Source organism: Gymnoscopelus microlampas (assembly GCF_963454915.1).
Source record: "Gymnoscopelus microlampas genome assembly, chromosome: 10".
Lineage (NCBI taxonomy): Eukaryota > Metazoa > Chordata > Actinopteri > Myctophiformes > Myctophidae > Gymnoscopelus > Gymnoscopelus microlampas.
In genome coordinates, this window is record NC_139947.1 from 20,278,736 (window position 1) to 20,350,532 (window position 71,797).

General features: G+C 41.7%; 4 protein-coding genes across 9 annotated transcripts; 2 read left to right on the forward strand and 2 right to left on the reverse strand.

The window, feature by feature from the left end:
- Nucleotides 1-7,077: 7,077 nt before the first annotated feature.
- LOC311053630 (RNA pseudouridylate synthase domain-containing protein 1-like) lies at nucleotides 7,078-8,278 on the reverse strand. The gene has a single exon (XM_084069265.1). It carries the CDS (start codon nucleotides 8,133-8,135, stop codon nucleotides 7,185-7,187), a length of 951 nt encoding a protein of 316 aa, XP_083925391.1. The 5' UTR covers nucleotides 8,136-8,278; the 3' UTR covers nucleotides 7,078-7,184.
- Nucleotides 8,279-9,645: 1,367 nt separating this feature from the next.
- LOC311054129 (dehydrodolichyl diphosphate synthase complex subunit nus1-like) lies at nucleotides 9,646-10,500 on the reverse strand (the record flags this gene model as incomplete). Its single annotated transcript, XM_084070009.1, has 1 exon — nucleotides 9,646-10,500. One exon carries the CDS (start codon nucleotides 10,498-10,500, stop codon nucleotides 9,646-9,648), a length of 855 nt encoding a protein of 284 aa, XP_083926135.1.
- A 2,764-nt stretch (nucleotides 10,501-13,264) lies between these two features.
- ampd1 (adenosine monophosphate deaminase 1 (isoform M)) lies at nucleotides 13,265-30,470 on the forward strand. 4 transcript variants are annotated; one of them, XM_084069251.1, is made up of 15 exons: nucleotides 13,265-13,471; nucleotides 19,589-19,754; nucleotides 20,405-20,555; nucleotides 21,292-21,463; nucleotides 21,631-21,853; nucleotides 22,086-22,215; nucleotides 22,591-22,785; nucleotides 23,035-23,166; nucleotides 23,808-23,971; nucleotides 24,728-24,854; nucleotides 25,437-25,600; nucleotides 26,989-27,109; nucleotides 28,274-28,447; nucleotides 29,247-29,357; nucleotides 29,498-30,470. In XM_084069251.1, the coding sequence occupies exons 2-15, from the start codon at nucleotides 19,603-19,605 to the stop codon at nucleotides 29,651-29,653; spliced, it is 2,172 nt and encodes a 723-aa protein (XP_083925377.1). In that variant the 5' UTR covers nucleotides 13,265-13,471; nucleotides 19,589-19,602; the 3' UTR covers nucleotides 29,654-30,470. The 4 variants fall into 4 exon arrangements, with proteins under 4 accessions (XP_083925377.1, XP_083925375.1, XP_083925376.1 ...); XM_084069249.1 differs by lacking the exon at nucleotides 13,265-13,471 and adding an exon at nucleotides 15,138-15,283; XM_084069250.1 differs by lacking the exon at nucleotides 13,265-13,471 and adding an exon at nucleotides 15,204-15,301.
- Nucleotides 30,471-32,178: 1,708 nt separating this feature from the next.
- dennd2c (DENN/MADD domain containing 2C) lies at nucleotides 32,179-59,409 on the forward strand. 3 transcript variants are annotated; one of them, XM_084069246.1, is made up of 20 exons: nucleotides 32,179-32,721; nucleotides 34,379-34,482; nucleotides 36,814-37,936; nucleotides 40,517-40,644; nucleotides 43,845-43,963; nucleotides 44,613-44,771; nucleotides 45,927-46,002; nucleotides 46,792-46,842; nucleotides 47,322-47,509; nucleotides 47,832-47,941; nucleotides 48,580-48,649; nucleotides 49,852-49,929; nucleotides 50,400-50,540; nucleotides 51,675-51,823; nucleotides 52,631-52,808; nucleotides 53,590-53,631; nucleotides 56,985-57,093; nucleotides 57,351-57,593; nucleotides 57,685-57,771; nucleotides 58,426-59,409. In XM_084069246.1, exons 3-20 carry the CDS (start codon nucleotides 37,065-37,067, stop codon nucleotides 58,455-58,457), a joined length of 2,832 nt encoding a protein of 943 aa, XP_083925372.1. In that variant the 5' UTR covers nucleotides 32,179-32,721; nucleotides 34,379-34,482; nucleotides 36,814-37,064; the 3' UTR covers nucleotides 58,458-59,409. The 3 variants fall into 3 exon arrangements, with proteins under 3 accessions (XP_083925372.1, XP_083925371.1, XP_083925373.1); XM_084069245.1 differs by lacking the exon at nucleotides 34,379-34,482; XM_084069247.1 differs by lacking the exon at nucleotides 34,379-34,482 and having other exon boundaries at nucleotides 47,325-47,509.
- The last annotated feature ends 12,388 nt before the right edge of the window (nucleotides 59,410-71,797 follow it).

Genomic DNA, 71,797 nt, shown 5'->3' on the forward strand with positions numbered 1-71,797 from the left:
CACACACACGGCCAAACGTATGATCCCCTCAGTCTTAAAGTCTTAAATAGCTCTATATTCTGATTGAGTTTTTCTTCAGTAACAGTTTCTGATGAGTACGGGTCTGCTCGGATCCACTCAGGTATTACACATAATGATGAACAGTCCCGGGACGTAATAGAATCTAACCGACCCGGACACGAGTGACCATGTTAAAACACAGGCCCGAACCCGGTTCAGGTCTTGGATGTTGTCTGGTATTTTCGGTTCGGGTGAACCCGTGAAGACCACTAGTCCCAGGTACACACCTTTAGGCCCTCAGAATCCAAAACCTGGATTCACATTAAGTTTCCTGATATCAAAGTTCACTTGAACAATACATGCTTGGTCAGTTTGACTAAACCAGAGAATGTTAATTTGTAACATTTCTTTTATCTTCCAGCAAAAGCAAACAAACAATCCAGGACGGTCAACGAAAGCACGGACTTCAAAATAACCTTTCAGCACGTTGTCAGGACGTACGATCTTACCTTCAAACCAAAGGACCAGCCAAAAGACAAAACAGCACTGGTGGAGAAAGGCGTGCCCTTATCAAACCGCGTTGCTAATGTAACGCCCGATGGGGTGACCCTCATGGATGTCCAGGTTCATGACTCTGGGACGTACCAGGCCTTTGACCCGGAGGGCAACCTGTTTCTGACCCTGGAGCTGACAGTTATATGTAAGTATGACTCCACTGAGACTCGGTCAGGTAGGTTGTCCATGTAAAGAAAGAGTAAATCAGTGGCGCTAGCCACTAGTAGCCAGCCACCATAACAGAAACCTCCTCACCTCTTTTATGGACTTGGGTGGGAGACAGGCAGTGGTGGCTGCTGTTTTTTGCCACGGTACATTTATGGCTTTGCCATACTGCCTATGTTATTATCTCTAATAATAACGAGGCAGAGAGTGATGTTCTGTTCCACTTTACTCATGAAGCCAGCACATAATAACATGACATGTACACTTCCGTGTTCTGTATCAAAAGTGTCCTCATTGGCTCTCACATGACACCGGCATTAACCCTTTACACCAGTGGTTCTCAAACCTTTTTATGGCAAGGACCCCCAAAATGATATGTATTTGGCCGCAGACCCCCATCTCAAAATATTTTGTTCCAGGGACCCCCAGAAGCAAAGATTTGAGTTACAAATGTTCGCTTTAAAAATATATATATTCAAAGATTTGCACACATTTTCAAGATTTTGTATATCTGCTATTTTTGAATAATAATATAAAATATGGATAAAGTGGTTAGAATGATAGTGACGCTTTATTAACCAATTTTGCTGGGGACCCCCTGGTATCGACCCCAAGGACCCCTCGGTGTCCCTGGACCCCCACTTTGAGAACCACTGCTTTACACAACACTGCCTGTCTCTCCATGTTCTGCTGCTCCCTGCTCTCTGTCACTGTGGATGGTAACACCATCCAGGCAGCAGAACGCAGCTGCATCACGTCCGACTTTGAAAAGTGGCTGGGGCTTCAAAGGAACCCATGAGGATGTGTCACAAATTGGTATGTTGAAGAGAAGGTCCTTTTTTTCCTTGGACCCCATTTTCCTGTTAATAGCTTGTAGACTTTGTGTTTGTTTACGTTCTGTTCATACTAGTATGAACAAACATAACTGTGAGTTTAATAAGTCGAATGGACATTTGAATCCAATTGTTTCCCCGTCATTAAAGCTGCATTATGTAATTTTCTTTAGTGAATAAAATGCTATTTGTCCAATCTGTATGGTAGAGTATGTTAAGATTCACGCTGAGGAAGGCCGCTAGCCGGAACGTCTGTCGTATCTGCTGCCGGGGCTTTTGACTAAATAAACAAGAAATCCTAAAAGGACCAAGTGAGTGCTGGTGATCTTTTCTATTAGTATGTCGTATGTATGTACAATATAACTTGTACAATTGGTGTGGTTGTATTTGGACTCCCTGATCTTTTATTGAGACGTTTAGATCCTGCGTCCAGGTTGGACACGACCTTTGACACAATCCTTTTTCTGGTTTGACACAAATTGTGACCTACAGGTCAAAATTCTATTTCTCCCAGAGCAAGCAGCTATTAGCTCAGTGGTAACAATGTCAGCACTTGCACACAAGAATCGGGTTAAAATCCGGGGTAGAACAGGAATGTTACATAGTGCAGCTTTAAGTATCAATACAAATGTTTTAGACAATCTGTGTTCAGCATGTTGTTTTGCAGTTAGCTCATAACACATTTTTTTCACTCCCCACTCAGATTCCAGCTTATTCAACTTATTTCTCAAGACTGTGGTATGGTGGATTGTGAAGCATTTGGTGCCCGCTTTCGCTGTCGTACAGGTGCTGTTGTGTCTGAAAACGTGCTGGACCAAAAGTCCAGAAGATGCAGAACCACCTCCGGTTTCCAACCAGATAGAGGAGGTATACTTTAGGACTGTGCCTGCTTTCCAACACCTGAGAAAAGTCTCAGACGTTGTGTCTCACGTGTAATGCAACAAGGCCTGCATGTAAAACACAAAAATATGAATTATTTTCTAGCTTATAGATTATAGCTTTTGCTGATCTCTCGTCAATGAAGATTGAGAGAACCAAACATTGAGCACCAATAAAAAAAATGTAGCTGAGATAAAAAATGTTTTACTGTTGTTCTGCCCTTTGTCCAGCGACTGAACTTTTGGTTAGGATGTGCATGCACTATCTCTTCTTAACACTAGGACCCCGGCCAAAGTTTAAAATGGGATTTCTGTTCATTTTGGTTTTACTCCTAAGGTTAAACCGATCACGGCTTGACTTGTAGCTTTGTAAAAACAAAAATGGTCTAACTGTGTTCTTGTTTGCTAGGAATCGATGCAACATCCTCCTCCCAACCTGCCAACTTTCACTTTTACTTCCGATGACAGTTGCCCTCCCAGCTATGAGGAAAATCCAGATTTCAGTAAGGTAAGAGCTTCTTCTCTTTGATTGTCCTGTCATTCCCTCTCCTTAACCGTCCCATTTCACTTAACACTCAATCTAACAGGGACATTTGGTCATATGAACGGTAACCAGCACTTTAAATGAAAGTCTTTAGTTTTTACATTAGTTGACATTTTTATTGTCAATCGTGCTCTCAATATGGCCCCAAATAATCGTGAATAAAGTTTTTGCCATAATCGTGAAGCTCTATATTTATGTATTGGTTCTCTCTGTACAGGATCCAGGTCTGGATGACACAGGTCCCCGCTACACCATGCCATCCGCCCCCACCACTGAGCCGGAGGACCTCCCAAACGTCCAGTTCCCCCTCAGCTCAGGTGCTTCCACTTCTGAGGACGTGTACACCTCAGACAAACTCAACTTACTGTAATCAGTGTGAATCTCCTCCATCCTCAAAAGTCTCATCAAGAGTTTGCACTGATTTTTATGTAATTAACCGATTTTGATGTTGGAACAGACCTGGAATTGGCATGTGCTTTATGGGGACATTCAGTCATGCAATTTATATAATGTTGCAATGTCAGATGTTTATATTAAACAAACAATTTTAATGAGATAAACCAATTATAAACCAAATATGAATTAATCCCTGTGAGCAGAAATCTCCAATTTTAACCTCCTGAATTCCTTTTTTTTCTCTTTCTAATATTAAGGGGCATTGTTCAGCCAGAGGCTCAGCAATATACCATAGCCTGAACTGGAGTTATTGCTTTTATAAAATGGTTACCAAATATGCCAACATGAAAACCATAGACATATCCCAATTAAAGCCGTTTTTGATAACAATTTAATTACAAGAGTAATTTAATTACTCTGCCTTTGGGCCGCCTGATCTATTTTAATATTTTTATGTCAGATTGGACAGACCTAAGGCCCTGATTTGTTTTCCCAGTCTGGACCTGTACAAACATAACTGACACAAGTCATTAAAGATCAGTATCCTTTATCATAACCTCAGTTTCCCCCATTGGCCTCACGCTGCAACGCCAGCTTGTCTCCTGTTGGAGATTTGCACTCCACTGAACGCCCCATTGTAGTTCCTTGTACACTGTGCATGAGAATAGCATGTTAAAAACCAACCATCGCCCCCCCCCCCCCCCCCACCACCACCACCACGACCAAACACATCAGTACTCCCGCATTCCTCCGGAGACCTGCTGTACTCGTAGACAAAATATTGCACTAACACAAACGCTAACTCTAACACTAACACTTAAATGCCTTCAGGAATTCACAAGTGATCCACTGCTAACGTGTTGCTCCGTGTTTGTCGTCGCTGTAATTCACGACTGCTTAGAAATTAACTTGTGGTCCTTCATGATTCAGAACCTTGACCACAGAGTATAATTGATGCACTGATTGTTTGTGTCGTTGTCTTAGCTGTGTGAACAGGCATGCAATGCTCATTTGGTATGTTCTTGCACTCTATTTCAATGACGTGACGCGCACGTCGCTTAACACCTACACTGCAAGTCACACAATGGACAATTGATATGCATCTAGGCTTATTCCTATGTTAATTCGCTAGGTGTGAGTCGGGAACCGTTGAAAACTTTGTTGAGGTGCGAATTTAAAGTAGTTTTAAATCTATGCGTGTGCCTGCACGTGCTCCTGGTCAAATAGGTTCCGGCACGGCGTGCAAGGCCGTCCAGTGAGCATTGCACCCCTGTGTGTGAATACGTGGAGGTGTAACTGTGTGAATATGTGGAGGTGTAAGCCAGCAGTAATCACCACTCGTGTGAGCAGAGACTGCAGCAGTAGAGAAATGGGGGCCCATGACTCCAAACATCAAGGCTGCATGTTCACGCTAGTTGCCGTCTGGCTTCTGAAGAGAAGAGCTTGGTAAAAAGACAAAAAGGTAATCAGAGACATTACGTTACATTACAGTCATTTAGCAGACGCTTTTATCCAAAGACTGTGTCAACACCACAGTGTGCCTCTTCTCCTGTGTTTATTTAATGACAATTTGGGCCACAGTGCAGCGAGAATATTAAACCTGCTTCTAAAATGTACTGACTTATGCATGCAAGTACAGTATGATGAAAATCAGCCGCAACATTTATAGTGATTGTGGTGTGAAAACTACTGGCTTAAGCCATCCTGCTCAGACTGCCTCAGTTCATACTGCATGAAGCACTGGCAGTATACAGTATGCAGTGTGAAGTATGATATATATATTCTGTATTTATGTGCCTCTGTTGTTTGTCTGTGAACATATGCACACCAATAGTGCCAGTTTTTAGATTGAATGTGACCTTTGTATGTATAGACTATGTGATCAATAAAGGGATTTATAACTGCCACCCATCGTTTTGTGTTGCTTCTACTTGACGTGTGTATTACAGAGAACCATGGGTGTTGTGCTAATGGCTAAGTCTGTTGGATCTGTCCAGAACTGAAATTCCAAAAGTCTGGGTGAGTGAGAGTGAGTGTGTCAAGTCTGTCTGTGCCCCTTTTATGCCCATACACAGAGATCTCTATCGGTCTGTCGGTATGTGTCCGTTTTAGGCCCATATATGGACATCCCTTATGTCATCAATATGACGTCATAGTACAGACGTCATAGATTGGCCTCCAAGTACTATGATTATTTATGGGTACTGCACTAATTACTCCGACAATGCATGCCTAAAACGGGCATTGCATACCGGAGAGGCATGCGTTACCAATGGGCATCGTTCCAAATTGACATTGGCCTAATCTTGTCTATAAATGCACAGAATCTCTGTATCCATGTGTTTATTTGTGTCCCGCATATCTTGAGAACTGTCCGACCGATACTTCCAACTTGGGTGTGTTGCCGATGACCTGAATGAGTGAAGTTGGTCGGATCAGCCAGTCCAGATATCTACCTATTAATTTACAAAATCTGTGTGTATGTATGTACAGTATGTATATGCGTCAGTGTCTCCCTGACATAACTCGGGCACCGTCCGACTTGAGCGGCCTCAAACTCGCCGTGTGTGCCTTAAAATGATACGGGTATGTAGTGCAGAGTGGCAATTAGGTCGGACCTGCAGTCTCCGAGAACCGGAAGCCACAAATATCTGTCCCAGGGACAAAGGCGAACGCACATAGTCTATGTACTCCGTAGACTCTGTCTGTACTTCCATGTATGATATGTCAATGTAACATTTCTCTTAGGAGCAGGTTTAATTTTCTCGCTGCACTGTTATCTACTGCCGTTAAAATAAACACAGGAGAAGACATAGTGGTGTTAGCCAGTCTCTGACAACCTTATTTTGTCTCCATGACCAAGCTCGTCTCTCCAGATACCAGACTGCAACTAGCGTGAACATGCAGCCCTGATGTTTGGAATCATGGACCCCATTTCTCTACTGCTGCAGTCTCTGCTCACACTAGTTGTGGACACTGCTGGCTTACACCGTCACATCTTCACACAGGTAAGACAACGACACAATCAATGTATTAATGAACGTCTTTGGTCAAGGCTCTGAATCATGAAGACGACGACCACAAGTTAATTTCTAAGCCGTCATCATGATTTGTGTGCATGGGGATCTCATCTTGAACAAGCTTAGTGCTTAATGAGCTATCCAGTTTAGTAGACCTTGTATTGTGAATTTGTACTTCCATGTACTGTTATGTACTGTCATGTACTGTTCTCATGTCTTACTAAATAAAGTACATCAATCAATCAATCAGTCGTGAATTACAGTGACAACAAACATGGAGCAACATTAACATGTTAATAGTATTAGTCATTCATTACACTACCGGGTAATTTGTGAATCCCTATTTAAGGTCTTCAAGTGTAGTGTGATATTCAGGACAATAAATGTGTAATATTTCTCAAGTATGATTCAAGTATGATTTTTTTTGTTTTTTTTTATCCTGTCCAACACCACAATACATGATACACAGTTGTTCCTTTTCCTCCAGGTATTGGTGCAAGAACTGGGAGCATAGACCCTATTCAAACTATGGAGACACTGCTTTTCACTTGTATTATTCAGTCATCATGATGCGATTGTTTCCCTGTTGTTCATGGAAAGAGAGTATTTTAATAATAATCATAACAATATGCTTGTCACATGTAGTATTTGGCCTACAGTAGCACACAACATGCCAAGCAGTCAGCAAATGAAAACTTCTTTCACATTGTTACATTTACAGTATATTCATATGAATAAATACAAAAATAAGACACAGAATAGATCAACCACAAGATGGTGCTACTGAATAATGTCAGTCCCCAGCCCATTCACTCAGCCACTGTTGACACTTCATCCTCTGTTCCTCACTCTCTTCTTCCTCCTCACACCTCTGTCCCCTTCTCCCCTTTCTCCTCCCCTCCTCCCTCGCTTCTCTCTCTGCCTCCTCCTCTCTCCGTTTCCTCTCTAGCTCCTCCATCCTGCTCCCCAGAATGGCCTCCACGGTGCCCTCCAGAGGCCGCAGCGAGCGCTGCGGGAGCCACTTGGGGTCAACGGCAGGCAGAAAGGGGTCTCCAGCATTAGCGAGCAGGGGCTGGGGTTCCAACGGAATGTGGAGGAAGTGTGCGTGCAGCATCATGCGGTATGGGCCGTCGTCTGTTCCCAAGCTGTAGGTGAAGTCTCCCACGATGGGGTGGCCCATCGCACTGCTGTGGACCCTCAGCTGGTGGGTCCGGCCAGTGAGAGGCTGGAGCAGCACCTTGGTGACAGGGTCTCCATCATACGTCCCATACTCCAGCACTGTGACCTCAGTTTGACATGGCTTAGGGTTCTCACAACCCTCTGTTCCCTCGATGCACATCATGTGTGTCTTTCCCTCTGTGGAGTTCTTTCCAATAGAGAAGTCCAGAGTCCTGGTCGCCTCGTCCACCCAGCCACGCACCAAGGCGAGGTAGGCCTTGGTGACTGTGCGGTCCTTGAAACATCGGTACGCTCGGCCGGCTGCTGCCTTGTTGAGGGCCACACACAGAGCACCACTGGTGGAAAAATCCAACTGGTGACAGAACCTGAAGCCATAGTAGGTGTCAGGATCGGCCAGCTCTGGGAAGCGATGTCTGAGTTGTGCCTGTACCGTGTGATTCTCGTACCACATCTTGCTGTCAATGCGGATGTTCCAGTGCTTGTCCACCACGATGTAGTCATTGTCCTTATGCAGTACACGCAGTCCATCCAGACTGCAGGCTGGCTCTGTGGTGGTGGCTGCCATGGTCAATGACTGACAAACTCAACTCTCTTGGTCCTTCATAGAGGAATGAACACAGGACACGTGGAAATCATAGATGTAAACAAAACACGTCAGGGGTTTCGTTTACGTCATCTGGTGTGTGAGTCCCATGCTTAGCTGAAGGAGAGTGGAGCACAGCCACAGCAGAGGACGCATGCGCGTTCTCAAGTGTAGTGTTATAGTTGAAGTAGCGTAAATGTTGTGCAATATTTTACCCAGGTGAGGTCAGTTTTAATAAGAAATTAGATTTTTTTTAGATTAAATTCTTTTTTTGTCTGTGTGTTTACAGCATGTCTCCTGAGGAATGAGGGAGTACTTATGTGTTTGGTCCACCATGCCACTACAACACATCCTGGTTGCCATGGTTACACTGAGCAAAATAAGATATCACCATGCACAGTGGGGAAATTGTGAGGTTCAGTCATGCTATGCACGGTGCAGAAGGACATTGAGAAGGTACTGCAATCTCAATCCATTTTCACAGTCCCTGCAGTTCTTTATCTGCACTACAGCACCATTGCTGCTATCACCATGGTCTGATCCCCTTTACAGGAACACACAGCATTGCACATTAGAGATCCTTATGGTTCAACACTTACTAATGTTATCATTGTTTTGAAATGTCATACTGGTGTAATATGCCTATGTAATTCATTTGAGAGCCTCCTCTCACATGTTGGATTATATCATTTTACAGTATATTAGGTTTCAGGAGCTCATTTATGCGGCCTCCATCACATTCAGAACGGGGCTTATGAATAATTATGAACCCTGAACTTAGAATATATTTTATGTCAACAACGTATAATGCATATAAATGGATTAGTTAAATCATCTGATTTGTTGATAGGTGTGGTACATTAACCATATACCATGGCTATAACGTCTAATATCTTTTTACAGTTCCACACAGTTGTGTGGAACTGTAAAAAAAAAAAAGTAAAAAAAATGTTGTTCTCTTTAAGCAATTAAATTAATTAAATAATGTAATACATTCATTTACTTGGCTGAGGTACAATCAGAAGAACCACAATTATTTATACTTATTTACAGAAAGATGACATTTTATTAAATTGCTTAATTTATTTATATACTGTAAATTGTATTCATTAATTTTATGCGTCAACATGCGGTGCATGTTGATGCATTCACACACAGATTTAGTGATATTTCGGCTGCCCTAGACATAATCTTGGGGACGTCGCCTGCAATTGTCTGGTCTTTCTTTTTGTCCAGGATTTTGGTGACCTTCCAAGCTTGGTGCCCCTAAAGCCTATGCATTAAGTTGGGCCTGCTTCCGCATCCTCCGTGATATCTCTGAGCCCACCGAAACGAATTCCACATCAACTGCAGGTTAGTTTTGGCAATATATTATTGATTGAATGTTATATGAATATTCTCCATTATAACGGAAGTCTATGAGAGCATTGTGACTCTCTCAATGGCTCTGGTTCACAGGACAGGGTCCTCCTAACTAACTTGCATCTGCCAATCACTGGCCTAGCCGCTGCTCACAGGATGCATACTGCTGCAGAGCACCCAATAAGTCCTTGTAAGACACGTCTATATGGGAAGGCAGGGAAATGAACTCAGTGAGTCTGATGTGCCAGGGGAGGAATCCCAGCGTGCTGTCCACCGGGCCAAACTTCACCACCAGCTCTGGGTCTGGAATATTCCTTGACTCCCTGAGTAGTGCATCTAGCATGGTGACGTTGATGTCTTTGGAGCTCCTCTCTTTCCGTTCCACGGCGCGACACAGCTTCTGGGCTGCTGCAACGATGCTCTGCTTTCCGTCCGCTGGGGACAGAACTGTCACTACCGGCTGACGGGACAGCACTTTGAGCTGGTGCTTGTTATTCCCATTGCTGAGGAACTGCATGTTATAGTTAGAAGCCTCTCGTCCCAGCAGGTCCTGTTGCTGCTTCTCTATCTCCTCTAGGAGGCGGGAGCTGTTCTTCAAGAAAACTCCCTGACTATCATACACACTGACATAAGATATGCCAAAAGCCATGCACCAAACAACGAGGTTTGCGATGTCCGTGTAGCTCAGCTCCTCTTCGGCTATCAACAAGCCAAGGTGAAGGGGCAGCTTCTCCAGAGGTTTACCGCCAGCGCTGAACTGAACATGGCAGCGACCTCCCGAGCGTTTTACGATCGTCTGGGCAACCTTCTTGTCGTGGTCCGGAAACCCGGAAAGTGCGATCGGCATGAGAAGCATGGCAACTGCCCACTCCCACAGCCATCCATTCCAGTTCTGAAGCTGGAGTCGGAACCAAGTGATTAGCATCCTATGGAGGTGAAGGAATACATGCATCACCCGCCACAACAGCTTGTAGATGAGCGCCATGATTTAACCCTCCTCAATAGAGTGTCAAAGGATAGTGGTTAGAAGTCACAACACAGCTACATTTTCTTCAGTGGTACATCGTGTCACATACGCCCTCATCTATTTTGCCATTGGTGTAAGCTTGCTGCCATCACCTCGGTCCTCCGGCTGTGATCCGACCACTGCCACCAAATGTGAGAAAGCCAGAATTGAGTGGCTTGAAAGGTGGATTGATGATGTCATGTTGATGACGTCAGTGTGGACCTCCATATTTGTGTCGGTGGATAAGAGCAAAATCATAGGTTGACAGTTCTTACTTAGTATGCCAAATTAAATTAGTATATGTGAGACTGTTTAGTATGTCAGAAAGAGTAGTAGCTAGCTACTCAATGGTACGTGAAATGGATACTACATTTGGGAAATATTGCAGTATGCAACAGTTGTCTTCACTAAATATGGTGTCCTGTGGAACTCCATTTTTGGGCCACATTCAAATGTGATTATTTTGGGGGTTCACTGCCTGAAAGGTTTGGGAACCCTTGTGCTAAGTAACATAAGTCATATACTGCATACCGTATACACCAGACCAGCAAGTGCGTCACACCGCTAAAGCTGTGCCCCTTTTTTGGGGCATTCTCCCAGTTGTAAGCATTTGGTATGTGACCAAAATGAGCTTATATAATTTGACACCTTTATTCAATATTTGTTTTGATTATATTCCCACAAGCTGGAAATATTTGGAGCATTTCTCTACTAAGTTGATATCTCTCGATAAGTAGATTTTAAGAACTAGAGCTTTGTTTAATAAAACCCCTGGAAGACTAAATGTAAAATAATAATAATAAAATACAATAAAGACAACCTCCTTGCAAATGTTAAAAGTCAAGACTGTATTTATAGGCCACCATATATTATTTCTTAATAATAACGTGTGAAAATGTTTTGATTTGATGTCTAACAGTGCCACCATGTGGAATAACCGAGCAACTGCACCTCTAACCAGATGTCAGATCGAATGCCCTGCTAAAATCAGGTATGTATGATATAGGCTAACTGTACACTACACTCCCTTCAATGCTTTGAGTTGAATAGTTTGAGATTGACACGAATTGCTATTGTGTTGTGATTGGTATTAGCCTGCTAACCGCCACCACGGTAAAAAAAAAAGCCTAAATATCTGTATACCCAAATACTGCCCAGACATACATGACAGTGACTGGACAGGGATGCACCTGTTGCAATATGCTAGTGTCATTCAATCCGGCTAAGAGGTATACGAGAGGTGTTGACGTGGTCCTGCTCCAGTGTGGAATGTTCTATCCTGTGTGGACAAAGAATGCCACATTTTATGGTTTTTGCTTTCACGTGGTGCTGTACCACGTCACTTGCCTCGACCTTTTTGCTTCTTGTAAGAAGAAGCCTTTCGAGGTTGAGAAAGTCTGAGACCGTAGCTTAATTTAGCTGCGAGCCACTGCCGTGGACTGGCCAAGGCACAAAGATAATACACGACTCAGTTACTGCTGCTGCCAAGCTATGTACTCCTTCCTCGTTGCAGACATGGCTTGAACCCGATCTCTTTAACTAGTTGCACCACGAAGGAACCTTGACCTTTAGGATCAAGTTCCCTAAAAATAAATGGCTTAGTCTCTCGAAAGCAGAATTTTAGTTTGTACTAGAAGAGCAGAAGCATGTTGGACACATGCATACATGAATTCCGGTGTATTGGCGTGTCTCCTGGATTGGCACACTGTTTGGAAACCACTGCTCTAGCCAGTTAGGCTAACTAGTAACAGGGTAGTACCACGCGTGCAAGACTGAATTTGCTGCATTTACACCCAATCCTACATGTTGCTAATGCTTTATTCAGACTACAAACTACAGTATAACTAGCACACATCAGAACAAGCATTAGCAACAGTGACTCTATTTCGAGCTCTGAGTCTGTATGATACCAAAGTGCCATATAAAGATCTAGTAATAAAAAAAAATGATTGACTGTCACGACTCCATTCATACCTTTAATCGAAATGTGATCTGTATCTGGATAAGGAAAAAGGCATATTAACGCAAGCAGGCAGCAGCACACATGACAATCGGCATGTAATCAGATCAGGCAGAACGTGTCCGGGGGACGTGGTCTGGCATATGTTGTGATCGGATCATTGTCAAACGCCAAGCCAAGTGTAAACACAATCCGTACGTGTTCGCTTTAGGGACCACCTGCCCACAGAATAGTATGTCATCAGATTATTCTAGATGAACAATTTGCAATTAATTTAGCAGACGCTGTGATCCAGAATGACATACAAGTACAAAATCTAAAAAAATGGGCATGGCATACCCTGGGCCGGGACCTAGTCAACAAACAATAGGGATGTGTGTGTGTGCGCGCGCGCGCGAGCGTGTGCGTGTGTGCGCTCAGGGGTCTGGCCTTTGGACAGGCTACTTCCCTCCTTTCAACCTGCATGAAATGTGTACATTTAGCAGAAAACAGTCCATTATTGACCCATATTATGGCCACAAGGGGGCCACCCGACTGCATCATGCGTGCCATCTGCAGCGATCTGCTGGTAGAACTTGCCCCAATTCACATCCGCAACGCTGGAGGGGAAAGTGAGCAGCGTCAGTTGCCTCTGGGTTCACATCAGAAAGGTCCTGCTTGGTATGGAAGATGCTCCACTCATGCCTGCAAGCCAATTATACTCTACGGAGGGTGGTTAAAACAGCACAGCACATCACCAGGACTGAGCTGCCAACCATGAAGGACCTTTACACCCAGACAGTAGCAGAGTGAAGATCGTGTCATGCTGGCTTTCTCAATCACCAAATCAACAAAGTTCAGGGTCAAGTGATTGAACGAGGTGGCATCTACCTGCCTCAGCCTCTGTTGACTGATGGACAGCTCTACCACCTGGGGAAAGAACCAGCCGTGTTTTTATTGTGGGTGATGAAGTGGGAATAACAACATTGTTTGGAGCTGCTTTAATTGTCTGTAAGTGATTCGTTCAAAAACAAATTTTGTAATAAGTTTGTTTTGTTAACAAAATAAAATTCTGTATTCATTACAAATTCTCTACTGACTTCTGCTTTTCAGAAATAAAACAACGTTGCTGCTGACATTTATACAATATACACGTGGTCAATATACTGTAGATTACACTAAAAGGTGATGGAGATAGCTTGGAAGTCTGCCTAAACAACATGCTATCTAAATAACATTTTTACAATTTCTGTTCAATCAAATCTAAACTAAAAGGGCGCTCCTTAGAGTGCAGGTCTTTGCCAGGCTGGGTGGCCTACCCAGGGCTGTGTCAGTCATGGGTTTCATCCAGCTGGACGCAAGGAGGGGAAATAATGTTTCTATGACATACGGTTCAACCTTTTGCATTTGTGGCGCCCCCTATGTGCAGAAGTGAAAGTGATTTTGGAAGTGTGCTCTCAGACCCCTCAACATGCAATTCCAATGTTGGGTTGATTGGCTGTTGTGTTCATGACATACTCTATGGCGTTTTTGTAAGACAAATGGTTTAACACAAGGAACAGGTTGATAGAAGCACACACATATCCCATCACCATGATCTCTACTTTGCCATAAAATAGCTTAGATGCATTAGCCTACATTGATTGATTGAATACATTATTATACAAAGATGTAGACAGCACGGAAGTACAGTTAGGCCTAAAAGGATAACACTAAAAAGTCCTGGGGACTTGTTTCCATTGTGGTCCTATCTATTCAATTCATCAACAGAGAATACCATATTAACATGTACATATATGTACATAAAAAATCACACCCTGTGTGAAGGTAGCGGCGCCTTTGATACATTTTGTCATCGATATGTGTTTATAATGTGTTTATAGCCATGTGTCACGTGAAGCTTGACCAATCAATTTGTTGACGCACCTGACCAATCAGAACGTTGACGTATGCACACGGACAAAGTCAGGTATAGAGCAGGATCCGCTCTATACCTAAAGGTTGGAAGAGCGTCAACCTAAAGGTATAGAGCGGCCAGCGCCGCTAAAAAATAAAAAATACATATTTACAGAGCATAAAAAAGGAAAAACAGGGCAGCAGTGTATGTCACGTCTTAACAAGGGGATTTAATATCTATACAGATGTAATAGAGAAGGATAACTGAGTTCATTGGATGAGAAATTTGATCAAAGTCTGTCTGGTCTGGTTTTAATACCTCTTTCATTCTCCTCCACTCTGTTATCTTTGTTCCGTTTGTTGTTGGCTAGAAACTTGGAGCTTAGTGTATGCTTTGTTGTTGGTGACAACACCGAAACAGCACGCCGGCTCTTGGAACTGATTTGTTAAAGGTGCATAATAGTCTGATGACTATTACAGCTATAAGTCTGTATTTGAACAGATATGTTCTCTGAATGAAAAAAAATATTGTAAGTAGAATGAAAAGATTTGTATTGATCTTTTCCATGTGAACATCCATGTGCTTGCAGAAGAGGCACAGCAATCGGACCTCATGCCACACCTCTCACACCCCTCTCTCGCTCTACATGTTAAGCTTGACAGGGAGTCCTCCGCGATACATGTACAACTTAAAAATAGAGCTGTGGACACTATTGCCTGTTGCGCCCAGGCATATCCAGTGTGGGCACTGCAGGCTCTGGTTACAGGGGGGGGGGGGAGCTGGGGGTGTCAAAAGAAAAGCTTAATATTGCAGGGGTAGTGATCCACACTGCCATTGCAGAGGTCCAGTAGCTGACCACCACTTGCCAGTCCTATAGGGAGGGTTGTCTTGGAAGAGCGTCAACATGCCTAAAGTCATAGTGCCAGGTAAGTGTGGGCACAGTTGTTCTCCCTCACACTACTTGGAACGAGCAGCTTTTTCATTAAGGACATTTTGCTGATGGATGTTCTTCCACACATTTTTTAATAGCGTTTGGTGTTTTTAAATGTAACCTATGTTTGTGCCTTTATAGTTGAAAAATGTAAAGACCTTAGCTAATGTATTCCCCTAAGGTACCATGTATTAAGATGTATTTCTCTTCTTTTCTGTGGATTCCTTATTTGCCAAACTCGTGGTCACTTTTAAAAACAAAAATGTACAGTATAGCCTACCATCACACTCGAGTGAGCACCCCACACCTATTGTAAAAACAAACTTTTGAGGACTACTATCTCTGATAGAGCCCTCTCACTTTGGTTTTGGACATTTTCATTTACAGTAGCCTACTGATGGAGCTACAGTACACACCACATCCTCCGGACTGGAGCACACCCTCAGCAACTGTTGAGGCTATAAATTTCCCCATCTGTTTCCCCCTGTGACATTCTATCAGATGGCATGGAGAACTGCTCTCAAGGCTTTAGTGTCCAAACTCAGGGGTCTATATGTTCTAACTTGAGGTCCAGAGGGAGTAATCTATAGTTTCCACAAAGTAGTAACTAACTTAAAAAATATTGAATTCTCAAACATGAAGCCAGGAGCCTCACATTTAAAATATGTTCTGTAACTTCTTTTAAACGTTGTCTTTAGATAGAAGTAATTATAAACATTAGTTGCAGATTATGATACATTACTGACAACTGGACAAAATCACTGAACCGATTTCCTCTCCCATAAACCACAGCTTCAGCTTGGATCTGGTCACTTGGTAGTAATAAGCCTCCGTACTTAAGCTATACTTTCACAACAAAAAACTAACTGACATCAGTTTTTTTTTTATTATTATTATTTTATTTGGCATGTCCAAAATAAGGATGCCAGGTTCAAAGTGGCTAAGTAACCATGACTATATTTACAACCTTTGAAACTTAGACATTACATGTCATGGATCCATGATGTTGCTGAAGTGGGCACACTGTGACAGGGCTCCCTGTGTGGAGTGGTTGCGTAATGTCAGTGAAATGATATTTGAAGACAGTGGCCAGTCAGCAGATTCTCCCATGTCGAGTGACCGCAGTGACCCGTCCTGCATAAGAGATACATTATTCACTAAGACTTAAGTAATGCCATCTAGACTAATTAAATGGTGATGAAACCCTTAGCCGATTTTGCAGTTTGTTTTCCTGTGAAAACTACAGAATGGTAAAACGTGGTTGACTTTATAGTACACTGTGATGCCATTTAATGGCGTTGCGTTGGTCCAAATCATAGCTACATTGTTGAAGTTTCCTAGAAAGATACTGTATGACATGACGTGAGCATACATTTCTGAGACCATTGTAAGTGGTTACTAAATATAGGCTCACTTCCAGCTGACGCGACCAACTGGCATACTTACACATTGTTGTCCACTGTCCACAAAGCTGCTCGCTAGGGAGTTTACTGACCTGATGTGACACCTGTTGTGGGCAGTGTGTATATACATGAGTACCTGCAGTGGCTGTGGAATCGTGATGTGGCCACAGGTTTCCTCCCTACCTGCACAGACTGTGAATGAAAGGTTTTATTATCAGTGATTGGGGGGTAAACAATAACAGTGGATAGGTAGAATTTATTAGATTGAGGCTAATATTTGTTTCAAACTTGACAAAAATAGTGAGAATGTAGGATCCTCGTACCTTTATTGTGTAGTATTGCTCCTAGTGTTTCCTGTCTGCCCTAGTGTTTGCTACTGTCTTGTCTCACCTCCCTGTGATTACTCTTCTCTCCACCCGTGTCCTGTTAGTCTCCCAGCCAATCCCTGTGTTTATTGTCTTTGTGACAATGTGTGTCTTGTTAGTCCTGTGTCCGTGCGAGTTCTAAGTTAGGTTATTAGTTTTTGTCATCTGTGAGTATGTCTGTTCCAGTTCTGTAGCTGCATGTCATTAGATTAGTGTTTCCCAGTACAGTTCAGTTTCCCAGTTTGTCCTTGGGTTTCCTGTTCATTTGTTAATAAATATCCTTGAATTTAGACTGCTTTGCTTTTGTCTCGTCGCTTCTGCACTTGGGTCCAACAAGCTATGTACTTGGCAGCTATGTATCTGCCAGTTTAGCTGAATGTTCACCTATGACATACCCAGAAAAGGGAAACTATGGTTCATGTGGTTAAACCATCTACCAACAAATACTAGAATGTCTATTTCATGCCTGTATGTACTTCACCTTTGTAACATCCATAGCCCCTACGGAACCTCTCCCTCCGCTGTATAGCTCCGAGATGAGGTTCCTCGTTTCCCTCTGCCGTTTGAGCAGGACATTGTCGCACATTTTCCACTTTACATGTTTCTTATTCCTTTCTGCACATCGTATCCAAAAAGTAAAGCTTTTCTGCCATTCTCTCAGATGTTTTAAGTTCTAGCGCACCATAAAATCTATCCAACGAGTTGAAGAAAGTATTTAATTTGCCTCGGTCCTCAGCCGGTTCCATAATATTTTGCATTACAAGATGCAATTCAACATTTGACCAGTAGGGGAACCAGTAATGTTATCTCTACGGGCGCAACTCTTGCACAATGTCTTAAAAACATGTAACCAAATGAGGACCGAGGCAAATTAAATACTTTCTTCAACTCGTTGGATAGCTTTTATGGTGCGCTAGAACTTAAAACATCTGTGAGAATGGCGGAAAAGCATGACTTTTTGGATACGATGTGCAGAAAGGGGTAAGAAACATGTAAAGTGGAAAATGTGCGACAATGTCCTGCTCAAACGGCAGAGGGAAACGAGGAACCTCATCTCGGAGCTATACAGCGGGGGGAGAGGTTCCGTCGGAGCCATAACCTCCAGTGCATTTTGTTTTTACCATGCAGGGACCTCATCATTGAATACTGGGTCATCATTGTTAATTCCCATAAACCTAACACTTTGTTAATTAAATGTTTGTGTTGCGTCATACCATGGTAATACTGTCCATTTGTTAGTTACCATTTCACAACAGTTGTGTGTTGCTACATGCCATCTTTACGTGTAACACCATTTACATGTTTATAACACCTTTTAACCTTTTCATTGCTAACATACAGTATAACTCTCTTTTCTCTGGGTTGTCCTTCACTTGCTGGGAAAATACATAATCAGGTGGTGAGAGTAAGTATATGATTGTCTCAGCATAGAAAGACTTCATTCATTTATCCATATATTTGTTGTAGAATAGTACATGCCGTATGTGGATATGGTAAATGAATGAACTCACTGAATCAGACGATAAAATGGCTACCGCTGTTCCTAGAAACCGTAGATGCTGTCCTGTACGCGTGTTCACGTATACAGTGCATGTGACCTGACCTCTGCAGTTATGCCTAGAGACCCCAGAGCCACGATCAGTGGTGATGTTGTCGAGCTTGAATGCGTACAAGAGCTATTAGTCAACATTTCACAACAGTTATGTGTTGCTACATGCCATCTTTATGTGTAACACCATTTACATGTTTATAACACCTTTTAACCGTTTCATTGCTAACATATAACTCTCTTTTTTCTGGGTTGTCCTTCACTTGCTGGGAAAATACATAATCAGGTGGTGAGAGTAAGTATATAATTGTCTCAGCATAGAAAGACTTCATTCATTTATCCATATATTTGTTGTAGAATAGTACATGCCATATGTGGATATGGTAAATGAATGAACTCAATGAATGAGATGATAAAAGGCCTACCGTTGTTCCTAGAAACCGTAGATGCTGTCCTGTAGGCGTGTTCATGTACAGTGCATGTGACCTGACCTCTGCTGTTATGCCTAGAGACCCCGGAGCCATGATTAGTGGTGATGTTGTCGAGCTTGAATGCGTAGAAGAGCTATGTTTTGCCAATATAAACTTTGACCTTTGACCTGCCATGCTAGTAGCCATGTGAGTCAAACCATCTGTATTACATCATGCTGTTGTAGATGCATGGGCCTGTGGATTTGGAATTGAACCAAGTAGGCTAGTATGTCTTGATAATATATACAATGCATGTTCTGGAGTATGTACTGTTGTCATGCAGTAATGTAGTATCTGTAGTATTACTTTAAGACATCTCCTATGCATTAGAATTGAATTACTTTAATTGTCCCATGGTCGTTAACTGTTTTGGGATCAATCTTGCATGCTTTGGTTCTTGTCGTCTGTATTTGTTCATCGGTTCACCTTTCTGCAGCCTATAGGCTTGCTAAAACAAAGTGCCCAATGGTCGACTTAGTCCTTACAAAATCACTTCCCCCGTCTGCCTGACAGAGACCGATGACAAGATGCGCGCCTTCGCGGAGAAGGTCTTTGCATCGGACAGCGGAGTAGATGGCGTCCACGATGAGATCTCCCTGTTTGATGTGACTGATGACATGCCTATTTTCCACAAGGAGATGGCTCACCATCTGCACGACGATGAAGACCTGGCCAAACGGTGAGATACGAGTACAGGGTCTCAGCGATACTAAATTTTAAAATTGAGTATCACTAGTTAATTTTAAAAATGTAAAGTTAATTTTAAAAATGTAAAATTAAAACCTCTGTACTGGAGATGGCTCTGTAAGTGGTCCGCTCTTTTTTTTCTCTGTAGCCTACACCCAATCAAATGGACCACAATGGAAATAAGCCCCTTTTTGTGTTACCCTTTAGCATAACCCTTGACCTGTACGGTTAATAATCATGTTAATGAAGTACTAAATCAATCAATCAATCAATCTCTTCACTGAAAATAGCTGATCTACAAGCTCACAACGTGTCATGTTGCGGCGTGTTGTGAGCTTGTCGGTCTGCTATTTTCACTGAATGTTCCCCCAGAAAATGGATGCTAGCGTTCAAGTGTGGCATGCAGTGTCTATATAGTCAATGTGCTTTGTGCCATCTTCGATCTGAATACTGCCATCCCTTTTTGAAGACTTTCTTTTCTACTCAATGCATTATCCATCCCATAAGAACATTACATATGATGAATAGGATGAATGAAGAACAGTACAAATGTAATATTTATTCTTGGGGAAAAAGAGAAGAAAGACTAAACTGATTAAGTCAGAGCGAGCACTAAAGCCCGCTGTGTAACACTGTCCGCAGTAAGAAGCGTTGTCGCGCCACCATGGCTGTGCCTGTGGCTGGTTCCCATGCTTCTGTTGCCCCTGTACATGCGGTGGAGGTGGACACACCGGTCTACCTGGAAGTACCCGATTTCCAGCGAGTGGCCATCATCGGAGACTACGCCTCTGGGGTAGGCTCTCTTTTAGTTATAACGCAAAAAGAAAAAGTGTGAAAACTTTGATGTGGTCACTTGTTCAACAACATGGAGTGCTGTTATCAACATGTCGACAGCATACACACGTGTGTGATGTCCACACCCGGCCCCTACCTAAACAAGGCTGGACTCTGACTTTGTTTACGTGGCATGGAGCAGATTCAAGCCTGCCCTATGGGTCAAGTTGGTGTCATGTGATGTTTTCCCACATTTTTTAGTCTCAATGTCTGAGGTTATGACCTCTTGCGACAGGCCTTTCCTCACAGGAATAGATGTAGGACCTTGTGATGTGGACCCCAGGAGTCCATCGAAAGCAGTTCACTGAGCTTAGGTTTCCAGAGTGAAGCTTGACCATTTAAGGAGGGAGAAATTATTTTAAAGGGACGACTTTTGTCCCAGTTATGCCTGTAAACTAATAGTACAATTAGTACAACAACAACTGTGTCAATTTAACTCGGAGAGTGTACAAATGAAACCCACTGGACCTGGATTAACGCTAGGGATTTTACTGTGCAGTATTATAAGTGCAAATACCTTAGGTAACCATTGATGGAAGAATTACGTAGATACAGTCCTTCATTGAAAGTTTTACTTGAGTACAAATACAGACTTAATGCATTACTTACAGTGCAAAAGCAAAAGTACTCATTATGTAGAATAGTGAATTACTTATTTACTCACGTCCCTACTTACGTCCCAACTTACTCTTTAGGTAAGCATGGATGATTTTGAGCTCTCCTGCAAGGGTCTGTACCGTGCTCTGACCATCAGAGAGAAGTACATGAGGCTGGCCTACCAGCGGTTCCCCTACACCGCCTCCCAGTACCTCCGTGACATGGAGGGAGAGGCTTTCAAGGAGGAGGACATCATCAACCTCCAGCCAGGTGCGCATGTTAGGCCACCTACTGGTGGGCCAGACAATGACACCTATAGTCATGCTTATAAGTTCCCTTCCTGATGATGTGGGCTTGCATTCTAAATTGTTTATGTATACATATTGTACATGAAGTAAATGTGCTAAGCTAACATCAGGAGACTATTTCCCCCTCAGTCTTCTACGCACCTCCCAAGGACGGGGAAGACCCCTTCGATGCCACGAAACTCCCTGAGAACAAGGGCTGGGTTGCCCGTATGAAGGGCGGCGTCGTCTACGTGTACGACGACGCTGCGGCCGCTGACAACCACCAGCCTCAAGGGGATCTGCCCTTCGTTGACTACGACACCTTCATCGATGACATGAACTTCCTCATTTCCCTCATTGCACTGGGCCCAATGTGAGTCCCTTGAGACGTGTCAAGTCTCAGAACAAGCATCAATTGAATATTTTATGGGCGCAGGTAGTTTTCACATGGTATCAAAATGTACTTTCTCATCACACCACGCAAGGATAATCAAGCGTTGTTATTTGAGTGCTGCTGCATAGTTAAAGTAACAGTTCAGATTTTACTGTGAATGAATTACATAGATGCAAGTTCATGTGTGGATTTATTTCTCCCTGGCTGGCAGGAAGACTTACGCTCATCGCCGTCTGAAGTTCCTCATGTCCAAGTTCAACGTGCATGAGATGCTTAACGAGATGGATGAGATGAAGGAACTGAAGCAGAACCCACACAGGGACTTCTACAACTGCAGGAAGGTAGGCCTGATCACGGCAACACAATGAACTTGCAGGGTTTATGGGAATGGGTTAACGAATGAAGGAATTAATCCACAGTTTCTTAACAGGAGGCCGGACATTTTCTGATACTGATAGAAATCCATGTCTTAAGGCATGGAAAGCACAATTTGTGTGCATACCTGTAGCTCTCTTTTGGCTAAGTTCAGTACTTACACGAGGCAAACCAGCTAATTCATAGAGAAACTCTATGAATCAGTCTACCATAACAACATACAGTACCTGCTAACAACACTGTCTCTGACACCTCTGCTGCTGCAAGACACATTTCTGAACTACCTGACAATAAGGTATAATTACATCAAATAAAAACTCTTCTTACCCACTCTCGTGCAGGTTGACACGCACATCCACGCAGCTGCCTGTATGAACCAAAAGCATCTCCTGCGCTTCATCAAAAAGTCTTACCGTGTGGACGCAGACCGCATCGTGCACAAACTTCACGGCAAGGAGGTCACCATGAAGGAGCTGTTCGAGCACCTCAAACTACACCCCTACGACCTCACTGTTGACTCCCTGGACGTACATGCCGTGAGTTCTGGTTGGATGGGCTGCTGGGTCAGAGACCAAAGTATCGAGCCAAATTAAAGCATTAAAAAGCAGTTTGAATGAAAATCACACATCTAATACTAACAATGTATGAATACTCTGAAGGGTGACAGAATTTCCATTCTCTGGTTGCCTTTAATTGTCAGGTGAAAGCACAATAATGTAGGAAAAGTTTTGACGTAAACTTGAAACTCCCGGCCAATGTTCTTTTCTCATCCTCTTTCTCTGAAGGGAAGACAAACCTTCCAGCGTTTCGACAAGTTCAACGCCAAGTACAACCCTGTGGGAGCCAGCGAGCTGCGTGATCTGTACATGAAGACAGAGAACCATATCAATGGAGAGTACTTTGCCAGAATCATTAAGGTCAGGCTCTATGCTGCATGTCCTACTCGTACTCTAGATACGCATATAGTCTTGTGTAGCCAGACGATCAGAGAACTCCATCTACTGAGACATCTTAATTCAATGTATGGCCTAGAACAGTGGAGAAAAAGGCAGCTGACAAACCTACGCCTACTGCTTTGCTGAAACCATCCCAATATGAAAGACCACCCTAAATTCTTTGCATTGGTTGGTTTATAGTAGATGTCACCAGACGTTTCAGTAGGGGGAGATCTCAGATCGCCTGGCTATGAGAGACTAATACGGATTACATATACATAAATAATAGATTACAATCTGTCAAACAATACGATAATGTATACTGGATTGTGCATTGTGCAAAACACTAACCATCATTCATTCAGTGTGTGTTGAACCATTGTTAATTTTTACAGCAAATGCAGATTTAGTCTTAGTCTTTTGAATAACACACCATTTAGTTTTAGTCCCATTTTAGTCTTCTGAAATTGTTTAGTCTTAGTCTAGTCTTAGTCGACTAAATATCAAAACCTTTGTCTTTTAGTCTTAGTCGACAAAATGATCAGCAAAAACAGATGGATTCATCACATATTTATATAATGTAACTGTGGAGTGGGATAACAGTGTTCATTTATATCAAACAGGAAGTTGCCGGTGACCTTGAGGATGCCAAGTACCAGTACGCTGAACCACGTCTGTCAATCTATGGCTGCAAAGCCGACGAGTGGACCAAGCTGTCCAGCTGGTTTTGCAAGCACAGAGTCTTTTCCCCGCAGTTCAAGTGGATGATTCAGGTGCCCAGGATCTAGTAAGTGTCCATTCCCTGTTTTCTGCTTCCAGGATTTTACTGTGCAGTCACAGTGCAGTTTATGCCGTCTTTGACCTTAATTTAGAGATATTGTAGGGACTAACGCCTATTTTATACTCTAGTATGACAGTGTCACTTGCCAAAAAGAACTGATGCGATAGATGTGTAATATGCAATCTGTTCGTTTTGGCAAGCCAATACACGATATAGTATACATTATGCTTAAAGGGGGTGGTAGTGATATTTCTTTGTTAAAATGTTTTGATTGGCTCTATATTCTGATGGCAATCATTGTTGTAGACTAGAGTGTTTGTTCAGTAACAGGGGTCACCCCGTCTCTCCAGCTCTTTAGTAAACAGAAAATACTTTTTCAGGATGGGATGCCAATTTGATCCAATCAGGATCCAATCAGAAGTAATGGAACAAAAACAAAATATGGGCAGACAAAATTGGAACTGAAACAAAATAGATAAATTGAAGCTACTAAATGATCTTTGTGCAGTTCTCTCTCCTAATTGGCTAAAATTGGTGTTCCGGCCTGAAAATGTATTCTGTGAGCTGGAGCTAACTTTTAATCCACAAACAACAAAACAATATCACTTAAACACCTTTAAGTGTGAAGACGGTCACCTCAGAGCAGGACACATTTATGATGCTATAGATAGCGTCCTGCCACGAGACATTCTATGCTTTGTGTACTTATTGGGCCTACTTTTTGGAATTAACTTGTGATGTAATGTCCTTCCTGTACGTCAGTGATGTCTTCAGAGCCAGGGACTTCGTGCCCCACTTCGGGAAGATGCTGGAGAACATCTTCCTGCCCATTTTCCAGGCCACCATTGACCCGCACTCCAACCCTGAGCTCAGCCTCTTCCTCAATCATGTGAGTCAAACAGATGCACAGGAAACCCTACCATCACCAACTACTGATTGCAACTCTTAGACTCCATTTCTTATTCGTAGTTAAGTTATTTTCTAGGTAGGTACAGTAGGTTATTATTAATTCATATTAGCATCATATACTAGCTATGTTTTTCTCAGTTTTCTAAACAAAATATTGTAGTTGGGTATTGTACTTGGATTCAGAAATCAGATAAAGGGGGGTACAGAGGCCACAAATGTTTGAGAACCACTGCTTTAGCCAATTAAACCCTATGTACTAACTTTGACCGGAGACCCCCAGGTCTCTGTCCTAAGCCCCCTCCTGTTTTCATTCTATTTTTACTACAGTATGTTAGATATCTAAAAGCTCACAACGTGTTGCTTTGTGACATGTTGTGAGCTTGTAGATGGGCTCTCTTCAGTGGAGATATTTAGTATAGAGTGAAAACAGAGCTTGCAGATTGGCTGTTCTTGCCGATTGTTATAGCCCCAGAATAGGGGGCGAACATTGGGGTTCATGTGGTTATGAGCACGACGTCACATATTAATGGACAATCTCTCTCTCTCTTCCTATGCTCTTTAGGTGACAGGTTTTGACAGCGTGGATGATGAGTCCAAGCACAGTGGCCATATGTTCTGCACCAAAAGCCCCAAGCCAGAGGAGTGGGACATTGTCAAGAACCCATCCTACACTTACTACATCTACTACATGTATGCTAACATTGCTCTGCTCAACCAGCTCCGTAGGTGAGTATCCTTCTGCTCAATTATGGCACACATTGCCCATCTGTTTTGATCTATTTGGTATTTACAATTTGTTTAAATATGAATATACATATACTGTACTTATATAGAGCCCAGATTGAAAACGACCTCCGCCCACTATTTCCGAACCTTAAATCCACTGTTAGAAACCTAGGTGTCACCTTTGACCCGACCTCAACTTTCAACATCACGTCAAGAAGGTCGTTCAATCCTCATTCTATCACCTCAGAAATAATATCAAAAATTATTTTCCTGACCATCTCCGACCTGACAAAAGTAGTTCATGCCTTCATCTTCTCGCGTCTACACAACTGTAATTCTCTGTACAGCTGACTCTCAAAAAAGTCCATGCACAGTCTTCAATTAGTTCAGAATGCCGTCTTTTAACTGGTATTTTTATTTATTTATCATATCACACCCATTTTAGCATCCCTGCATTGGCTCCCAGTTGAGTTCATAATTAATTTAAAAGTCTTACCCACTACATGTAAGGCCAGGCTAGGTCTTGCTCCAGCCTGTGTCTCGGACCTACTCCCCCCCTACGTATCAGCAACGTAGTCTGAGATCCTCGAACCAAGCACTCCTGGACATTCCGAAAGGTCAGTTAAATACAAAAGGTCGCATTGGCCTTTGCCTTAAGGGTCCCTACCCTTTGGAATGCCCTGCCCCTGGAGATCAGGCTCACTGAGTCTGTCCCCCGTTTTAGATGCCTCCTTAAAACCCACTTTTATATTTTAGCTTTTAATGCCCATTCCTCTTGATTCTAATCCATCTCCGCTGGTCTTTCACCAGTATGAAAGTTGTATGTACTTATTTATCGGCATTGTTTTCTGAATTGTTCAGTTTTTCTTTTTTTCTTTTCTTTTTTGTGTTTTCTTTTGTTGTTTCCTTTGTAAAGCACTTTGTAACCCAGTTTTGAAAGGTGCTATAAATAAAGTTGTAATATATAGAGATATATAGACGGTATATATGTATATATTCACACAACTGTGATGTTTTTTGGGTATGTCAGTATAGGAAAAGAATTAAAGAAAAATGTAATGCCCAAAATACCTAATATTTGAGGATTATGTAATTCAGAATAGTTGAGGATTAAGTAGTGAAAGTAGCCGATCTACAGTCTACTTTTGCCATTTGTCATAGCACAAAGTTCAATATGGCTTAAGGGGTTAAGCACACAGGATCATAATAATCATCGCTATCTCATAGAAAGTGCTCTTATGACGGGAACAACAAGGCAATAATTCTTATCTCCCTCAATAATTCTTCAGACCACTTCCCATTTTTGTGACACGACCGCAGTTATTATATGGCAGTTGCCTGTCAATCTGTTCATGATGACGTGTTATCGTTTTTCTTCCGCTTTCCAGGAAGAGGGGGATGAACACCTTCCTGTTCAGGCCTCACTGTGGAGAGGCTGGTGCAGTCACTCATCTGCTGGCCTGCTTCATGACGGCCGACAACATCTCCCACGGCCTCAATCTCAAGAAGGTCAATATTCAATACCTCCTCAAATAGAGCATTAACACAATTCATCATTTTGTTGTTAAGTGCTATTTATTTTTTGCTATTTAAAATAGCAAAAAATGCTTGTGTCAGATTGTCCAGTGGAAAAATCTCTTTAGTAATCTAATCTCCCTGACCTTCATGCAATACCTCTTGTGAACCAGTAGGTGTCCAACCATGACCACAGCATCTAAATGTGCCAATAGAAGAGCTGGGAGACCACCTACTGTATATTGTATTAGTCAAGTCCAGTCATCTTTATTTATATACAATACAAGTAGCACAAACACCTGGAGTTGACCCAAAGTGCTTTCCAATCAAGGATGACAAAACAAGAACACACATTAACCATAATAAATCATAGTCTACAAAAGGAAGACTACAATGTAAAACACATAACACAAAACACTGTAGAATTATAGAATTAAAAACACTGTAGCAAAATGAAGAAGTTAAGAGAAACTGAACCAAACAAGCAACTGATGGAAGTGTTGTAAGATGATAAAAGTAGGTTCAAATTAAATGCATTCATTGAACTTGATGAAACATAAATAATGCGTCAACCTCAGACTGAGCTAAAAGCAAGAGAAAAGATGGGTGTTTAAGTTGGATTGGGAGATGGGATGGGAGATTATTCCAGAGTCTAGGGGAAGCAACACAGAAAGACCGGTCAGTGGTTTTGAGTTTGTTTCAGAAACTGAAAGGTGCTGCATTTTGAACCATCTTTAAATGGAGGGTGGACTGAGTCAACCCCAAATACAGGGAGTTACAGTAGTCCAGTCGAGATGTCTGTTTCTAGCCTCTTTCCAGTTAAAACAGACTTCAATTTGGCTATGTTCCTAAGCCAACAAAAAATGCCCTTTACAACACTACAGACTTGTTTGTTAAACTTCAAGGAGGTGTCCAAAATAGACCACACTGTGTACATTTAGCAGACAGGGGCCATTAGTTATGCTGGTGATGGAGTTAGGGCCGCCAAAGGCAACCACTTGAAGTCAAAATATTTTATTGTATTCACAAAAAAGTTATAGATTTCAGCTTTAATTCATAATGTGTGTTAATAGTGGAAGCATTCAACTTATCTAACATATTACCGTGACATCTAAACATGGCAGGCTGGTGCTAACCATGCTGTTTCTACCCCACCAGAGCCCCGTGCTGCAGTACTTGTACTTCCTGACCCAGCTCCCCATCGCCATGTCCCCTCTCAGCAACAACAGCCTGTTCCTGGAGTATGCCAAGAACCCCCTGTTGGAATTCCACTCGAAGGGCCTGGTGGTCTCCCTATCCACTGACGACCCCATGCAGTTCCACTACACTAAGGTCAGGGACAGTCATTTGCACGTACAGTGGTGTGCTATTGGGTATCACTCTAGCTTAGCAAAGGCATTTGCCATCACATATAACAAGATGCATGTGCAATGTTAGTTTAGGAGATGTTGAAATCTACCGTATTGCCTGATTTATGTGGTTGCATGCCGTGTCATGCACCGAAAATAGCCGATTTACAAGGGGCCCGTGGGGGCTGTGATGTCTCAGTTTCAGAAGAGAGCATGTTGTACAATGCAGAGTTATTATAGTTTTGAAATATTTACATTACAGTCATCTAGCAGACGCTTTTATCCAAAGCGACTTACAGTAAGTGCATTCAACATAGGTAGGCAAGGAAACTACTAATCACCAGAGGTCTTAAGTGCATTCTCTTCTAAAACAAGCAACTAAGAGTATACCATAGCGCTAAGGTAAAAGTGCAATATATCAGCTACCTACTTTCTTAAGCAGATGAGACAAATAGGAAAATCAAATGAGCAATATTTATTAGTTTGTATTTAGTTTTTCAGTTTGGTGTTTGATTTAGGTTTAGTTCTTGTTAGTTTTACGAGTGCATAAGTAGTTTTAGTTTTAGGAATGGACTAGTTTTTATTTAGTTTTTCATCTATTAGAGGAATGCTTTTATTTATAGGTAAAAGGTGGGATGAAATAACTTGTGACATCAGATATGATGGTGGAAAAAAATAAACAATGTATTTTACATGCTTTCATTTTTTAAAAACGTTTTAGTTAACTTTATTAACGCACACTTTTATCAGCAAGTGTGACTGAATCTGTGTGCTACTCGCAGGAGCCCCTGATGGAGGAGTATGCCATTGCAGCCCAGGTGTTCAAGCTTAGCACCTGTGACATGTGTGAGATTTCGAGGAACAGTGTCCTGCAGAGTGGCCTGTCAGCCGAGGTAAGTAACATGACTTGACTGTGTGGTTTTAAAAAAAATGAACTTCAAACTTACAGATTGCAACTTTGAACTTTCACAATCAATGTTTTTGCTGTGTAGTTAGCACTTATACCTGTGGCCCTGTGGTTTCTTTACTACAGGAAAAAGCTCACTTCCTGGGTACCCACTATCTCAAGGAGGGTCCGGAGGGCAACGACATCCGTAAGACCAACGTGGCACAGATCCGCATGGCCTACCGCTATGAAACCCTGTGCTACGAGCTCAACCTTATCAAGGAGAGCCTGAAGGGCGAGTAAACAGTCTGCCCATAATAAAACTCCCTGCAAAGTCAAACTAGCCCAAAGTCAACCAACCCAGATATGGATAACCGTCATGTGTGCCTGTACTCATAAGGTTATGTGCTTCCAAGGAACGGTAATCATAAGCAAAACACCTTGATTTGTGCCTGTACGCATACGATTATGTGCCTTCAAGGAATGGAATCATAAGCAAAATGCCTTCTATACTGATGTTTTCTCCATTGAAAGCTGAAGCGCCGTGCAGTAACCTTGTTTTAAGAGTCACTGTACACTGTATTATCATACATGGGTAACTGGAGGCCCGGGGGTCCCATGCAGCCCCCACCTTCACTTAATGCCCGCTGGTCAATATCCAAATAAATATATTATTGATTTCAGCTGTTCAATTCCAAGCATGCAAGTTTACATTACAGTCCATTGTATTAAATTATATCATATTCTTTATGTTCAATAGTTAATATTAGTAGTAGTAGTATTAGTAGTAAGTATTACTGAAAGCATTTGAAATTCAATGAAAATGTTACACTGAATAATAATTGTTAATATCCCTTTATTATTATTATTATTATTATTTGCGATTATCTGTGACTATATTATAGATTTGAGTGATGGGGTTTACAGTACACCTGGAGTGAGTGTATACATTTAGTGGCCCTCTCCATCATCAACGTTGTCCACCCCTGCTGTATATTGTCCGCACATCTTAAGTGTTTTGTATGGCCTAGGCTATTCCTGTGTCTATACAGTACGTGCATTAAGTCAGTGTGGCAATGTGTCTTATGGAGCAACACCATGTATAAGAATGAAACCAATAAATAAGAATGAAAAATCCATCTTAATGTGAATTTTCGAACATTAACGTGTTAACAGTTTATTTGAAACACTGACTGACTGACTAGATCTTTATTGATCTATTGGAATTTCAGTTGTCATGACAATACAGCAGTTCTGAACACATGACATTAACAGAAAAAGAGATACAGCAAGTTGTAAAATAATCATTATTATTATAAAAAAGAGTGAACTGGTATTAAAAAGAATGAACAGGCAGTAACACAGATATTAGGAATACAGTAACAGAAACCAAGGGAGATTTTAAGTACACAACTCTTGTTTGGCCCTCTGCACTTGGACCACCGGCCGAGACTTAGATGTAGAATGAGGTATTAACAGGTGTATATGTAAATAGTCAAAGTGCACTTATCCGTTTATTCATTTGTAACTCTGTGTACAAATGGAACCAGGTCCATTTGGTTCCATTTGTACACTCTCAGAGTTATAATTAACACTGAGGACTTTACAGTGTAGAATTCAGTGTGATTCAGGGGTCTGGTTGCATCATCCGGCTATCACAGGCGTGCTACCAGACAAACATTTCACTGCTTTCAATACATTTCCATGGAGAAATGTTTCTTAACCATCCAACCGTGTGTGTGTGTGTGTGTGTGTGTGTGTGTGTGTGTGTGTGTGTGTGTGTGTGTGTGTGTGTGTGTGTGTGTGTGTGTGTGTGTGTGTGTGTGTGTGTGTGTGTGTGTGTGTGTGTGTGCGTGCGTGCGTGTGTGTGCTCAAGTGTTTGGTGTTTTTTGTGTTCATGTTTTGTATAATGTACCATGTTTTGTGTTTTGTTTTGTTCTGTCTGCTTTCGTTTTATGTTTTTTCTGGCTGCTGCGGCCGTTAATCCGTCCTGTGACTTTTGTTCACTTGCCTTTTAAGTGAAAGATTAATAAATAAAGAAAACCTGAATGATAAAAAAGAGAATCACTGCCCTAACAGTGGCCATCTACTGGTCTCTGTCACTGCTGGCTCTCTGCCAGTAGTGACAGCTGTTGATGATGATTATGATGATGATGATGATGATGATGGTGATGAAGAAGAAGAAGATGATAGTGGTGACGTCACTCTTTGGGGGGGTTCCAGGGGGTTTCCGCGTAAATGACTGATATAGTTAGGAAATGTACAGGTCTGTAACTACAAGATTGTACAAATAGGGTCAATTTGTTTTGCTCTCATAGTTAAATGAACGGATGGTGTCTGTAAACTGTACTTAAGTACAATTTTTAGGTATTTTTCACTTTCTCCAGTATTTACAATTTTCAATACTTTTACTTCTACCCCACTACATCTCAGAGGAAAATATTGTACTTTTACTCCACTATAATCATATGATTATTATTACAAAACACACTAACCACTTCAGCCCTAAATATATTTTGGCCATTTGAAAATAGCAGATCGAGCTTGTAGATCGGCTATTTTCAAAATATTTTGTATACATTTTGAACCTGTGAAATGAGACAATCTACCAATACTTTTGTACTTTTACTCAAGTAAAATTTTGAATTCCGGGACTTCTTGACACTTTTACTTAAGTAAAGCATGTGAAGACTTCTTCCATCACTGGGCTGGCTCTCTGCCAGCCCAGCGGTGACAGCTGTTGATGATGAAGAAGATGACGATGATGATGGCGATGGTGGTGACGTCACTCTTGGATCAATGTGGAAGATTTCCCAACCAAACCAAACTCTCTCACACACACAGGACTGTCTGTCTGGCTGCTGGAGTACCTTAAACCTTTGTACACTTCCTGGAAGGAATACAACATTTTGGAACGCGGGTTTTCCTTCAAAAGGAGTACATTATCTATTATCACTCCATCTCCATGACTTTTTACAGTACACTTTAAGTGTAGTTCTTTGTAATTTAAGCCACAGCTGCGCTAGCGCTTTTTAGCCTCCAGCTAATGCCAATATTTCCTCCCACCTCGGCCGACTGAGAGAAGCAAGAAGAAAGAGAGCGATGGAGTGAAGATGGAATAATAAGAGAGAAGCTGTTAGACACGGCGGAATGAAACGGTTGTTTGTGTGTGTTTTTCATCATCATAGTGATAATGATGAGCCTCGGGGAGCAGCAGCAGCAGCAGAAGGAGGAAGAAGAAGATGAACTTTGTTCCTCTGGTTCAAACCGTTTGTTGTGAATTGTTGAATAATAACCGTTAGAATCAGAGCTGCGATCAGTGGACAATATTTAAGTACATATATGTTCATCATCTCTCAACACCCACAGAGGTAACACACACACACACACACACACACACACACACACACACACACACACACACACACACACACACACACACACACACACACACACACACACCAGTGGTGGCAGAAGTACTCGGATATTTGACTTAAGTAAAAGTAGAAATACCACAATGTAGATATACTCTGTTACAAGTATTAAGGCCTGTTACTTGAGTAAAAGTACAAAAGTATTGGCAAATGTACGTAAAGTACCAAAAGTAGAGAGTACTCATTATATGCACAATGTCCCATTTCACAAGTTTTCAAATGTATAAAATATAATCTTTTGAAAATAGCAGATCTTCAAGCTCTCAACACATTGTGAGCTTGTAGATCTGCTATTTTCAAAAGGCTGCAATGTATAACGAAAAATACTCCAGTAAAGTAAAAATATCTGGCCAGGGTCATTGGGCTTATGAGCTCAAGGTAGTACTACTTGTCAACTAAAGTGTCCTACCCGACACCAGGGTCTAGATTTCTTAATGGAACAGTAGGGAGCCACCTCCAGCCACTGACTTCAGATGTGCTACAGTAGTTCTATACTTTACCATTCAGGTTAAAATAAGGTTCCAGATTGTTGCTTGAATAGATTCGGCTCCTTATTACTACTTTAGTGATTTAATTATCCCATTTTTCAAATGTTCGTCTACAGTAGTAGGCTACTACTACCATATGAGTGTGAAAGTCTGTTGTTATTAAGCACTTATAAGGCTCTTTTTAACTGTTCAATAATCAGCTGATTTGAGTCGAAAACCAATCAGTGCTGAAGCCTAAATTCATGATCTGTCTGTCTGTCAGATGGCAGTGCTGTTGTCTGCCACATTAAAAACATACAGCGATGTACAGTAGATTCAATTCAGTTAGCACTTTATTATTACGTGTACGTTTCAGCCCAGGAAGGAGGTTGTTGCACTGGGTCCTGATATGAATTTGTGCTCCTGCAGCCTTTTACTCACACCTACTGCTCATGGAATGCACAGTTCATTTCAAGTCTCAGAGTTACACATGATAAGAACATCACACCCTTCTGTGAACCTGTCAGCTACCCAGCAGAATTCTAGACACTTGTGTCATACAGTATCTGTTTCAGGTGTCTCACATTATGACACATTCTGTAGCAAGTTTACTGTGTAATGGCACAAGTTTCCTTTCATGCGGGCAGTTAATTAAACCTGAAAGTTTAGTTTCATTATGGCATTAACCGTCACTGTTTATGGTAAACCACACTCTTCCAGCACCCCACCTTCAGGGGCAAGTTTCATCACGCAGCATTTCTCCAGGAGGGCGTTTTGTGGCTGTTTTGAAGGTGCAATTAGGTTTAATTTAGCTGCCAGGTGATGACAAGGTACTGGGGATTCATAGCTTTGTGTGTCTGGTTCGTACCTGAATGAGTCAGTTTTACTAAAAAGCCCAGAGGGTGTCTGTCCCCCAGTTCACAACTTTTACTACTTACGTACTTGCTTAAATTACTACCCCATTACGGCCCGCCTTCAGGTTATGAGTCATCATCTAGTGTTGTAGAACAGTGGTCTTCAGACTGTGGGTCACGACCCATGAGTGGGTCGCTCTCAGCAGGGGGCCAGGTGGGTTACAGTTACAGGTTGGCCATAATATAAACTCTTTGTACTGCGTGGCTCTGCAGGAGGCTAGCCGTCTATGAGAGGGTTTGTGTCCAGAGCTCACCTCGAAAACTGCTGGACCGATCAGCGCGTCAGTTCTTGTGCATGATGTCAGTAGGGCAAAAAAGTAAGTCCACCCATTTTTATTCACGTGACATTCATCATTTTCTAATGGAAGTCAATGAGGATTGGATCGTGCTCAAACGTTGCCCAAATTTGGAGTCACGTGTCTTAGAAAAGATCATGTCATGTCATAATGATTAATGGCCACATGAAGTCCGAGATCCACATTGGAGCCACCTCGTTCCCATGTAGATCCCGAGATCCACATGATTAGATTCTCTTTTATCTAGAGAAACAAATTGCACAGATATATGTACCTTTTCAGTGAGTATTGTTTGACAACATTTGGAGCCAAGCAATGAGAATGTATTCCTTTATGCAGACAACATTTGGTGAGTCCTGGGTCAAAATTACTTCCACAGGTGGGTCACTGCAGGAAAAATGTTGGGAATGGACTATTAGAGCCTCCCTGTTGAGCGGTGGGTGCTGCATTGGGACTATGTTAAAGTGTGTCAAAATCCACTAGCAGCTGCAAGCCATGGGAAAGAATGGATGGTTTCATGTTTGTGTTGTGAATCTTGGCCTCAGTTTTGAAAGTTGCCAGAAGTATTTGTAGAGTTACTTCAGAGGAAACGTTTGATTTGGTCAAAAGGGTTGGGATATGCGCTGACCTAAACATAGCTCAAAAATCAGCGGTTGTAAGTAACTGGGTGCAAATCTCCCCACACCATAATTATGGACTGTCCGCCGATCCCTCTTCCTGTATCTCAGGAAACGCAAGTCAGGCTTTCCTGTGTAACATACCGAACACACTCACACACAGACAAATAATGCAAGTGGGTCAGAGAGAGAGTTGTAGTAGTGGCATTTTCATTGTGGGATGGGGCCTGTCAGTCATTGAGTGACATTCCAGCGGGCATACATTAGATTTAGGTCAGTCAGACCAAACAAAGACATCATTCGCAGGCCTGACTGACCGACTGTCTCTGGTAAAATGTATTGGGCAGCAGCTTTCCCTCCTCCCTGTGCGACCGCCCTGCTGGAATGCGGCGCATAGAATTATTATGATCATGAGCTGCTGCCGTGGAATTTTACCCCGTCTCCCCTTCTCTAGTACAGTAAATGCTTACAGCTTTGGATGTAATGTGCAACGTGTCCAAGTGGTTGGGTTGCGTTCCAGCGTGCAAGTTGCTGCCATAACAAGCGCACACGGTAACCACATCGGTGCTGAGGTAGGGGACGTGAGTCACAGTAGATGACGCTGCAGCATTTCATTGAAATGCAGTGGTTCCCAAAGTCTTCCGTGCGAAGGAACCCCAAAATAGGCATGTATACCCTTCTGGCTAAAATGCAATGCGTTTTGCAATGTGACGCATTGTGATCTTTTATATCTTCTTTTTATACTATTTTCATAAATTTATTTTCACTATTTTTCAACTTTTACAATTTTTGAAATTGTAAAAGTTTTGAAAGCGTGACAGAAATGTCTAAAATAGGGATACCAGGTTAAATTTGAATAGTATGATAAATATAGTAGTATGACATTTGTTTATTTATTTTTCATGTCCCACTACTTTAAAATTGCTCCCCTTTGCTGCTCCCCTACTTTGAAAATCTGTGCACGACGGGCTGCCTCTGATAACGTTAAGAGAGATGGAAACCAGCTTGGTTTGCAATATCTTCATATTTACATACCCTAATAATTCAAGTACATAGACTACATACTAGCTTCAGTCAGAGGGAATCTGCAGTGTGCTTTTAAATAGCTTTGATCCTCTTGTGTAGGTAGGTGTGGTTGTCGTGTTTTATTTACCCGAAACCTCCATTGTGGCCCCATGTGTTTGTCACTGCCTGTCTCTTTCTAAGTGTGTGTTCAATATGCATCTGCTTTGCTGCCTCTAAACCCCATTTTAAGCCACTGTAACAAATTGCCTGAAAGACATCTTTTGAGAGAAGACTAAATTTGATTAAATGTTTTATTTTATTTTATCATTGGCATCGTTGCATAATTGGCCAGCTGCGTGGCTTCTGAGAAGTAGTTACAGGGAGGCCTGTTTCTCATGGGTTAGAGGAGGTTGTGGTCAGATCCAGAGTCCAGACAGACAGACAGACACGGTCGCATGTCACCGCTCAATGCAAAAGCGACTTCTTGGCTCTTGCCGCACGGCCGCTTGGATTTATTTTTGGCTCATGACCTTGACAGGAGTCCATCCTTCCTGGTGTCCACTGTGGGTCCATGCACATCCTATACAAGGCCTCAAGTGCACTTGTAAGAGTAATCTTCCTCCTAGATCGCAGTGTAATGCCGTTGGCCCCCACCAGCATGCTGTCTTGACTTGTTTTGAAGTGCAGTGAGTGATCGATGAGTAATTTTTGTGTCTTGTCTGCTTTTCAGGTTCCTTGTGAACGGAGACGAGGGGAAGATCTACATGTGTTAGAACAACAAGCTGCACGTAAAAAAAAAAACTCTTCAAAGTTGAAACCCTATGGTACTTACCATACCTCTCTGTTCTGGAATAAATGATAGCAGACAGACACACTGGGTCAACGGTGTTTCTGTACAGCTTCTTTTTTTTTTAAAGGACTATCGCCATGCGTGCAGCAATGGAGAAGTGAGGGTGAGCTTGCTGCTAGCCCCCTCTCAACATGCTGGCTCTGGGGCCTGAGCAGGTGAGGCGAGGGGGGAGAGGGGTCAGTGGCCTGCAGGTACGGACCACTTTGGCCTGGCAGGCCCCTCCCACAGCAAAGCCCCATGCTCACGACAAGGGCATGAACATCAGGCAGAAGATCTCCCAGTGGGAGGGCCGCTGCAGCCAGGACGGCGATGTCAAAGCACACACTCCGGTCCTATCGCGAACTGTATCGGGGGACGGGCTGGGGGACGGGCTGGGGGACGGACTCTGCGCTGATGCCTCAGGAAGGGAACCCCAAGGCAAAGCTGTCCTCTCTAAAGCAAAGAGCCTAGGTTTAGATTTCCGGGAAGCTCGAACTGGACCTGTCAGAAAGTCTGAGCCGCCACAGAACTGTCCCAACGAAATCGCAACCACAGTTCCACAAATAAAGCCACTCGTAGCACATTCACAGTCCTCTCCTAAAGTGGACACAGACGCTTCTGACTGTTCTGTGAAACAAATCATTATAACCAACGGCGAGCCAAAGGTTGGCTGCGTCTTGGATGACGAGGTAGTTTCGAAGCTCCTACCTCCATTAGCGGATGACCAAGAGGACAACATGCCTTCGGGGAATTTCTACACCTCTAGGGGTTTCTGGCGGAGACTGGAGGGGGACAAATTATTATGGGATAAAGCTAGAGATTCCTCTGGAGAACTTCAGCCTCCTCCACGCAAACCACAACGAACTTTCCAGTATCGGGGAGCTGGCGACAGGACGCAATGTTTGGCGCAGTGGGACCGCAGATTCAGGCCTAAGCGAGGTGGAATAGCTCAGCCACCTAGCTTCCCACCGCCTCCATGTCCTGCTGGCAAGACCAACGGCCTCTCGAGACACAAAAAGAACAGGTGAGCGATGACGCTTTGGTAAAGTACTGTATGGTAAAAGTAGTAGGGCATTTTCATATCGGTTGTTATTAAGGAAACATGACTATAACATTTCCTAGTGGGGGGGGGACTCTCACAGTAATTTTGAACTGGATTATGTGTTTTTACACACACACACACACACACACACACACACACACACACACACACACACACACACACACACACACACACACACACACACACACACACACACACACACACACACACACACACACACACACACACACACACACACACACACACCAAAAGATCTCCTCTATCCTACTCTATTCATCTATCTTGACTTCAACCGCTTATCCGGAGTCGGGTCGCAGGGCCAACAGTTCCAGCCATGAGTTCCAGACTTCCCTTTCCAGGGCAACATTAGCCACTTCATCCTGGGGGATCCCAAGGTGTTCCAAGGCCAGCGTGGAGATATAATCCCCCCATCTGGTCCTTGGTCTGCCCCAGGGTCCCTGGGGCCTATCCTGCTCCTGTTTGGTTTAAAAGGGTGGGTGGGAGGGGGGGTGGTCGAGAGCTCTGTGAGGGACAGTGCTGTCCGAGTCTGGCTGCTGGCCGGATTCCAGGAGCGGTGTCACATGATCTGTGGCAGCATCACACTCCATTGTCTGGACATGGCCTAGTTGTGGAGCAGCCAAGGATACCGGGGTCACTTTTGGTCGTTTCGTCCCATGTACACAGACACACTCAATCAGCCACTGATACCATCAAGGCTTAGGGAAATGGGCATTAAGTCACTCATACACAGATGACTCTGATTTGGTGACTCATCTTCCAGCAGTACAGTTCCCTGCTTTGTGGCCATTTCCACTCTCTGCTGGTATCATTGCCATCAACATGTTTTCTTTTCTTGGGATGCAATGTATTGTGAGCTTGTAGATATAGGATGATTTGCCTCTGTGTTGGGAAATGGGCAACACAAAGTATTGATATACCGTTGTAAATTAAAAAAATATTAATAACTTTTGTATAGATGTATATTAATGCAGTACTAATCCCAAGGCACACCTAGACAACTAGACGTGTCTCACGGCACACCGTTTGAAAACCACTGATGTACAACCACACATCCGGACCGCATGTATCAGTACCGGTTATTGCTTCTTTTAAGTTCTGAGTTTAGCCTCAATGTGAATGTGTATTAACCACTTAAACCCTCTATACTTTATAGTTGACTGGAGTACCGCAGGAGTCAATACTAGGCCCCCTAATTTTTCCCTCTACACTAAATATCTTTGCCGAAAATATCTGCGAACATTCGACACATTTTGCTGAATATTCGCCCCCAGAATAGGGATGCTAGGGTTCATGTGGTTAACCAACACTTAAGGCTGATTTATACTTCGTCCCACGACGGTGTTGTGCAGCGACAATAGCTGATCTACAAGCTCACAGCTTTTTTTACTTTTGAAATTATTAGAAAATGTTTGCCTATGATGACATGCCCAAACTAGGGACAGCAGGTTAAAGTGGTTAACATAACCCAGCCCAACCCAAACTAGTGCTCCATGATTCAGACTGAGAGTTGCTGATTCCATGTGTTTTTTCCCCCTGTCTATTGTTTATTGTTTTACTCACAGTATTTTATATTTAGTTTACTGAGTGTACAGCACTTTGGTTCAACGCTGTTGTTTTAAATGTTCTCTATAAATAAAGTGGATTGGATTGGATTGGATATCAACATATGGAAGTCTAGCCAATAGAGTGGCTCTTTGGACAAACCTCAAAGACAATAGAGGGAACAATAGCATCTATCTAGGCCAATGTTCCCCAAACAATGGGTCACGATCCATTTTTATGGGTCATGGGTAAATATATTTCCTTACAATTTTTCTTAAATTCTTTCAAAGGATTTTCAATAATAATAATTCTACAAAAAAGATTTTTTTTTTAAAGTTCAGAAATGTTCTAAACTTCTAAAGGACTACATTTCCATACATTTTCAATCTACCAGCTCACAACATGTCGCATCGCAACGCATTGTGAGCTTGTAGATCGGCTATTGTAACCATTTTTTAATGGTTACAATATGGTATTTAATGGTATTTTGGTACGTTTGGGTCTCAGGGAGACGCCAAATGTACCTTTTTGGGCTTCAAGCTGAAAATGTTTGTGAAGCCCTGATCTAGGCCAGTGGTTCTCAAACCTTTTCATGTCAAGGATGTAGTATTTGGCTGCGGACCCCCATGTGAAAATGTTTTGTGCCAGGGACCCCCAGAATAGAAGATTTGTGTTTTAAAAAATGCAAAATTATTCAAAATGTTTTGGGTTTTGTCAAATATTTTCAAAAATAGCAGATGTACAAGCTCACACTGACGCTGCGCTGTGACCTTGTATAGATCCGCTATTTTTGAATAGCCAACGTATAAATGGATAAAGTGGTTCAAATGATTGTGATGCCGTATTGCCCGAGCACCCCCGGTGGTCCTGGACCCCCACGTTGAGAACCCACTGATCTAGGCTATCTTTAGGACAACAGCCAGGCCTCTTGTTTCTCATTGTGTCCCCGGCCTCTTCCCCTCCTTCTGTCCAATGCAGGAAGTCCTTTGAGTACGAGGACGCGGTGCATCTGACGAGCCAGCAGGGCATGCTGGGAGGCGAGGACAGGCGCTCCTCCGGCCTCTACCACGCCTTCTCCGACGACAGCATTTATGAGGACATAGTCTGTGAGTTTCACTTCCTCTGTCACAGCGGCCGTGGGCTCGAGAGTGTGGCAGTCCTCAGTATGGCTGCGACAGTTAACCCATTTTAGACCGGGAAAGAATCTATGACATTTTTTAGATTTTCTTTGGGCTATTCAAAAAAATAGCTGGTATACAAGCTCATAGCGTGGGACCGAGTGCCGCGCTATGAGCTTGTAGATCTGTTTTGTTTAGTTGTTTATCGTGACAATTTGCGCAAATCTTTTAAAGGGTCTACACCATGAATTTTAACTTTTTCTTCATTTTTGTGTGTTTTTGGTCTCCCCCACCTCTCTTCTGTTCCAACAAATACCCGACTTCGAGCATGCAGGCTTTCATAGGCTATCTGTGTTTTTTATGTAAATTGGTCTGAAAACAGTCCGTCAGATTTGTTCCCCCACCCTACGTCACGTCTGGGAACAATTCCTCCCGTTTTTCAGTTCTAACCAACAAAAAAAAAATCAAAAAAAAAAAATCAAATTTTTTTTTTCATTTTTTTTTTCATTTTTTCTTATTTTTTATTTTTTTACTTTTTCCACACAGAACCAGGACATAACATGCATACAAACTGGCTCAATAGCGCCCCGTGCCAAACAGGACAATGTGGTATTGCAGGTGAAAGTGCTTTATAAGCCAGAGAGAAGTTAGTTGGAATGAGTATATCTGAGGCTTGATTTAGGCTCAAACCTTTTGAAAAACGTTTGAGGGACATAAACAATATGATATCAAATATTATTATTATTTTTTAAATTCATGGTGTAGCTCCTTTAATATATATATATTTTTAAGCAAACATTTGTAAAATATTTTTGTTCCAGGGACCCCCCAGAAGCAAAGATTTGAGTTACGAATGTTCGCTTTTTTTATATTTTATATATTTAAAGATTTGCACAAATTTTCCACGATTTTTCAAAAAATAGCAGATATACAAGCTCATCGCACGGCACTCGGTGCCGTGCGATGAGCTTGTACATCTGCTATTTTTGAATAGCCCAAAGAAATCAAAAAATGACAGAGTTGCGTCCCCCGGATTGAATGGGTTAAAGCGGCACTACGTAACTTTTTGTTTTATGAATAAAATGTAATTTTGTCCAATCTGTATGGTAGAGTATAATACAATATAACTTATATATACATTTGGGGTGGTTGTATTTTGTCTCCCTGCTCTTCTATTGAGACATTTAGATTGTGTCAAAGGTCATGTCTCACCTAGACACAGGACCTGACACAAATTTTGACCTGATGGTCAAGATTCAATTAATCCCCTGAGCAAGCAGGCAGACTCTTATTAGCTCAATGGTAAAAATGTCTGCGCAGGAATCCGGGTTCAAATCCGGGGTAGAAGACGAAAGTTGCATAGTGCAGCTTTAATCTAACTCGATTTAGCTGATTATAAAAGATAAGCAACCCATTCTTACTAACCCTTTTAGTATTTAGTATTTGTCAAAAATAGCTGAAGTACTACTGCAGATCTACAAACTCACAAAGCGTCACAATTTTGATGTGTTTATTTGATGTACTTTGCGATTATTCAAAAAAGGTTATGGATAGAAAAAATGATAAGAAAATAACCGATAGTTGCAGCTCTAATCCTCAACACGTTTTTAAATGTATTTTTATTTAGAGGCGTTGCGAATTGACTGACTATTCACAGAATGCCAAGAGCTGTGCGATATTTCATATCCTCCAACGTGATAGGCTAGGTTATGGAGGATTCAGTGTTGACTTATCAACAGTGTCTTGTCTACCGTTTATGGGAAAGTAATAAATGCTAAATCCTTTTTTGTCTGTGTTGCAATGCTTCCCCTTTACCTTGTGTTGCAAAGAAGGAGTGATTTCAGTAGACGAAGGTGTAAACAAACATGGTGATACGTTGTTAGAGTGTGTAGTTAATGACGTTTAGACAAAACGGTCAGTGATGGAGGCAGATTGAATATTGACCTTTGTCGATAAATATAACACTTCAAAAGCCCCATTTACAAAATAAGGAAAATAACTAAAAGCTCACAACGCGGCTTGCCACATGCATGTGAATCTGCTATTTTTTTCAATGTTTGGATTTTTTGCCTATAATGACATGCCCAAAATAGGGACGCCAGGTTTAAAATCGGTTGCGTCATGTCACCCAGCTCTAATGCCAACTTGTCACCCTTTCTGACCTCTGAAGCTAGCAGGGGTCTCATTAAAAGCAGACAAAGACAGGAAGCCATAAAGACCATTGGCTTCTAGTCACGGGGGCCGAATACACAGCTTCACTGCTGTTAAAAGTTCCATTTATAAATCTTGTTTTACTGCTACAGCTAAGCGTTTTAAGGGCACTGACAGGGAAGTTTACAATGCACACAATAATCCGATAACTGGGAATAATCAGGTTATGGCAATAATTCAAATAATGCGTTTACATGCCCTCTAGTAATGCGAAAATAGAAGAAACAAGAAAATAGAACAAGCCCTAAATTATACGATTCAGTCAATAGTTTAATTTCTCATCAAGGACATGACGTAAAACTCCAAAGTCCTGTCCTACGTGGTGTCACTTGAGTTTGATCTCACGGAGATGAAGGATGTTCATATTCTTAATTTCAGTAATCATGTATAGAGTTTCCTCTTGAGTTCAAGACTGATTCTTGCTGCAGCCATGATATTGTTTATTGTTTAATTCACCCGGGTTCCTTGTTTTCTATCCGGTTATATTTGTGCAACCATAAAAACAACGAAAGGAATCAAATAAACAGTTTACAAGTATTGAATCATTTGAAAGATATGACAATGATGTTTTATGTATTTATTATTATCCCATGTCAAGATATACAAAATCTGCTCCTTCACTGTTCTGACAGTGTGTACTGCAACACTGTGTATCTCCTTAAATCAATGATTCTCAAACGTAAACATTTCAAGGACCCCCAGTTTGATTTGCGTTAAGGCCAAGGACCCCCATAACTCTGGGAGTGTACAAATGGAATTGCGTCCATCTGTACACTCCCAGAGTTACAGACCCGTAAGGGTCCGTTTGGTTCCTAACTATAAATCAAGCTGGCAACTCCCTGGACCACTGCCTTAAATACTGGAAGCCAGTGTGGTTGCCTTTTCTTTTTCAAAACGGAGAACCTATGTACAGTAGTATTTACTTCTGTTGATCTCTTCTGTCTAACTACTATTGACTGTCACCCATCTCCCCTTAGGCGACGTGACCAGAGAGAACCCCTATGAGGATGTCAAGTTTTCTCCTACGTGTGTCCAAATTGGGAGACCCAAACCGTGGACAGTTTCTCAAAGGCTGAACCCCCACCAGGCGCCAAAAGTAATGGAGATCAGAATAACTTGATATTACATGTAGGGGTGAAACGATTCATTGAATCCTTCAAAAGAAAAACAATCAAATTTCAACTTTGCAATTGGATAATGGGTTTAGTGAGGTCTACTTAACCAAATTGTGAATGCTTCTCTTTGTTGAATATTATACAATGGAAAGTAATGTTTTTGACTGCTGGGTATACGCAATTTGATGCTGTCTGTTGTATTCAGTTAACATGTGATGAGCATTTACTATTATTTGGTACTTATTATCTTATTTTACAATTATTTTATGGTCTAAAATGAATTGCATACATTAAATTAATTATCAAAAATAATCGACAGTTCAAACCAGGGTTCCTCAACCTGTTTAGTAGTAGTTGTAGTAGTAGTAGTTGTTGTTGTTGTTGTTGTTGTTGTTGTTGTTGTTGTAGTTGTAGTAGTAATGTATTTATTTTGAATTAGTACTGGTGGTCCAACTTTTTGTGTTGTGCTTTGAGCAAATGCATGGTGTTAAATGTGCCCTTTAGATTATCGGTTTTGCAGACAGCTACAGTCTGTGCAAATCAACCATGTCGGCAAAATCAAGCAAGACTGTTCAGTCCAGTGGTGCCACATGTTCATATAAGATCCTATTGCAACATAATGTCTTACAGCTCCCACCAAAGCCCCAGACGTTGCAATACTATGCTGGTAAAGTGGAAAGGAAGGAGCCCAACATGGTAACATCACCCAGGCCCTCAACCCTGGTAGATGCCTCCAAAGCAGCCACACCAAGACACACAAGCACGCAAAAAACACAAAGGCAGCCTCTGGTAAGCAATAATCCCATGTTTTTGAATTTGCTATTAATTGGCAAAATTGGACTGCTGTCTAGTTTGTGAACCACTGTGACGGCGCTGACTTGTAGAGCAGGAAGGAGAAGAGACTGAGATTAATAGATAGCATTTAAGCCTTAGCTATACTTAGTTGCGTGAGGGTGTTGCGCGCTGAAAATGGCAGATCTACAAGCTCTCTAGTTTGTGTAGAAGATGACGTGAAGCAATGGGAATGTGTTGCAGTCGGTGGTGACTTGCAGTGCAGGAAGGAGCGGAAACTGCGAGAAATAGATAGCTATTAGAGAGAGCGTAGGGGAGCGGGAAGAGAACGCATGATTTCAGATGCACAACCCATGGACGTGGAAAGGGTGTGGAAAGAACGGAATGCACAAGATGAGGTACGGTTAAAAGAAAAGGAACAGCACAGGAGTTCTGGCGTGTACGCTTGTATGTACTGTATATGATGAGTTGTGAGGCTGTGTGTAATGCAGATAGAATTGATACTAGCAAGGATGGTTAATTGCTTTTAACAGAATTAAAGTTGCTATTTTTGGAAATATTTGACTTCATGGCCCATTCATGCTGCTGTAGTTAAAACATTTGAATAAATAAATAAATAAGAAGAAGAAAATGAAATAAGAATTAAGAAATTGAATTAATTTAAATTTGTTAAAATCAATGTATACATATTTTATCATTTAATCGACTAGTTTGATAGCTTTCAAATGGCACCTGTGCTCCTTTCAAGATATGTTTCAGCTTCCTGTGTGCGCCATAGTTTCTGCATGTTTAGTGAACTAATTTCCTAGGCTGTGAGCAGCAGTGCAGGACCTGTTGTGTCATGACCTGTAACAGGCATCAACCATTCTACTGCATTCCTCTGATGCCATAAGAAAAGCAACAACAAAAATGTGGGAATGTAATTATGAAGTATGCTTGACATTCGTAATATCATTATGTACTTAGCCACTATTAACCACTTAAGCCCTATTTTATACTTCATTTGTGTGATGGTATCGCAGCAAAAATGCCCAGTCTACAAGGGCACAACACGTTGATGCATTGTGAGCTTGTAGATTTTCGCTATTTTTTAAAAACATTTTGGACACCGGCACCAGGTTATGATCCATGCATGTGTGTTGTGTGTCCCAGTATGTCAGCAGGATTCGGATGATCTTTGACGCCAAGCGAGGGAAGAAGAGAGTAAAGAGCCAGGGCTCCGTACGAGGTGTGACATGTGTACATACTGTACCTACTCAACACACACATACGCACACACATTGGACAAAATGATGTAAACCGATAAGAAGGAAGTCACAAATGTCATGTTGCCCACAAAATGACGGGAAGTGATCCACGATTACATAGTACTGTCTGCAAAACCTACTTCACAACTTAGAAATAGATCCACAAATGCGTACATTTGTCTACAATTTTAGACAAGTAAGTTATGTTACGTTACATTTCGTTACTGTTGAGCAGAAAACTCGGGGAGAAACCCATATTTGAATATTTTATGTATTTTTCGTGAATTAATGCTCTACTTCATACAAGAGTGTTGTGCAAAAGTAGGGAAAATAACCGAAATGTAATCATTGTGTTCTGTCGGTTAGAACTAAGTCCAATAAAAATGTTCATACTTAAGCCATACTGTACTACGTTGTCGTATGACAAATAATTTGGCTATTTCTTTTGGGGAAAGAATATATATAAAAATAGAAAATAGAAAATATTTTTTTGGGGACATTTTTGAACAATGTTGAAAATCTTGGAGACATTTAGAAAATTTGCCCAAAATTAGGACGGCAGGGTTAATGTGATTAAGTGGGGCTTCTCTTTGGAAATACCCAGCTTTTGATGATGTGTGTAAGGCCAGCCGCAACAGGGCCAGCGCCTGCTTATCGAACAAAGACGGGTTGTCTGCGGCTGATAGTGGCGTCTCATCCCGTTTTATTTCCCCCCTCCATCTGTTTGCCCCTCCCTGATCTCTTCCTCCTCTCACTGTCTCTGTCAACAGAGACCGAGGAGACCAGCGGGACGGAGAGCGACCCCGAGGACAGCACAAGAGGTACCACAATGACATGTACAGTATCTCTGCAGAGATCAAATCTGCATCTAGGTCAAAAGTTACACATCACTGTTGATATACATTTATATTGAATTCCAATGGAGGATATTTCCCCTGTGCCCGGGTTGATCAATCGGTAGTAAAATGCTTTGAAAATTACTTACTAAATTCTAGAGGATCAAGGACAGGGGTTCTCAAACTTCTTTATGCCAGGATTCTATGGGAGAAATGTTTTGGCAGCCCCACACTTGATATATAGTGTAATTTCAAAGTTGAAATAAAGCATAGTTAAAAAATAGCGTACATTGGTAGCCTTGAATAGAAATATGTATTACAAAATACATTTACGATGCTGTGATTCCTGCTGATTTTGTGCTTTATCAACGTAGTTCCAAAGCTACTGAATGTTCCCTCCAGAGTAGGGAAGAGCTCGTGTGGTTGAGAGTTCTTTTCCCGTTTTGTTCCCACGTGTTGTGCAGCAGGCTCCAGGCGGTCGGTGTACATCCAGTCCACGCTGAAGCGACGGCCCGGTTACCGCACCCTGGAGAGAGACCTGATCCAGCTCCAACAGCAGCAGCTCTTCCAGCTGTTCGTGGTGGTGTCTCTGCGGAAGGGCTCCCCGGGGAACACCTACTCCCCACAGATCACACAGCAATTCCCCAAATTTGTAAGATGGACTTTTTAACAACCACAGCCACCCCTCCCCCCACCTCAGCTCAGCGAAGACATGAGCTTTGGTCAAATGACATTAGCTGAGTGGAACCTCTGTGTACATAATGAGTACGATTCCATGTCCAAACTAGATGTAATCTCATTTGACGGTACGAAACAAATATGTACTGTCGACGTCTGGAGAGGGGCATCCAGTAAAAGCGGTGTTTCCGCCAGCTGAAGAAATAACTTGGAAGCCATTTTTTTTATGTTGTTGTCTCTTCGGTTATTTTTATATTCAGGGTGTTTGTTAACCGGTTTCCCATCTCTTTCCCCAGTTCGAGAAGGCATCTCGCCACTCCAGGGAGGCAGAGGATCGGCTGAGGGTCATTCCTATGTTCTGTTTCCCCGATGCCGAGGACTGGAGGCCCTCAGCAGACGCACCAAGGTCAGCACAGCACAGCACAGCACAGCACAGCACAGCACAGCACAGCACAGCACAGCACAGCACAGCACAGCACAGCACAGCACAGCACAGCACAGCACAGTCTGTTGGTCCACAGTGTATATTTTTTGTAACCCACTTCAATCCGGGAACGCATTTGTGTCACTTTAGATTTTAGTCATATTTAATATTTTGGCTATTTTTTTTTAATCGTGAGCATTTGTGCAAATCTTTCAATATATGTACTTTTTCAAGGGAACATCTTTAACTCAAATACTGTATTTGCCTCTGGGGGTCCCGGGAACAACATATTTTTAGATGGGGGTCGGCCAAATACATATCATTTTGGGGGTCCTTGACATGAAAAAAGTTTGAGAACCATACGTTTTTTAGAAGACTTTTGTAGAATCCCCCAGATGCAAAGATTTGAGTTGAAAATGTTCGCTTTAAAAAACATATATTCTAAGATTTGCACACATGTTCACGATTTTTCTAAGAAATAGCCCAAAGTATAAAATAAATGGTTATAGCTAAAAATCTAAAATGACAGTAGGCCTACAGTATATGCGTTTCTGGATTGAATGGGTTAATGAACCAAATCAACTGCTTGTCTCATCTCTGCGTCGTCAACTGTTTTGCAGCGAGACCTTCTCCTTTGTTCTAACCGGAGAGGACGGCAGCCGGTGGTTTGGTTACTGTCGCAAGATCCTGGTGAGTGTGTATGTTTAGCTGTGCGTGTGTGAGTCACCGTCCTTTCGTGTGTGTGTGTGTGTGTGTGTGTACATGCATGCGCACTTGTGTGTGTGAGTGAAGACGGCATGGCGGCCAAGTGCTTACTCAGCACCTCAGAGGACCAGGGCTTTTAAATCACAGGCCATAAAAACCTTGTGCGTTGATGACAGAGAGCCAGAAGAATTTCATGATTTCTCCAATGTCACATCCCCCTTCCTCTCTGATGGAGAATTCTTTTTTTTGTAGTTCAAGGAACTCCCTGTTATATGCATTAAGCCACAGACCCCCATTTTATATGATTTTGTTTTTTAATCTCCAGGAGCCCAATCAGCGTTGTAAATATGGTATATTTCCTTTAAAACATTGAAAAATGAGTTTTCATAGTGACGCCGGTAAATAGGAACTTAACCCATTAAGACCTGAGGCTTCTAGATTCTAGAAATGTCTTCTAAATCCCAATAGTTTTCTGAAAAACGTACGTTTCTATATCAGTGGTTCTCAAACTTTTTCATGCCAAGGACCCCCAAAACGATAGGAGTTTGGTCGCGGACCCCCATCTCAAAATGTTTTGTTCCAGGGACCCCCAGAAGCAAAGATTTGAGTTGAAAAATGTTCGCTGTAAAATAATATATATTCAAAGTTTTGCACACATTTTCATGATTTTCCAAAAAATAGCAGATCTACAAGCTCATAGCGCGGCACTCGGTGCCGCGCTATGAGCTTGTAGATCTGCTATTTTTGAATAGCCAACGTGTAAAAGAATGGCTATAGCTAAAATCTAAAATGACACAGATGCGTTACCGCATTGAATGGGTTAAAGTAAAGTACACTGCGTTAGTTCCATTGATCCAAGCCGGAACACGACCGATTGATTGATCATTAAAATAAACATGCTCTGAAAACGCACGCGGCCCACACCCATATGACCACTTCGGTCGCCGTGTTAAGTGGTCAGATGGGTGGGCCGCGAATGCTTTCAAGATTTTCACGTTGGCCCTGATCCAGAAAAGCTCGAGAGCCACCGGTCTTGATTATAGGCTACTTTTAAGACGTAGTTCATGAGTCAACGCTTTATGAGTCCCCATCAAACGTGTGTGTGTGTGTGTGTGTGTGTGTGTGTGTGTGTGTGTGTGTGTGTGTGTGTGTGTGTGTGTGTGTGTGTGTGTGTGTGTCTCTTCCAGCCCAGCGGGAAGGGCAAGAGGCTTCCTGAAGTGCATTGTATTGTCAGCAGACTGGGATGTTTCAACCTGTTTGCAAAGGTAACGCAACATGACAGCACAGACCAAGATAGCATGAACTCTGAAAATAGAACTTTTTAACCAAAAATGGTCACTTTACAGGCAGCTACTTTTAACCCATTACGACCTGAGGCCGATTCTACAAAATGTCTTCTAAATCCTAACAGTATTCTGAAAAACGATTGTTTCTATATCAGTGGTGCTCAAACTTTTTCATGTCAAGGACCACCCAAAGAAGCAAAGATTTGTGTTACAAATGTTCGCTTTAAAAATATATATATATTCAAATATTTGCCAAAAATGTTCAAGATTTTTTTTAAATTGCAGATTTACAAGCTTGTAGCGTGGCACTCGGTGCTATTTTTGAATAGCCAAAGAAATCAAAAAATGACACAGATGCGTTCCGGAGGTATAATAAAATGGAACCATTTTATTATACCTTCCGTCATAACCGATATGAATGATCCATCTATGCGTGTGGATGTGTGCAGATCTTGGAGGAGGTGGAGAGGCGTAGGGAGATGTCCCCGGCGCTGGTGCACCCCTTCATGCGGAGCGTGATGGAGGCCCCCTTCCCCGCCCCCGGACGCACCATCACAGTCAAGAGCTTCCTGCCAGGCTCAGGGAATGAGGTCAATTTGTTTTACTTAACACTGCCAGGGTATTAATTCATTCGTCCGCCACTGCCAGCGGTTTACCTTATTTTGACGATCCACGGAGATGTGGACACGGATGAAAACAAAAGCTGTCTAGGGGGAGGACGAGGGCCTCGTTTGATCCTTGTTTTATAAATATTAAACCAATGAAAAGTATGAAGAAGAGCTTGTGACTAAATAATGACAGCATTGGATCCATTGGAACAGCAGGTTCTTATCGTTTCCTGAAAAGTAACAGATTTAGACATGTAAGGTTCCCCCCCGACAGCAATGATATGCGTGTCACAACACTAAGAAACGTGATCACATTACACCCATCCTAGCTGCACTCCAGTGGTTACCTGTCAGATTTAGAATAGATTTTAAGATCTTACAGATAACTTTTAGAGCCCGCCAGGGACTGGCCCCCAGCTACATAAAAGACTTGCTGGCCCCCTATGAACCTGGGCGCTGCCTTAGATCCTCGGGTAAGGCTCTCCTTAAAGTCCACACGTCTCACCTCGTCACGCAGTGCGGAGACCCACGCTTTGGAATGCCCTGCCCGTAGAGCTGAGGCTAGCGAATTCAGTGTCTTCCTTTAAATCACTTCTAAAAACCTATTTTTATGTTAAGGCCTTTTCCTACTGGCTTTGCCCTTTCCCTAGCCTGGGACCAGACGAATCTGCGAGTGCAAAAAAAATGTGCACTCTGCGATTTGGGTCTGGCACCGCTCCATAGAGAATCCATTTCCTGTTCCAGGAGACGTGGGGAACCAATCAGGGCTCAGTATGCGAATATGGGAGACTGTAATTGGTAGTTGGTTGTAGGTCTAACCAATTGCGTCGAGGGCTATTGTTTTGATCCCGAACCTTGGGAAGAAAAACGTCCTCATGGAAGCACCAGACTCATATCCACGCAGTGATATAGTTTAGCTACGCAAGGCTACCCTTTCCCCCCCTCATTTTTCTTTCTTCTCTGTTATTTTTGTTTAATTTTGTTACAGATTGATTTTATGTGTTGATTTTATGTATGTTTTAACCTGTATGATTATTATGCTGCTCTTTTATCTGTAAAGCACTTTGTAACCTTGTTTGGAAAAGCGCTATATAAATAAATGAATTATCATTACAGGTGCTGACTCTGTGTCGGCCGGTGGACTCCAGACTGGAGCACGTGGACTTTGAGAGCCTGCTGCAGTGTCTGAGTGTGGGGAGGCTGCTGCAAGTGTTTGCATCTCTGCTGCTGGAGCGAAGGGTCATCTTCATCGCCGACAAGCTCAGGTAAGGCAAGGCCATGCACATTTCAACAACAAGGCAATTCAATGTGCTTTACACAAAAACATCAAGCAAAGGAAACACAATTATAAAATGATACAATAAAACAAAAGAAGCAAAAATAACAAATGCAATTACAGCACCGCTTTTTCCCACCCCCTTTGAACTCTCTAATCAACGTTATCCCCAAACTATTCCCGCACACCTCCCTCCAATAAAATCAAAGGAACCCACTGTATTTAATCAACTCTTGGCATTACAATACTTTAAACTTCCACTCCACTACCTCGCAGAGGCAAATATTGAACATTTTGCTCCACTCCAGTTGTTTGAAAACTTCAATTACCAGTTGTAATTTGCACATTTAGATTATTATTACAAAACATTAGCTGCAACATTAAAGTGGTGAACAACATATGAAAGCGGTGAACACACATCGCGGATGTGATACGTTGTGAGATTCTAGATCGGCTATGTTGTCTGGTGCTTGACACCATTGTAAGATGAACTATAAATCAGGCTTAATCTGTGCCGTTTTGACATAATTGTTTTAGTATTTATTTCCTTTTTTCTTTAATTAACAGTCCCTAACAGTCTCTTTTAGTTAGCTATTATAACTATTTGTGAGAGATGATCAAGTAAAATGAAGTGTTGTATTTGTTTCTTTCCTCCTCTGCACAGTGTTCTGTCTCACTGTGGTCATGTTTTTTTCCTCCTCTGCACAGTGTTCTGTCTCACTGTGGTCATGTTTTTTTCCTCCTCTGCACAGTGTTCTGTCTCACTGTGGTCATGTTTTTTTCCTCCTCTGCACAGTGTTCTGTCTCACTGTGGTCATGCAGTGTTGGCGTTGCTCTACCCCTTCACCTGGCAACATACCTTCATACCTGTGTTACCCACCAGCATGCTGGACATAACCTGCTCTCCCACCCCTTTCCTCATGGGGGTGCTGGCGCCCTGCCTGCCACAGCTGCGGGAACTGCCCATCGAAGAGGTAAGTTAAAATACGCTTGTTTCCGTCCGTGCACAGTAATAACCACTATTGTTGTCCCAAAATAGGGACGCCAGGTTGACAGTTTGTAAGTGTTACGGGCAATTTTTGGACATTTTAAAAAATGTTTTGCCTATAATGACGTGCCCAAAAGAATACAAGAACGGTCGGTTCAACAACCTAGTCCGACCCAGTAAAATCCGGCGACCTCAGAATGGTTGGACCCACAAATCCGCTGACCTCGGAACGGTCGGACCCACCAGGTATTTCTGGCCACCAGAACCTACCACCGGCCATGTTTGCCGTCACAGGGCTACAGAGACTAGGGGGGGAGAGGCGATGATTTACAATTCTGTCCCTACTTCGTTCGGCACGGTGAGATCACTCGGCCTCTTGTGGCTCAAGTCCGCTTCAGCCTCTGTCGTTTTAACTTGTTTATGCCTAACTAGTTCCTAGGGGCTGTAGTCTGTTCTCACCAACTTTATATAAGGGGCTGTAGTCTGTTCTCAACAAGTGGGCCAAGTGTTCCGTCTCACTGGTGCCGACTGTTCTCACCAAGCGGGCCGCTTGTTCCGAGCGCTCCACAGAAAAAAAAAGGGTCCGACTAAGTTGTTGTACCGACAGTTCCGGTTACCGGCCAAATTAGGGACGCCAGGTTGACAATGCCGTATTCGTGGTGCCAAACATTTTCTGGAGGGACTTATTATTAGTTGTTTTAGATCTATTATAGAAAGGCATGCAGATATGTATTTTGGCCATTAAACGGTTCTTTTGTTTCCTCCAGGTGCTCATAGTGGATCTGTGTGCGGACAAGTTCATCGTTCAGGTGTGTACACACATCATTATGTAACACGAATGACAGGTGTGGCTCCGAATCCCTATGTCAATATGATACAGGAATGGGTCTCTACTTGTCTGTTGTTGGCCTAGAATATCTCTGTGACAAGCATCGGAAAAACACGACATTCCATCCACCAGTGTAGAACTCAATGTGATGCAATATCGCTCAAGGACGTTGGTTTATAGCTGAGTAGAATGTGTTCTACCATCACGACATGAGACAAACATGAAGCTTGTTCCTTTGGCAGCCAACTAATAGATGACTGAAAGTGACAACCCTGTATCCCTCTACTTCAGCTCTATGTTCCCTCAGCCCTATGTTCCCTCAATCCCTAACAAAAAAAATATATATATCAATATAGATATTTGATATTCATTTTCTTTTTTTCATAATATAAACCCATTGTAACTCCATTTTAACCATGTTAGACTCAATTAAAACACCAGTTCTTGGTCCTGGTGATGTTGTCCTGCTAATGAAAAAACATACGGAGAAAGCATGTCCCTCTCACGCATTATGACAATATCAGTCACCAGAACCACGAAGGACGTGTTTTCAATTAATTTAACAGGGTTAAAATGGAGTTTGAAGTTACAATGGGTTTGTTAAGTGTCTGATAAAAGGAATATCAAATATCTAAATACTGAACAAAGCAACACAAAAACTGGCACCTGGGGTGCACCCAAAAAGTGTCTAATAATCTAACAATAAACATGCTTACGATGCTATTATTAACTTAAGTGCCTTATTAACTATTCATTAATGGCCTTATAATATAACAATACATGTGTTTACAATGCTATTATTAACACTTATAGAGCCTTATTAAATAAGGTTGATAAACATCTTATAAGTGCCTTATTAACTGTTAATTCAGTCAATATTATAAACAATTAACAAATACGTTTTTTTTATTAACAAATAAGATTAATAAGCATCTGATAAGGACTTATATTTATTATTATTATATATTATTAACTGTTAATTAATGCTTGTTAATAGGATGTTCGTTTGAAGTGCTACTGGGCAGCTCCCAGGTTTTAATGTGTGCGTGTATGTGTGAATGTGATGCAGAGCGTTGCTGAAAAAGAGCACTCGTGCTCAGCATACCTGCCGTGGGTAAATAAAGGTAAACAAATATATAATAATAATCATAAGCCTCAGACTCCAACATGTCAGACAACTTGCGTAAAGACTACATCAGGTAGAGGAATATTGCAAGGTGGGCATGTATTCCTGACTTGCATTTTTCCCGAGTTGTGTGGCGCCTGCGCAAGTAAAACATTGGCATGAACAGTTATTCAGTTGTACCCCATGACAAACCTTTCACAATAATATTGTGGTGTTATGATGGATGTTCTATTAATCTGATCTGAAATCATGTAACTTCTTGTGATAGACCACACCCCCTTTAAGAATCAGTGAGAACATTATGTCCATGTCCCGTTTTGGTGAATTTGGGTGGATATTAGTCCGTTTTCCCCTGGCCCCATGACACACGTGGTGTGGTGTTAAGTGACTATACTCAACCACTGTTTAGTGGAGTTGTGTGAATGTGTTTGGAAGTTATTCAGCTTAGGGTTGAGGGAACATAGGGCTGAGGGAACATAGGGCTGAGGGAGCATAAGGCTGAGGGAACCTGTGTAGTAAAAAAGAACAATCGTGAAAATCAAGATATGAACAGTGTTTAAATACAACTAAGCTGCAATAGCAGTAATAGTATCTGTATCTAACTGAAATTTGCAACTGCTATAAAAACTGCTGAATGAATGAACTGTTTCCACAGCATTGATCACTGTTTTTCAGAGATATACAGTATAGCTCATTTCAGTATCTCTCTTCCAGTTTAATCAAGTGGGACACTTTCACACACGCAAATTCCTCTCTGTAAAGCATACCGTTAGTTCTGGCCATTCATCAATCGACTTTTAAAATGTTTACATTATTCGAATACGAGCAGAATAAACGTTTCTAAATCATCACTTTGAAGTCTGCGATTCGGCGCAGCTTTTGGATCCCATCTCCCAGACAGCATAGTTTACATCCCATAGCCAGAGGAGACGGTCTGCTTCCGTATCCAATAACTTCATATCTAAGATTTCACTCTGTCACTCTTTCTGACAAAAAACTTCACAAAGTATCCATTTGATGTATCCTCGCTCCAAGCACCTTGGGGAGCCTCCTCTGTCCTCTCTATCTCGGCTTAATCAGTATAATTGGTACCACCTAACCTATGAAGTACTGTAACATTACACAATTATTTAATGCCAATATGGCTGCCTTGAAAAGGGCCTGATACTGTAGTCGGGTAGGACATCTACTGGTTGACAAGTGGTATTGCATGAATACACTACAGATTGCAGGTTTAACTGCTACCGAGCCTGAATAGTTGTGGAGATCTGAAAGGGCAGAGTTCAGTGGGTTAAACCGTTTAACTTTTATGTTATTTGCTGTAGATTAAAGCACAATACCAAGGGCAGATTTCATGCTGACTCATAGAAGTGAAAATGAGCTGCAATATGAAAACCTATATTGTCCTGTAATCAATGATATATGAGCTTTTCTTAATTATAAGCCTGTTGTTGTGGGAAAAGGGTTTGTATGATTCTCTAGGAGATAAATAGAGAGATAAATAAATAGTTCAATGAATAAATGCTTTTTAACTGATTACGTGTAAGCAATCTCCTCACCACACACGATGACACGCCGGAGCTAGTCAGTAAAACATTCAGTCTAATGCCCTGAACACACCACTGGATCATGCCAAGAAAATATTTCACTCAGTCCCATGCCTTTTTTGCCAGACCCAAGGGGTCGGGCTTACATGAGGCTTTGTATCTGTTTTCTCCATACATGGGCATGGTCACTTTGTCCCCCGGCCCCAGCCAAAAAAGTCTGTCCCCCGTTCGTCATAGAAGGGACATAGAAGGGACACACGTCATGCGAAGCCCGGCCATTCAGATTTCAACCACTAGGGAGGGGTGTGGCAGTACCAGGTCTCCTGGTTCCCTTGTTTTGTTACAAAAGAAAAAAAGCCTGGGAGAACCTTGCAGGAACGGTGGTTTAGGACCTTGTTATCTCCTAACCAATCAGAGTGCAGAGGGGCTCTAAATTTGGTGACGTCAGCATGCTCCGTGCACAGGCCTTGGGGGGAGGGGAGGTGGGGACATAGATTGGTGAAGCAATAGGAAGCGGCGCTGGAATCCAACCGCCTGGGTTTGGATCCGCCCTTCAAGACCATCGATAGGGCTCGCTCTTTCAGGCTAGGTCAAGTATGACTTGGAGTTGAGCAGTTTTTAAAAAATGCATTTAATATTAACTCTTTATATATGTGACAGCTGGGTGATGAAGACTGCATTCTGCCAAATAAACTCCAGGCAGCATTACAGCAGGTCCTGGAGGAGAAGGATGACATCCTCAGACAGGAGGTTGGAGACAGCTCTGGAGGTTGGTATCATACTGCACATGTAATATACAGTAGCAGCAGCAGCATGATTCACCATAAAATAAGGTCTCAACCTTGATTATGACCTTGTCCTTTTTGACCAAAATATAAATATTTTCATCACTTAAGCCCTATTTAAAATGTTCTTTTTCAAAACGTTTTTGAAAATAGCGCTTCAACAGGCTCGCATTGTGTGTAGATCTGCAAGTTTTGCCTAAAATTAAGACACCAAGGTTGAAGTAAATGAATGTGTTAACAGGTCAGCAGACTGAGCTGAGCTCTCTGGTATCGGAGGCCTTTGTGCGCTTCTTTGTCGAGCTCGTGGGACACTACCCTCTCCACATGGCCGAGTCGGCCAGCGGAGCCAGGGAGCTTCAGCGCGACAGCTTCCGCAAGTCTCACCCTTCCCGCGGAGTCCGCCAGTTCCTGCAGCTTTTCATGGACACGCAGATGTTCGCTGGATTCATCCAGGACAAGGAGCTGCGCAAGGGCGCGGGCAAAGGTAGAGAATAGAAAGAGAACATTTTGGACGTATCTATCCCAGGCTGCGCAAGTCAAGTTTGATCACAAACTTGTTCTTACTGTCCCCATAGGTCTCTTTGAATCGAGAGCTGCAGAATATCTGGATTCCTGTCAGGAGCCAGAACCGAGCAGTGTGAACAAATTCCTCAAAGGACTAGGTTAGTCATGTTTTACTGTAGTATCCATGGCATTTTTTTGTAATGGTTTTTACATTGGACGACATGGTGTAGCATGGCATTTCTTCATTGTTTGTTTTACATTGGATGATATAGTTATAGTGTACATGGCATTTTTAAAATGTTTTTTTACAATGGATGACATATTGTAGCATAGCATTTTTTATGTTTTTTACATTGGACGACATAGTGTAGCACGTCTTTTTTATGTTTTTTACATTGGACGAGATGGTGTAGCATTGTTTCTTTTTTTATTGGATGACATGGTGTATAGCATGCCATTTTTTTAAATGTTTTTTTTTGTTGGAGTCATGCTACAGTGTAGCATGGCAATTCTTTATGGTTTTTATATTAGACGACATATTGTAGCATGCCATTTCGTTAATGGTTTTTACATTGGACGACAGAGTAGCAGGGCATTTCTTATGTTTTTTAAATTGTACAACATAATGTAGCATGTCTCTTTTTTATTTTTTAAACTTTGTCTATTTTTCAGACAACAGATACAGTACATCAAGATCACAATATACATTGAAAATGCACGCGAGAAAACTATACAAACACATAGCATGGAATTACTGTACCTGCTTACTGCTAGGAGTGTTCATGTACTAATCATTGTGTGTTCTATTTCAGGAAACAAGATGAAGTTCCTACAGATTAAGTGAGAGAAATTCCAGCAGCCTCGTCAAACAGAATGATTTCCATTTGGAACGTAATGGAGATCATAGCACAAGGCAGTGTTGTGATCTCACTGGAGGGGACAGTGGCACAGTCGACTGGCTGTTTGGTTTAACAGCTAGCTTCATTTGTCAGGTGACAGATCTCACGGCCACCCATGAACGTGTAACATGCTCGGTGCACTTGTGATTGGAAACAAACAGCAAATATATGATCTCTATCGTGTGATGACATTTAGACTGCACACCATTGTCTTTATGAGTCAACAGGAAACATTTCAGCTACTTAAAGTTATTAACTTGAACACATATTGTCGTAACTAACCGTTATTCATGCTAGTGTTATTAAGTCATTTGTTTGGTCAAAGTATTACTCAAATAGATGTTTTCTTTTCTGTTTTGTTTTGAATGTATGTAAACCTAACTTCCTAGCTGGAAGGAAGTACCAGCTCGACTGTTGACTTTTTCAGTTAATGTTTATGATCTCCACTTTTAAGAAGATGTTTTAAAGTACTTAGGAACACAAAAGTAATTTATAATATTCCATGCAATTGGAAGTTTTTGTAATACATCTCAGTTCTACTTGTTTGTCGTCCATCATTTTAAGCACATCCTGTAAAAAAAAAAAAAGGTTTACTGTTATTATGTGTTCTGTTTAGAATATTGAGATCCTCTATGCTGCGATGGTATTTTTCTTTGGACTACAGCTAAATCTCATAAATGCAATGTTTCCGTGGACCAAGATTAATTTGAAGAACAACTTTTGGGAAAGCTCATTTGATGTATTCATCCAGAAGTTAGTCATCTTCTTAGTTGTTTTCTATCAACTGGATCTGTAAAAGCTTCACACTTTGCACAATGTGGAAATAATGTACAGTATTTTTTATTATTTTTATAAGCATGTCTCTGCCATATGTTTTAAATAAATGTTTTCATAGTTTCCGTGTGTGTGTGTGTGTGGTGGGCCCAGGGTGCCACTCAGGTGGGTAGAGGGGAGTATGTGGGTTGGGGGTCACTGGATAGCTCCCTGGGAACAAGAGCATAGAAGAGCAATGTTATGTGGGCCAAGGAGGCCCTGGGCTTCTTCACTCTCTCATGTCCAAAGTTAAGAACCTCCAACAGCTGGCATAGACATGTCCCATCAAGGCTATTAGAGAGGGGCACTTGTGGGCAGTAGGAGTAGGAGTGCTCATAGACGGTTAGAGAGTGGGGCGAGTCGGTCCCCGGTGATGGTGGGCATGGTGTGCATACTCCATGTGGTGTCTGGCTCAGGATAGTCCTGGTGTTTCCAATTAGACCTCAAGGGGCCTATTACACGAAAGGTGAATAAAATAAGCCTGGGCTTAAATCAAATCCAGGTTTGACAAAGTCGGGTCCGTACAGCCTGGTTTATTCCGTTCCATGAACACCAAGCCAGGCTGAAAAGGAGCGACTTTGTCGAGCTAGACCTTGTCAAGCCAGGCTGTGTCGAGCCAGGATGGTAAAGCCAGGCTTCACGTATTCCTATAAAAGACCATGAAAGTCTATAGCGGAATCCTTGAACTTGACCCATAATGGAGCCCAAAACCAGAGCGGCGTTCTTCTCTGTGGCTGAACAGGCAGCACTGCAGCAGCTCATGGAATCATACGAGGAAGTAAAATGTATAAAGCAAGAAAGGAAACACGACCGCAATAAATAGATCCATGGAGAAAGCGTGGCAAAGTATTGCCGACAAATTAAATGCACAAGTCGTCCAAAGATATATACAATGTATATACAAGTCCATAAATATATAATGCAGTTAGGCTTAAACATGAGGAGTGTATAGTGAATATTGGAATTATCGCCTACTAATCTACAATGCGATAGCCTATTATATGCGCCATGCATCCAACCAATATGTCTGTGCTCAGGAATGTGTCAAAAACAAAAAAATCTCCATGAATTCAAGGCTTCATGGAGTGTGTAATTGATAGAAAAAAAATATTTTTGGGGTGAACTATTCTATTAAGTGTCTTATTCAGGGACACTTTGACACATCGCTGAGGCCTGGGCTCGAACCTGGATTTAAGAGAGAGAGATTTTAAGGTATTTCTACTCTGTAACAGTAAAGGGGTTTCAGGGGAAACCAGCAAAATGAGGAATAATATAATAAAAGACTGTCTTGCTAATAAAGCGTCATGTACAATGTATTTGATATTACCTTTATGTTTATGTTCGCTTTAAAAATACATATATATTCAAAGATTTGCACAAATTTTCCAAGATTTTTCAAAAATAGCAGATCTACTGTACTTTGTAGTGACTTTTTTTTTCACCATTGTGTCACTACCGAAACGAAAGTTTGTCACTACCGAAACGAAAGTTAAATCCGAAAAAAATTGTGGAGGCCAAAATCTTCCCCCCAAAAACCTGTTAGGAGTACGTTTCAGGCAATTTAGAGTTGATTGGTAATTTTCGTTTCGGTAAAATGTATTTTACCGAAACGAAAGTTAAATCCGAAAAAATCACTAAGTGTGGAGGCCAAAATTGTCCCCCCAAAAACCTGTTAGGAGTACGTTTCAGGCAATTTAGAGTTGATTGGTAATTTTCGTTTCGGTAAACTTTATTTTACCGAAACGAAAGTTAAATCCGAAAAAATCACTAAGTGTGGAGGCCAAAATCGTCCCCCCAAAAACCTGTTAGGAGTACGTTTCAGGCAATTTAGAGTTGATTGGTAAGTTTCGTTTCGGTAAAATGTATTTTACCGAAACGAAAGTTAAATCCGAAAAAATCACTAAGTGTTGAGGCCAAAATCGTCCCCCCAAAAACCTGTTAGGAGCACGTTTCAGGCAATTTAGAGTTGATTGGTAGTACTTTGTAGTGACTTTCTTTTTTTTCACCATTGTGTCACTACCGAAACGAAAGTTAAATCCGAAAAAATCACTAAGTGTGGAGGCCAAAATCGTCCCCCCAGAAACCTGTTAGGAGTACGTTTCAGGCAATTTAGAGTTGATTGGTAATTTTCGTTTCGGTAAAATTTATTTTACCGAAACGAAAGTTAAATCCGAAAAAATCACTAAGTGTAGATGCCAAAATCGTCCCCCCAAAAACCTGTTAGGAGTACGTTTCAGGCAATTTAGAGTTGATTGGTAGTACTTTGTAGTGACTTTTTTTTTTCACCATTGTGTCACTACCGAAACGAAAGTTTGTCACTACCGAAACGAAAGTTAAATCCGAAAAAATCACTAAGTGTGGAGGCCAAAATCGTCCCCCCAAAAACCTGTTAGGAGTACGTTTCAGGCAATTTAGAGTTGATTGGTAGTACTTTGTAGTGACTTTTGTTTTTTCACCATTGTGTCACTACCGAAACGAAAGTTTGTCACTACCGAAACGAAAGTTAAATCCGAAAAAATCACTAAGTTTGGAGGCCAAAATCGTCCCCCCAAAAACATGTTAGGAGTACGTTTCAGGCAATTTAGAGTTGATTGGTAACTTTCGTTTCGGTAAAATTTATTTTACCGAAACGAAAGTTAAATCCGAAAAAATCACTAAGAGTGGAGGCCAAAATCGTCCCCCCAAAAACCTGTTAGGAGTACGTTTCAGGCCATTTAGAGTTGATAGGTAGTACTGTATATATATAACTAAAAGGAAAAACCTTCAAAAGAAGGGACCGCACAACTCCAGGACTGATTTTGCTTTCTTTATTTGCACAACGCGTTTCGCTTGTTTGCTTCTTCAGGGTTTGCTTCTTCACCCTGAAGAAGCGAACAAGCGAAACGCGTTGTGCAAATAAAGAAAGCAAACTCAGTCCTGGAGTTGTGCGGTCCCAGTTATATACATCTCTTGCACTGACCTGCACCTCCAGTCGAGGTCTTACAAAGATGTGCACGAGTCTTATTTAGTTCATATATATATATATATATATATATAAATATATATATATATATATATATATATATATATATATATATATATATATATATGTATATAAATATATATATATATATATATATATATATATATATATATATATATATATATGTATATACATAAATATATGTTTTTTTTTTGTTTACGTAGAAACTCATGTACATTCTGGGTTAAAATGGTTAATTTAATTATTGAATAAATAGCATTAAAAAATACATAATGTTAAAAGGTTTATATATTACAAAAAATGCTGTGCCCATTGCTGAGAGGATTTACAGTAATTGGGCAAAGAGTCACATGGTCAGAGTGAAGCTGTCAATCACAGTCAGAAGCAAGCAGAGTTGACACAGAGAGGTCTCTCTCTCTCTACGTCGTCCTCAGGCGAGCCGGTGGCAGTGGCCGGCTAGTCTCACCCTCCTGAGTCATGTTTAAGAGAAACGTCAGAGAGAGAGAATAATATTGCTACAGTTCATGGTAAATGTGTGTCTGTTACATATTGGTGGATATGTAATGTGTTGGGAACAGGAGTAGAAGACTAGTAGCATAGATTAGATTAGATGTCTTTATTGTCCACAAGGGAAAATTGTTTTGCTCAGGTCAATGCATACATTCAACAAGACAATACATAAATAAACACCACAATTAAAACACCTAGCAAAGTACTTCAATTCTATAATAAAAGATAAAAAGTTCTAAAAATGTAAAAGAGACTTTAAAAGAAAGCAATGTCCTCTCCACACTTGTGGAGCACCCACCCCATAGGTCCAACACACAACGCCTCGCAGCGCAACGCGAGGCGTTGTGTGCTTGTAGATCTGCTATTTTGGCTAATGTCCCCCTCCGAATAGAGATGCTAGGGTTCAAATAGTTAATGCAAAATAAAAGAGTTCCCTATCACACAAATATTTGGAGGCCCCCCTCTAGTAACTCTGAGGACCCACTAGGGGTCCCGGACCCCCGTTGAAGACCCCTGGTATAGAAGGTAAAGCCGGTCTGTTACCTTGTTGTCTCGTGCGCTCCAGAACCCAAGAAGCTTTGTTGGAGCAAAGAAAGAAACTATTATTCATTCATTTATGTATTCATTAATTCTTATTCTATTTTATTTTATTGTGTACAGCACACAATATCCAGTTGAAACAAAGTCACAGCTATCTAACTTTGACTTGCCTATAATAGTGCGGTGGCTTATTTTGTCTTATTTTACTTACTGAATTGTCTTCGTTTGCTAGAACTGAACTAAACTTTGTTCAATTAAAACAAAAAGTATTTCTCTCGGTCGTTATTTATTACTCAACAGGTGTGCTTGCTTAACGTGTCAGACGGTCCCTAGAAGAAGGTACTGTTTTCATCCAGGCTGTAAATAAGGTACCAGCTGAATGACAGTGTTACTTTAAAGCACCTTACATTTATGTCATATCATATACTCTATACTAAACATACTCTAAACGTCGTTTAACCACTTAGACCCCAGCATTTTCTGGGGGGAACATTAGCCAAAAAATGTACAATCTACAAGCTCACAACGCGTCGCAAGGCGACGCGTTGTGAGCTTGTAGATCGGCTATTTTTGTCAAAGAGATTTGTTGTACAGTAGATGGAAAAAGAACGCAGTGAGGTGAAGTGGTGAAACTGAAGTGATAATGATGAATTGTAAGTATTATCAAAGTATTCTGCAGCACCCCTGGCCCGGCACCCTAGGGTGCAACGGGGGGGGGGGGGGGGGGACTACTTTAAGGAACCCTGCTCTGGAATTGCTCCATACTCCCTAGGACAGTGGTTCTCAACATTTTCAGGCCGCGACCCCCGGAAATAATCATATTTGGACTGGGGACCCCCTGAAATAATCATATTTGGACTGGGGACCCCCCACAATAATCATATTTAAACTGGGGACCCCCCACCCTGACAAGCACTTGGAATTGTAGGAGTTGAGGCATTACATTTAGTTTGACTCGGTTCCACAGATAAATATTGTGAAAATAGCAGATCTACAAGCTCACAACACCTCACAAAGCGAGGCGTTGTGAGCTTGTAGATCGACTATTTTGAAAAAGTTTGCCTCTGTCTTTATTCTATATTCTTTGACAATTTGGCCAATAATATGTTTGACTAGTTTATATAGTTTGTTGATTACTTTTGATGTAATAATGGTGTTTTTATTTTCTTTCTTACTTTGTTTGGTATTAACAAGGTCTTTAAAGTCCTTAAATTGTCACTTCACTGACATCTGGGACCCCCCCGCCTAAAAAATAAATAATCATGTGGGGACCCCCCTCGGGGTCCCGACCCACAGGTTGAGAACCACTGCCCTAGGAAGCAGGGAGGGGCGGGGCTATTTAAGTCCTCTAGTTATCGCCCCTCCCCCTCTCTCACACCCCTACCAGCAAACACAAATGTTTGTGGTCCAGACTCCAGACAGTGTGTTTGTGTGTAAAAACAAACAGTCTTATAGTGAAATAAACAACTTATAATGTAGCATTACTCTACATGGGCGTTAAGTTCTCAGTGTTTTAGCAGGCTGGTGAAACAAGCTGCTACTAAAACACACTGTGGAAACATTTCCACCCATCCAGACCAGACAGGTGAGTTTTCTACTGTGTGTTACTGTAGCTACTTAGCTAATTAACTGCTCAGTATTAGGGAATTGATGAAATTGCGTGTAATTTCACTTTTATTTGACTTGGTAAAAAGCAGCAACTGGTCAGGATGAAGCATTGTTGTGTGATGTGAATATGAGCTGTTTGTTTTAGCCCTGAAACATGACCGTCATATCATGACCAGTCATGGATGAACTTCAACCTGGTGTTTGCACGTTCTTGATTACGGTCTATACATCTACATAACCGTTCAGATTTCAAATATAAAGTGCTTACCTCATGATAACGGATGTTATAATTATGTACGGGTTCTCAGAAGTACCTGTATCTTCCGTATTGTTCAATAAAAAGCATTTTAATCCGATCGGTGGCCATTTTCTCCGTCTTTTTGCCATGTGCTTCAAACCTCGCTAACCTATCGGTTGGGAGGTGTATTGCACTCTGCTACAATATAACTATGAGGAAAATGGCCACCGATCAGATTAAAATGCTTTTTATTGAACCACACGGAAGATACGGGTACTTATGAGGACCCGTACATCATTATAACATCCGTGGCCATGAGGTCAGCACTTTATATTATAAATATGAACGTTTATGTAGATGTACGGGTTGTAAATAGAGAAAGTGCAAACACCAGGTTGAAGTTACTCCATGACGGTCGTGATGCTGACAGTCCATGTAGGCCTAGTCAGTGGTGTAAAGTAACTAAGTACATGTACTCAAGTACTGTACTTGAGTACAATTTTGAGGAACTTTTACTTAACTGGAGTTCCAATTTTCAATGCTTTTACTTCTACTCCACTAGAATCATATGAAAACCTTAGAGATATATATATATATATATATATATATATATATATATATATATATATATATATATATATATATATATATATATATATATATATATATATCAAAAATAGAAGATCTACAAGCTCACAACGTGAGCACGGTCTGAGCTATTGTCACAATATTTGTATACATTTTGGAAACTTTAAAAGAGACATTTCTGCATAATGAGTACCCTTACTTTGGCACTTTGAGTATATTTTTGATGCCAATACTTTTGTACTTTGACTCAAGTATGTTTTTAATAGCCTACAGTGCTTTTACTTGTATTTCTACATTGTGGTATTGATACTTTTACTTAAAACATGCAAGTACTTTTTCCATCACTGGAAGTTGGAGTGTCTGTCTGTTTAGTTGTAGATGGAGGTTGAGTGAACAGTAGATGAAATGTCTATTGAATAGTATCCATATGTTCTGAGTGTTTTTAACTACTTTGTTAGTGCTGTGGTTTGTCATGTTTAGAGGTAGTGAGGAAGACAGCAGTGCTGGCAGTGATGATGAGTTACATTTTTTTTTACTTAAAGGGCAAGACCACTTTGGTAGAGGTTTGGGTTGTGTAGTTACCTTGCCATGATGTAACTCCAAAGGTGGGCAAGAAATAAAAAAATAATTGCTCCATTGATTAGAAATTGATAATTCAAAATATGCTCCTCATTGACTTACATTGTACGGTAAAACTGCTCTCAAAGTCACTCTTTTAGCACAAAAACGAACGCAAACAAAGTTGATTCAGACAATATAGAACATCACCAAACCCAGTACTGTTTTTTTTTTAAATATAAATGTCAACTTCCTGTTGATTTTGCCATTTTTAGTAGTAGAAAACCCGGACTGGATCGGCGGATCCGGATCCAGATCTTCAAATTGTAAAATCAACAGGAAGTTGACCTTTTTATTAAAAAAAAAACAGTACTGGGTTTGGTGATGCTTAGTCTCGCGTAGCCAGACCCCACAGAAAATGAAAAACAGCGACCTCTGTTTTCTGATATTGTCTGTGGGGTCTGGCGGGAGGAAAATGGAAGACCAGTGCGCAGGGAAACTCCGGTTTCATGTCTGCCTTCAGCGCATCACTTCCGGTTGGTGCGACTACGTTTTCATTCCCACTAACAATATTTCTACACGGAACACTAACACCACTTCTCCCAGAGAACATGGATGGTTTTGGTTATAAGCCCACTTGTTTCTATGATGAAAGAGTAAGTTAAAATGTGAATATCTTTCCGTGGTTTTGTCCGCTCCGAGGACGCTATTGTTAAATTAGTTTCGGCTAGTTTCGAGGGGGGAAGGGTGGATGGACACGTGAATCCCGCCCACTACATTTGATTGGGTAAAGCGCGGCCCGCTTCCTGATCTGAAGGCACGCCCACTTGTAGCCAATGCGCACACGTTATGACGAACCCCTCCGACAGATTCCACCGCAGGGCAGAATCTGTTCTTGAGAGATTAGGTGATGCTCTATATTGTCTGAATCAGCCACGTTTGGGTTCATTTATGTGCTAAAAGAGTGACTTTGAGAGCTGTTTTACCATACAATGTAAGTCAATGAGGAGCACATTTTGAATTATCAATTTCTAATCAATGGAGCAATTTTTTTTTATTTCTTGCCCACCTTTGGAGTTACATCATGGCAAGGTAACTACACAACCCAAACCTCTACTAAAGTGGTCTTACCCTTTAAGTACAAGTATCAATACTGCAATATAGAACTATTTTAAAAGTCCGGAATTAAAAATGTACAAAAGTATTGGCATTAAAATGTACCAAAAGTAAAGTACTCATTGTGCAGAATGTCCCATTTCAAGTTCTCAAATGTATAACAATCTCTTGAAAGACCTACAAGCTCACAATGCATAGCGATGCGACTCATTGTGAGCTTGTAGATCGGCTATTTTCAAATGGCCGAAATGTATATAGGGCTGAAGTTGGATGTATGTTTTGTAATAATTAAATGAAAGCTAAAGTAAAGTGTTTTTTTGTCAATATATCATCTGCTTTTAGAAGCAATTGAAAATACAAATTACAAATAATGTTGAGTACTTTGTTGACGCCCCTAGTGGCCAAGTTGAATATTTGTCAGCTCTCCATGATGATCAGAAGCCTAAGACTTAATGACACTTTAGTTAATCCACTTGAACCCCCAGTATCCTGGGGGGAACGTTGGCATGAATAGCCGATCTACAAGCTCACAATGCACGCAACGTGTAGTGAGCTTTTTTTGGCGAATCGATTTCTGTTGAGTGAAAGAAGAGCGTACCAAATGTGCAGCCGGGAATGAGAAATCAAGGCAAAAGTTACTAAAGGGCTGAGCCATGTAGAATGAATGGACTGCCTTCACTAGAACGCTCCTGCTCAGGAGCACAGATTTCCGCCAATCTCTGCCAGGCCAGGCTTTCTACCCAGGGCCCACAAACTTTGGAAGTCAGTCAGTCATAGCCACTTGGAATGAGATTTTTTTTTTTACTTTTCAAAGAATGTTAATTAATCTTAAGGAATAATCAGAAAATGACAGTTGATAAAACCCAAAGTTTCTATTGTAACGCTGGGGTACTATTACACATGTGTGTCCTGTTGCTTTGATTGAGGGAGGTGTCACTGATTTGGGGGTTGGCTACACGTGTGCCGGGGAGGTAAAAGAGTTAAAGGAGAATTTTGGACTAAGGTTTTCTTACCTTTTCTATGATGTTATGATATCTTAGGATGAATGGTACAGTAGAAAAATAATTTGTAAACTTTGTTGAGGTGTGAATTTAAAGTAGTTTTAAATCTATGTGTGTTCCTGGTCAAATAGGTTCCTGCACGGCGTGCAAGACGCCGCTGGAAGGCTCAACCAGAGGATGCCCGTAGAGATGGAGAATCTCTCTCTATCCATGGATTTGTCTGCATGGGGAGGATTCCTCCGCGCCGATGGCCTGGGTCTTCGGTGGTTCTGAGACAGTTTTTAAGTTGCTTGATTCAGTATTTAGATATTTGATATTCATTTAATCAGACACGCCCCCTTCCTATACAAACCCATTGTGACTTCAAACTCCATTTTAACCATGTTAGATTCATCAGAAACACCCGTCCTTGGTTCTGGTGACTGATATTGACCTTCTAGTGTGTGAGTAGACTGGGTTTTTGCAATAAGTTTTTTCATTTATTTCTTTTTTTTTAACCGTTTTATTCATTTACTCCAAAAGATTTTGTAAATAAATAAAAAAAGTAATTGAAAAAACACGGTCCCACACATTAGAAGGTTCACATCAGTCACCAGAACCAAGGACGGGTGTTTTCAATGAATGTAACATGGTTACAATGGAGTTTGAAGTTAACGATGGGTTTGTATAGGAAGGGGGCGTGTCTGATACAATGTATATCATCAAATATCTAAATACTGAATCAAGCAATTTAAAGTGTCTGAGGTGAATCACAAAAGCAGAGTGGACGTTAAAATGAACTCAAACAAGTTTGTAAGTGAAATATCCCTTTACGGTTATTTGTCATGTGCAATTTACAAAATACATTATCATTTTGGGGGTCCTTCACATGGAAAAGTTAGGATTTAGAAAACATTTTTAGATATGTATTTGGCCAGGGACCCCCATCTCAGAATGATTTGTTCCAGACACCCCCAGAAGCAAAGATTTGAGTTACAGATGTTAAAAAACATGTATATATTCAAAGATTTGAACACATTTTCAGGATTTTTCAAAAATAGCAGATCTACAAGCTCATAGCGCTTGTATATCTGCTATTTTTGAATAGCCAAATAAATCTTACAATGACACAGATGCGTTCCCGGTCTTAAAGGGTAATAGTTCACCCCCAAAATAACTTATTTCTAACGATCAGTCACCCCTGAAGACTTGAATTTGTGGATATTTTGTTGTTTTTGTCTCATTCCTAAGCCAATCATTTGATGACCTGAATTTGATGGCAGCGGTTCCGGTAGGATACACAAAGAGTCTCCTTTGTTTCTCCTACCGGAACCGCTGCCTACCAGTCCGCTGGTCATCAAATTATTGTCTTGGGAATGAGACAAAAACTAAAAGATATCCATGAATTCAAGTCTCCATGGGGTGACTAATTGATAGACTATCCCTTTAATGGATTAATGTGCTGCCTGCTATTGCCACTGAGCATGCTGTGTAGGGCAGGCTATAGGGCTGTGTCACCGTTATGTGTCACTGCTATGCTGTGTAGGACAGGCTATAGGGCTGTGTCACCGTTATGTGTCACTGCTATGCTGTGTAGGACAGGCTATAGGGCTGTGTCACCGTTATGTGTCACTGCTATGCTGTGTAGGACAGGCTATAGGGCTGTGTCACCGTTATGTGTCACTGCTATGCTGTGTAGGACAGGCTATAGGGCTGTGTCACCGTTATGTGTCACTGCTATGCTGTGTAGGACAGGCTATAGGGCTGTGTCACCGTTATGTGTCACTGCTATGCTGTGTAGGACAGGCTATAGGGCTGTGTCACCGTTATGTGTCACTGCTATGCTGTGTAGGACAGGCTATAGGGCTGTGTCACCGTTATGTGTCACTGCTATGCTGTGTAGGACAGGCTATAGGGCTGTGTCACCGTTATGTGTCACTGCTATGCTGTGTAGGACAGGCTATAGGGCTGTGTCACCGTTATGTGTCACTGCTATGCTGTGTAGGACAGGCTATAGGGCTGTGTCACCTTCTCCGTTCTCTGCACTGGCTCCCCGTAGCAGCTCGCATTCAGTTTAAAACCCTGGTGCTAGCCTATAGGGCAGTGAAAGGAACAGCTCCTTCTTACCTCCGGGTTTTGGTCAATGCCCACACCCCTGCCCGACCACTCCGGTCTGCCACCTCGGGGCGACTGATTCCCTCGCCACTCAACGGTCCTTCTGGTCGATCGACACGGTCACGACTTTTTTCTGTTCTGGCCCCACAGTGGTGGAATGAACTCCCCACTGATGTCAGGACAGCAGAGTCACTGATGTCAGGACAGCAGGGTCACTGCCCATCTTTCGCCGCAGGCTGAAAACCCACCTCTTCAGGAAACACTACCCTTCCTCTTTGCCTGGCCTACTTGTTGTTAACTAGTTGTACGAACTCTTGTATTATTTTTGTATTGTTTTATTGGATCTTGTTTACTCGATACACTTATTTCTTTTAGCTCGTGCTCATTTGATTTTGCCATTTTTGTCTCATCTGTTTAAGAAAGTAGGTAGCTGATATATTGCACTTTTACCTTAGCGCTAGGTATACTCTTGGTTGCTTGTTTTTGCAGGAAATGCACTTAAAACTTCTGGTGATTAGTAGTTTTCGTTCCCTACCTATGTTGAATACACTTATTGTAAGTCGCTTTGGATAAAAGCGTCTGCTAAATGACTGTAATGTAATGTATGTGTCACTGCTATGCTGTGTAGGACAGGCTATAGGGCTGTGTCACCGTTATGTGTCACTGTTATGCTGTGTAGGACAGGCTATAGGGCTGTGTCACCGTTATGTGTCACTGCTATGCTGTGTAGGACAGGCTATAGGGCTGTGTCACCGTTATGTGTCACTGCTATGCTGTGTAGGACAGGCTATAGGGCTGTGTCACCGTTGCAAAACTTACGTTGACGATTGGTTGTCATACAAGTAATTGTGATTAACCATGAATTGTGTTTTTGACATTGAACATATGAATACAATGCCTTTCAGGCACACTGTGTATGAGGATACATTATACGTATACTAGGCTGTGTATGAGGATACAGTATACGTATACTAGGCTGTGTATGAGGATACAGTATACGTATACTAGGCTGTGTATGAGGATACAGTATACGTATACTAGGCTGTGTATGAGGATACAGTATACGTATACTAGGCTGTGTATGAGGATACAGTATACGTATCCTATATGTGGCTCTCGGTCACTTGAATAAATCTTTGTTTCTTTGTTTCTTTCAGATACTCAAGAATACATCCTGGCAGAGGTTCTTCACCCTCCTGTGAAACTACCCAGCCTGCACCCTCCTGTGACTCGTCT

Excerpts from the sequence above, each read along its gene's own strand:
- LOC311053630 (XM_084069265.1), bottom strand. The coding sequence starts at position 8,135 with ATGGCAGCCACCACCACAGAGCCAGCCTGCAGTCTGGATGGACTGCGT.
- ampd1 (XM_084069249.1), top strand. The coding sequence starts at position 15,262 with ATGCCTAAAGTCATAGTGCCAG. Across the intron at positions 15,284-19,588 it reads GCCTAAAGTCATAGTGCCAG|AGACCGATGACAAGATGCGC; the intron begins GTAAGTGTGGGC and ends TCTGCCTGACAG. Across the intron at positions 28,448-29,246 it reads TGCAGTTCCACTACACTAAG|GAGCCCCTGATGGAGGAGTA; the intron begins GTCAGGGACAGT and ends TGCTACTCGCAG.
- dennd2c (XM_084069246.1), top strand. The coding sequence starts at position 37,065 with ATGCTGGCTCTGGGGCCTGAGCAGGTGAGGCGAGGGGGGAGAGGGGTC. Across the intron at positions 44,772-45,926 it reads AAACACAAAGGCAGCCTCTG|TATGTCAGCAGGATTCGGAT; the intron begins GTAAGCAATAAT and ends TGTGTGTCCCAG. Across the intron at positions 51,824-52,630 it reads TTCATCGCCGACAAGCTCAG|TGTTCTGTCTCACTGTGGTC; the intron begins GTAAGGCAAGGC and ends TCCTCTGCACAG.